Here is a 51,070-nt window from a genome sequence, read left to right on the forward strand (position 1 = left end):
TTAATATATAGAATGATTGTATTTAATATAAAACGGAGTTGAATACAATTGTTTAATACTCCTGACTCAAACAGTATGGAATTGAATTAAAAATCAAAATTCAAGTACTTATTTAATAATTAAATATACTTTTTGTTATTTAGCCTTATTATTAGTGATATAAAAGTCTATAAATATATATCAATATCAAATAAAAATTTCACTCAACACTTAATTATTCTTTATATCATTTACCGAAAGTTCTTACAAACTTCAACATCACATACTCTTATACAAATCAACATCTCTTTTATCTTTAACAACTAAACTAAAATTCATGCTGAGCAATCCTACAAAATCTAATAAAATAAAATAAAACTTGATTCCTTCAAATGTAGTTAAAGTAACACTTTTCTTTCTTGTAAAAATAGAAAAAGAATGTTTTTCTTCAACTCAAAATATTTTTATTAATGTTTTCTTCTACTTCATATTTAATATACCATTAAATTAAACACGAACTCCATAAACTTTTCATCCTTTCTGTTCACTATCTCGGAATTTCCAAATAAGAATTTTTTTAAAGATCGGCTTAGTGTGTTTACATAAATCTCAGCAAAGAATATTATCTTTTGCTTTCTGAACATTCATTATATTCTAATGTCAATCTCCTAAGAAACAACCCTCAACAAGAGAAGATGCACGGAATTTTATCATGTGCACGTAAGAGAGGTACGTGGCAATGAAAAATATGCGTTTAGGTTATTGCATAATTACCTAATCCGTAAGTAAACTATTACTTTAATTGAGTCGAAGCAAAACCTGATTGGTTCGAGTGCTTCAAATAAACGTTGTTGCTTTCATATGTTAACCTCTGAAGTCAAGATTGACGATGCCGAAAGAGGAAGTGTGTACCTATGTCTCGGTGCCAAGTGGAAAGGTTTGGTTTATTATATTCTCAATAATGCGTTTCGTGACAAAGATAGCTTTTGCGAGTGTCAATCATTGTGATATTTATCTGAAAAATCGGTGAAAGCTGAAAAGGACTTTCGTAAACACAGATTAGGGTTTTTGATTGTTGATAAGGTTTACGAAATGTACGAGAAACATTATTTTAACTCTAAAAGTCTGGACTAACTTATACACACAGTTTTATGCAGATGCGTGAAATCAAACCAGGGTTTGTTAATGGAAATTGTTTACCACACGTTATAGCGACACAAGAAATATGTCTTAGTTTTGGTTTTGCGTAATAGTTATTACGATTTCGTCTAACTTTAGTTTTTTCTGTATCAAGATTGTGTAACTTACGGAAATTTAATAAACTTTATAGTTTTGGTAGTACATTCAATCATACTTATTGTCTATACATGTAGGTACGAGATGCATTAGAGATATTCACAGGTCAAATGAAAATGATAATATTTTATTGTTAGGATATTAACTTTTACCCTTACTAATAAATAATCCATAGAAATACTTCTTTGTTCATTCCATTCACACTTGATTATTCTCCATGTTAGTTTAATAACGAACAGATTATTGTTTTTTTTATTGATTCATTTAGGATACAAATTTAAGATACCGAAATAATCGACCTTTTTTTTACACTTTTTAGATAAATTCTAAGAAAAGGCTTAAACAAGTCAAAACGCTCCCAAATGAGCGTTTCCCCTTGGATAGAGAGAAAAACAGTGACTAGAAATTTCAACAGATATGATGAAACTGTACAAATGGTTGATGCCTCAACCATAGAATTCTAGTTTCGTTTTTGATATAGCAATTTCTCTTTCAATGATGCTATTGTTGAACTTAAGTAGGATGGATATGTCTTTTTCTATACATTTCTTTCCACCTTTTGTTATGTGACGTTTAATGATTTGTCACCTGTGTATCCTCCACCAAGAGACCATAACCGAAGTCGCGGGGAGCCTGGGAACCACGTGAAAATCTACTTCAACAATCACGCCCTGAAAATCATCGGAATCAATTGAGACATATCAAATCCATAAACATTGTATGGTGAGAATAAAAAATGAAATTTAATGAAAATGTCTATTCCACTAGTGGACAAGTTGAATGGCTCCATACATGTAGGTGCCAGGCAACCACCACAGAATTGGTGGCGATTGTAGCACAGTAGTAGATTTCAAAGCAACTTAAAGCTCAGAAAGAAATGCATCTAGTCACGGAATATCTACAAAGCCCCATCATCAAGCATGAATAACTTCTTTCTCTATTCTGTAGCATGAACTTGAATTCTTGTCTGTAGCTACCTTCAGGGCACGCTGATACAAAAACAATGGATCAAATTGCCAATTACAGCAGTCAGAAGACCAAGAACATTCCGGTTAGTTAAAAGGAACACCAGAAAGGAATATTTACCAAGTGATATAGGATTATAGAGATCATAACCCATTATGCTCAGTCTGGCAGTAGGGGTTTAGGTAGTATGAATGAGGGTCTAAATTCAAACCTTCTTGTCATTATTGTACACACACAAACAATGTATAGTGAATATAAAACAAAACATTAATATAGTTTTGTTATATTAGATTTGATTGCTTACACTGACGGCATGATGGTTTGATCTGCATTGACGTCTGAATGCATGTTAACAACCTCAACAAGACCCTGACTGTTTTGTTCGTTCCTTTTCATTTCTTTTGGCACTCTGGAGGTCATCCTCCCCAAAATAGGGAAAAACATCTGACAAATATTGAGCCTGCCAGATAACAGCCTTAAATATGCATTGGAGAAGCTTCCTCAAACTTCCAACAACCATGGCACGAACTCCACTCTACGCTGTATTTGGAAGGTCAAGAATCTTTTTGCAAAAATTCTTCTGGTTTCGTAAACTGAACAGTTCTGGAATGGGCACCTCCTTACAAGCAATATTACATCATTTTTTTATCCTTGCAAATTCATTGCCTAAGGATAACAAGCCATGACATAGCCTCAAGTGGATAAGCATGAAAATGAGCTTCAACCCCAACATAGTCAATCTATTTTCAAAACGGGCCAGTCACTGGATGCGTTGAAAAAGCAGAGGATTTTCAGCCATTTGAGAACTTAAATCAACAGATATAGGCTGGAGCAATCCACTGTTGGACAAGTCTTTCAAGGCCTTAATGTCTTGTTGCAAACGGGCCACATGTAGTACAGTATGGTCCAGAACTAAAGGATCATCAGGAGGATTTTGGAGAAGGGTGAGCAAAGTCTGTTTATAAACATGAGCAGACAATGATGGTTTTGCAACCTGCCGATGTCTACAGAAATTTGCCACTTTGATGACATGTTTACAGAGGTTTCCCAACCTAGACCAGGAACAATCACAAAGTGAAAATTCTGAACCAGGATTCCAAACTGTATATACCAAACTTCTGTCAGTCTGGGATAAAACTTTGGCAAGATGGAGATTTTGCTCATCCAGCATCACATCAACATCAGGAATACGAAGAGCATGATTCCAAGCATTAGAGGAGAAAGAATTGTCCCTTAGATTCTCAAAATATCCTGTCTCTAAACTGTACTGAGTCAACCAGTATGACGAGTGAAATTCAGTAGTTAAAGCATGGATTAACCAGTCAACTCTTAGCCAGAAATTACCATAATCCTCCTTCAGAAGCATAGATTTTAATGTTAGATGATAGGATTCTATTGCAGCATGGGGCTCAGGGTTTGTCACCGGGAATGATTTTATGGCATCAATCCACATATCTGCATGAGAAAGCACAGAGCAACGATATTCAAGAACCAGTATTAATTCTAAAAATACTCAAACGACTGGATACTCCACTAATTATAATGAAAATAATCAGTCAGTTGTGGAAACACTAACGCAACTATTGCCCAACAAAACTTAAGGCAGCAATCTGGAGGTGAGACTGAGAATGAAATGAATTTGGATATAAAATCTGAATCAGAGTGTTTCAGATCAAAACTAATTATGATGTGTGGCTACAGCAGCAAAAAGCAGATATTTCTTCAATGAATACAAAATTAATCATCAATTGACCAATACCTATTCTAGATTGCCAATGGTTCTTGAAATAGTCCATAAAGGCACACTGGTCAACAAAAATTTGCATAAACTCTTCAAGAGAATCCATAGCATTTGGCCCACATTTTGTACAGTACAGAATCCATTCCAAATGCATAAACATCTCGCGTTGCACCTCAAAGTTGCAGCATTTTTTGAGGAGTTTTTTAACCAAAGCACGGCGAACATGCCAGGCACATAACAGGATGCGACACTGGAAAGCCTCTCTGCAACGAGCAAGATCACACTCCATTTGCTATTCAGGTGGGTCTCTTACAAATACAAAAAAGTTTAACGAAACTAAAGAACCACACTAGTCTCTTTACCTTATGATAGAAAATTGCAAAGATGGATCATCCAACAAAATAGCATTCGGCCTCCATCTGGGATCCTTTGATCGTAATCTTTCAGATAGCGATACAATCCACTTATGAATAGATTTACCAACAAAAGAAGAGGTGATGATCCAGGCAACCGGAATTGCATTTTGGGATGAATTGAAAACAAGTAAAGAACATAGAGGATACTGTCAATGACAATAAAGAAAAAACGTATGAGACATTCTAAAGTCCTGCAATATTCTGCTGACGTAACTAATTTTTCCTCGTAACAAAAGAAGGCCTGGGTGTGTGTGCATGTGTATTATTCATGATTATATTGATGAAATTGATTACTAACTACTAACTACTAATGGCCAAGGCAGATTCAGGATGTACTATATACGTTTCTTCTAAACATGCCCTTTTCCCATCTAAACAAACTAAAAATCATAGCCTTTACCCAGTCCTGACTTCATGCATAACTAAGTAATAAAATGTAAGTTCTCGGTCGAAAAGGTAAACACAAGAGCATTGTGCAATACCTTGAGCTTTTTCAAGCCAAAACCTGAATGAAGCGAAATTAAACTATTATTTCCATAACGGAGCATTTGTTCCAGCTGCCAATCTGTCTGTATACCCAACACAAATGGTTCTGAAACTGACTTATCTTGAAAATAGAAAACATGCTTCTGATGCCTCTGAACCCATATCTTTACACTGCGTTCATCATTTTCGTGTAGCTCATGTGAAGAATTACGAATAGTCCTTTCCATATTACGCACATCATTTCGAGTGAGAAAATCATCACGGTTTTGGGGCCCACCTAGCTTCTGCATCTCCTCTGAATGGTGCTGTACTATCTTATCCAAAGATATTCCAACATAAAGCAAAGACATCACTTTCTGGCGTAACTCATCTGAAATTCGTGGAGCATACATAGCTCTCGTCCCCACCGCATCCCTGTCAAGCAATCCATGACATGGTGACCCTGATTTATCTACGTGCCTTTTTTGGTTATATATGATAAGTGCAAGGAGAGGTCTGGTGTACAGTCTTTTAATAGTGAAATGGCAAAGGCACCCTCTCATCATGTGACGCCGCCCGGGCCTGCTCCCCTTCCCTGAAGCAGGCTTGGAGCTCATACCATCCCCTACGCCTGAGTCAGTGTCTCTGTAGTCTTCGGGACCATAAGAACACCAGTATCTAAATATCAATGCATAGTTTCACATTGCCTATTAGCCAAATCTGTTCATATTTTAAGTCAACTGAGGCTTGAATCACAAAACCATAAAAACAAAAAGATCCACAATTTGAAGGAGAAATGAATAAATAGTTTATATAGAGAGAGTATTTTTATAAGAACTTCCAAGAGCAAAAATAAAATAAGTTTTTCCATAAGCAAAAATTAGCTAATGCACAAGTTAAAAAAAGAGAAACTATATGAGATAGCTTCTACAAATTGCCTTACGGATTTTAGCTTAATAAACAAACCAATAAGTGTTTATAGAGAACTTTCTCCGAACAGACCCATATTGTCATTCAATCTCATGTGGCCTCTATGATAAGTTTGTTGATCTCTATAATATCTATCTTAAAATCCATATCTGTTGAAAAATTAAACCCAATTTTACCTCTACACCAACCATACATTGAAATTAAACTAGAAAATAGTTAAGTATATTTTCGTAACTGTAAGTTTGAATTGAAAGAAAACTAATCTTACAGAGTGTATTCAAGGTAACCATCAACCCTTGGTTTGGCAATGCTTCCTTCAGGTCGCTTCCTTCTTGATTCTATGCGAAAACTCGCAGGGCATTCGGGATTGGAAGATTCCCCTTTGACAAAATCATCAACTCTGGCAAAAGGTATGAGAGCAATATCATCACCACCTTGGCGACCACCTTCCAATCTAACCCAATTTATGTGAGCAGCAGAAAACTCTGTACAAAGAGGATCTTGCACAGGAAGGTTCAGAATGTCCTCCATTCTCGGCATCTAACATTCCCCAAACAAAATCAACAACTCAAAATATCACCCATTTCCAATTCCAATTAATGAATCATATCATCCCCATTCTCCACAATTAAACCGAAAGAATTCTTGTAACATTAATAGTAAAAATTCTTGACGGGAAAATTCGGTTTACCTTGGTCGCATTCGCGTCAACGAAGTGGATGCAATGTTTTGGGATCAACGAGAAGTAGAATTCAGCGAGTGAGAGAAGTCTTCGATCGAATAGAGACAACAAAGATCAAGCACAAACGAAACTATGATTCTAGTTGAAATGGGCCTTCTAATTCCGTTTGCATGGCGATAATTGCTTTTTGCACCCATGTGTACGTTAAAGATAAAATTGTGTAATATGAAATTTTGAAATGTAGGGTTCAAAAACCATTTTTGTTTTTAGTATGAAAAACACTTATGGTTTATGCAATTCGTATAAAACTTCGAGGATAAGAAGTGACTCTGGAAATGCAGAATCCGTGAAAGATGTATTCCAAATTTTGGGATCCGAAAGTGCTTATTTACATTAAAAAAGTTAATAAATTATGTAATTTAAAAAACATATATATTTTAAAAATTATGATTTGAAAATTATATTCATATAAAATAAAACTTTTAGACTGTACAATCTAGCTTTTTTTAATTGAATTATTCAATATTGAAGGTTTTTATTAAATGTGTTGACGAGGAATGCCTTATACATCTCGTTGTAAAATATCTTGTTATTACTTTTTCACAAATAATAATATATTTCACTTATTTATTGTAAAAACTTCAATAAAATCTCCTCGACCAAATTATTGCTTCAAATGCCGTAGGTGATATATCAACTTTACATACTATTTTACTCTATAATTTAAATTTTATTTACGTAGAAAATAATCGGCAGTTAAAGAGTCATAAACGTGATTACAAATGAATGTAACACTTTGATATTGTATTATAATTAATTGTACTTAAGTGTGAACTAAGGAAAAATATAATACTACATTTTTCTAAAATATGAAATATAAAAGTTAAATCCATATATATATATATATATATATATATATATATATATATATTCTGAATCACACAATTTAGTGTTAAAAGTTTACTTTCAAATTTGTGTAATATGAAAGACTTTTTCCAACTTTCATATCGTAAAATTCAACGATCTCAATTGAGGAGAATATACAATTATGAAAACCTCCAAACTAGAAACCATGTACTCCAATGTCATTTGAGAGAAAAGATGTAAAGTTTTGAAATGGCCTCTACTTTTGCACTCCTGGACTTTCCTTGAGCATTACCACAATTTATATATCCAAAAATTTCAAAATCACAATTTTATCTTTCAGAAAAGTGACTTTCGAATTATATATTTCACAATTATAACAACGACGATGATGGAAGAAGCAACAACGCAATGATGGTGTGGTACAATGGTAAAAGGTAGTTTAAACTTTTTCTATTTGTGGGTAAATGCAATTAGTATTTGTGGGTGTGTATAAAGTAATAAGGTTTTCAAATTTGCGTTGTTGGGCAAATTATGGGCAGAAAAAACAATGCTCCTGTGACCCATCGCCAGGTTGGCTTCTTACTATTAAATAGAAAAATAAGATAAAAAACAAGTAACACAAAAATATAACAACGTGAAAATTCTAAAATTGGAGAAAAATTATTAACTCAAAAAATAATTATTATGTGTAAATTTATATACAGATAAAACATTCTCAATCCTTTGACTTTAAGTACACTCTCTCCCAAGAAAAATTTAATTACATCTTACAATACTTTACAAGAAAGGATAGGAAAAGTCAAATATTAACTCAAAGTGACTTAGTCTTAGACTTGGGACAAAAAATATCATGAACTTAGAATCCATTATATAGTTAATAATATTCACTTCTTCAATTATTTTAAACGATGTGAGACTTTTTAAAATATGTTATTTTCATCTGCATAATAATAAGGGTGGTACAATGGATGTAAAAAAAAAGTGTAAAAGTTATCACAATATATTTTAATTTTTTATGCAAATGCATATCAGATTTAATATCATTCCCAACTATCAACTAGTTCACAGTTGTTGTTTTTTTGTGTTATTCTTTAAATAGTTTTTTTTTTTTTTTAAATATGGATATGTTTTATTGACTCTTAACTTTTCTTGTTTGTTACGCATTAACTAATACATAAGCATGCTCATTTGTTATATTATAAATAATTTATCTGTAAACATATTTATATGCACTATATCGAGTTTAAGAATACAAATAATTCAAAACATGTTTAATTTTAATTATAATAGATGTCCTGTAATATGATATATATTTAATTTTGAAACATAATAAACTTATTTTGAAATACAATATGATATATATTTAATTTTGAAATTTATTTTGAAATATACTTAATAGTCTAAGTATCAGGTGTTACAATAAATTAAAGTATCTGGAATAAAAGTTTGAAAGCGCATGCAGGGATAGAGAAAATGATACAAGAAATTCCCATATTGTATGGATGTGGGATGAAAATTATGAAACGTGAAATAAATTACTTGTTCAAATTGAATAATTAGTAAATTATAACATTTTCATTTAAAGTTTTAAGAAAATATAATATGTATTTATATTTTATTTTTTCTTAATTAATTTTTAAAATATTTTAAAACTTTTTTATCCCTCGACTTATTTTTCTATCATTACATCCCATATAATTTATAATTTTAACGTAAATTTACTGAAAAGAATCAAATTAGGTTTATTTAAAACATATTAAAACTTAATTAAATAAAAAGAAATACATATACTAAAGTAAATATTAAATATAATGTGAGACCCCTTTCTCTTTTACACTCCTATTCTGTAAAAAGGGTTGGGCCTGACCTTTTCGAGGGCCCAAGTTCAGCCCACTTTGGCACCTCAAGACCGCTTTCAGTCACTCACTTCTCTATTCTACCTCATTTCACATAAACAGTTCCCTCCTGTGTCTCCTGTGCTGAAAGCTCTGCTAGGACTTGAACGAACGATTTCAAAAGTTGAACTCTCCTTCTACCACGTAAGTTGATCCCTCCTCTTGGTTCCTTTCGTTTTCAGTTCCTAAGCTCTAGTCTCACATCAATCTCTATAAGTCTAAGTTATTTTCGTACTTTTATGTCTCTTATTTCAGTTTCCTAAGCTGTTGTTGAGCTGTGGTGAGCTTCTGTTAGGGCTATCGTTTCCTTTAGCCTTCTTTTTCCAGGTAAGGGAAGCTAGGTTCTTTTTCGCGTTTTTGAAATATGTGGTTTGTTTTGGTTTCTGTTTCATGCTTAAATGATTGGAAAACGTTAGTTTTGGTATATTTCTGAGTTAGGGGTTCAAATATTCATGAAACTGTGATGTTTGACGTCATTTCTTGTATTCTGATGCGTCGCACAGTCGCTGGGCGACTGTGTATTTTTCTCTGATATACGCAGTTTTAATAAAATTGACTTTTCTGACTCATTAACCGTTGGATTGAGCTCAAATTTTGACATTTGGTTCGTAACATGCTATTTTATGGTTTGACCGGTTGGATCGTGGATTAGATGTGTGTAACTCAAGAAATGTGTCATGCATTACTGCAGTAATTTTGGTTTTGTGATAATAAATTTACTTAGGAATTTTGGTGTAAGAATTATGGTTGTGCGTTATGTTTTATTGTATGGAATTGTAGGCACTTAAATGTTGGCACTCATTTATTTAGGATGAATACTATTTTGTGATATATGTATGTCATGGTATGCATTTATAAAGTATGAGATTAAATGGAATCTTGTTATGTTTGAGTATGAAGTGGAAAACATGACTTGTTTGATTGGTGGTGGTTTGGCATGAGACTTGAATGATTGAGATGACATGTGGAAATTGTTGGTAAAAGAGTTTCAAGGGAAACTCTTAGTGATGGTGGTTAGTGTATATCTTGATATATATAGGAGATGTCTAGATAAAAGAAGTATCCTGAACTCTAAAAATGTCTAGATAAAGGAAGTATCCTGAACTCTAAAAATTATTCACGCTCACATAGAGTAGAATAATTTATGCGGGTGAGAGTGGTAGGAGGTCCTAGTCTTGGGACATATTGGGCCCAAGAAATTAAAGGATTAACCCTGTGTGTGGTTGGGTGATAACCCCTTGCGTCTAGACTCTGCAGAGTTTAGAAACCAACACATGTGCATACTTCGTTTAGAATTATATATCAAGAGTATGAGTATGATCATTGAGTCCTTCAATTGTTTGCTTTCACATGTTTTGGGTGCTTACTGCTTTGCTTGTCTATAACCTGTTTTATAATATGGTTGCTCAATAACATGTTAAATATTTTATCTCTAGCTTATCCTTTTGATTGTGTTTTTCTTATGTGGTGTTTCTTTTTGCGATGATCACCAAATCCATGGTGTGAGCAGACGTGGTGTGAGCAGACGTGCAGATTTTGAAGATCGTTGGGATGATAGAGATGTTGTTGTCTTGTTTTAGGCATGGCAGCTGGAGCTCTTTTGAGCAACTTTTGTCATACCGTTTTATTTATTTATTTTTTATTTTTATTTTTTTGCAACTCCTTGCTCTGTGAACACTCAAGTTAAGCTCATGACCAATGTTTTGTGCCTTAGTACTCTTCCTCTAATAATATTATTGATAACTTTAGGATTATTCTTATATGTTTTCTGTTGGTGCTTCATTTTATACCATAACCCTATAACATTTTATTGATTAGAATTATTCTACTAAATTGGAACGTTATATATAACATCAAATTACTAATTAAACATAAAATTTATAGATAAAATGAGTTACATTAAAATATTTAATTTATCAAACATACTTTAAAAAAATTAGATACTTGTTTTTATGGAAGGTTTGATTTAAACTCTTATGTATTAATATATGAAATATTTTTCTTTCTTCCGAAAACTCTCTTAACAAATCAATGGCAGAAAAACATTGATTTGAAATGCAAACATGTTTTCGACAGTGACACTTGTTTGAACAGTATAAAAGCAGAGTTCCCTTTCACTCTTCTTCTCATGCTCCATTCTTCAGAGCTTAACTCTCACTCCATTTCCATGGCACAACCCTCTCCAACCCCAGACTCAAGTTCCTCCACCGTGCAGAAAGTAAAACGCAACCTCGTCATGCGTTCCACCTGGGCCGAACTAAACGGCGCCATGGGCGACCTAGGCACCTACATACCCATAGTCTTGTCCCTAACCCTAGCAAAACAACTCAACCTCGGCACCACATTGATCTTCACCGGCTTCTACAACATCGTCACCGGAGCCATCTACGGCGTCCCCATGCCCGTCCAGCCCATGAAATCAATCGCCGCCGTCGCCCTCGCCGACCCCACCTTCTCCGTTCCCGAGATCATGGCCTCCGGGATCCTCACCGGAGCCACTCTCTTGGTGCTCGGCGTCACCGGACTCATGCAGCTAGCTTACAAGCTCATTCCTTTATGCGTCGTGAGGGGAATTCAGCTCGCGCAGGGCTTGTCCTTCGCGTTGACCGCGGTCAAATACGTGAGGAAAGTGCAAGACCTCCCCAAATCCAAATCTTTGGAGAACAGGCACTGGCTTGGGTTTGACGGGTTGATTCTCGCCACACTATGTGTTTGTTTTATTGTCACTATAAACGGTGCTGACGAGGACCATGGTTGTCACCGCCAGGATCAAGGTCAAGAAGAATTGAGGCGTGAAACCCAAGTTAGAAGCAAAATGAGGAAGGTGAGAAGGGTTTTTTTCTCCCTTCCTTCTGCTTTTCTGGTGTTTGTGCTGGGTGTGGTTTTGGCTTTTGTAAGAAGGCCAAGGGTTATGCATGAGTTTAGATTTGGACCCTCTTCCATAGAGGTGGTGAAAATGTCTAAACATGCATGGAGGCAAGGATTTATAAAGGGTACTATTCCTCAACTCCCATTGTCAATTTTGAACTCTGTGATAGCTGTTTGTAAGCTTTCATCAGACTTGTTTCCGGGTAAGGATTTCTCAGTGACATCGCTGTCTGTAACTGTGGGGTTGATGAACCTTGTGGGAGGGTGGTTTGGGGCAATGCCATGTTGCCATGGGGCAGGTGGGCTTGCAGGGCAATACAAGTTTGGAGGGAGAAGTGGTGGGTGTGTGGCACTTCTTGGTGCAGCCAAATTGGTGTTGGGGTTTGTGTTGGGGAGTTCATTGGCTCATTTTTTCAACCAGTTTCCTGTGGGGATATTAGGGGTGTTGCTATTGTTTGCTGGGATTGAACTAGCCATGGCTTCTAGGGACATGAACACCAAAGAAGATTCCTTTGTTATGCTCATTTGTACTGCAGTTTCTTTGGTGGGTTCCAGTGCTGCTCTTGGTTTTCTGTGTGGGATGATTGTTTTTGTGCTTCTTAAGCTCAGGGATTGGACCAATGGCAAGCCACTGAATGCTATTTGGAGGCATGAAGACACAAATGAACAAGTGTGAAGGAGAAAAATAGGATATTGAATATGTATCTCATTATCTATATATGCTGTTGCTAATTAATGGGTTATCAGTGTCTTGTAGTGTAAATAATTGCATGACTTAGAATAAATCGTCTCATGCAAGTTTCTTTTTGTTGCCAATTATTCTAGCTTTTTCTGGGATTTGACACTGAAATGTTGAAGTTTTAGTCATGTATTTGTAAGGAAAGAATATAAATATGTAGCTTCTGCTTCAAGTTTTGCTATGGCTCTTATTCTTCTATCTCTGCTTGTATACATGTGTAAAATGGTGAGTATATGTACTTGTGATTGTTTTTTCATTCTCTTATGTTATGTTTACATTCATGACTTCTTTCACCCAATAATTCTTACCTCTGATTTTTTTTTATATAATTAAAAAAATTTATTCTTTTTGTTTATTATATTAGTCCTAATGAAACTAGTTATGTTTTAGTGTGAAAAGATTGTTTTTCTTATCTTATTCTTGGTCTCTTGTGTAGGTAGCATTTCACTAATTAAGTTTGTTGTATTCTTTTTCTTTCATGAGTGTGATATTTTAATATGCATGTGGGGTTGTGTTAATCCATCAAACCATCAAAGAAACTTTTTGTTGCATAATCCCTTTTCAAATTGCTTTTTGGCTGGCATTGTTCACCTGATGCTAATTAATTTCTCTGCTTTTTAAAATTTTAAACTTATTTTACACAATGATAAAAAAAAAAAAAAGGTTTCTCCATGATTTTGGTGCTTACTTTTCGGATACAGCTTTTGGTAGTAATGAGCAAACATAATACAAAAGAAAAAAAAACGTTGACACATCCTATTTTAATAACCAGCCATCAAACACTAATTATATATATTTTTATTTAAAAACATATATTCTAACATATCATTAATACAAGATTTTCTATTGAGATGTTACATACAATATCTGACTTTTACATCGTCTTACATTTAAGAGAACAATAGAAAAACTCTTCATGATGGAAATATATATATATATATATATATATATATATATATATATATATATATATATATATCGATTAGTACCATTAAAAAATATGTACTGTTGAGATAGTTAGTTTCTACTTAAACTAACAGAAAAAGGGGTTTTGTGATGCAAGTTATTGAATTTTTAAACTGTGTTATATTTAATTTTTTAAAAATAACACTGAAATATTTTATTTTTAGATTTTTGTTAGCTATTATAAATTTTAATTTTATACATCCTTCAGTAGATGTATGAAAAAACTAAAAAATGAACTTGTACTAAAAAAGATTTAGCCAACTTATTGATTTATTAATGATATTCATGGGTAAAATAATGTGTTCACGAATGAGAAAAAATGTCTCCTACTTTGTGCAAATTGATAGCAAAATTATCAGCTTTTGGAATAAAAGATTTTCCATGCTTTAATGATTGTGGTTTGAAAATCACTTGGTCACATTGGCTAATTAAAAAACAATAAGTGATTGCTTTCAATCTCATCTTATTTGTCCAACGTTTTAAGCCGTAAATATTATTTTTAATTATTTTGCTTTTCGAAAAAAATAGTATTAATAATATTGTTCACTCGTCATGTCTCTTGAATATATAATCATAATCGAATTCATGTGTATAAATGGAATAATATCAATTGAGAGACATTATAGTTCAAATCTAGGTATTTAATGGGTTTTTAAAATTTATTTTTTATTAGATACTTTGGTTTTAGAATAAAGAAAAATAGTATTTTGGAATACTTTTCTTTTCCATATTCTATTATATATAAGTACCTCAGCATGTAGTGGTATGTCTTAAAAATAATAATAGTTTCGAAAGTTTTTGTGTGTAGACACTTTATTCTTATTCCATGGAATATTTTTCTTCTTTTTTTCATATTACTTTTTTATATTAATAATTTAATTATGTTTTTTAACTTAAAGTACTAATGTATATTATTAAAATGGGTTGAAGAATGAATATTTTTATAACGTGACAGAAATCACGTAAATTTAAGAAAAAAAAAACATGAAAAGCACCTCTGAATTGACATTAAAAACCATTTTTTCCACAATTATAAACATAATAGTATAATCAAATTCAAAGTTAAAAAAAAAAAATTGAAGTGGATTTAAGTTCAGACTTTTGAATTGGGGAAGAAACTGGACTAATGTTTTAACAAAGGAACACAAATGAAATTCGGTAATTGATTGTGGTTTATGTGTGAAACTATAAATATATTAAGAATTAAAATAAGAGTATAATGTTGTGAATAAGCATGCACTTTTGTAAGTGGTACTAGTGCTGTATTTGACCTATGCTGCATTATTAGGGATCCTAATGTTTTGTGGTCAAACAGCAAAAGTCAAGAAGGTGTAGGTCCGACATTAATACTCGGAGAGACACTTTTGTTTTAGTTTATATTTATTTTAGGTTAAATTATTTGGTTATTTTATTTGTTAAGTAATATCAATTTAGTTTTTAAGTTTTTTTTTTTTTAAATTTGATCCTCATTTTCTTAAAAATGATTAAAGTTAGTTGTTACCGTCAGTTTGATCAAACGGGGTTAAAGTCAACTACGTGTCAATTTCTTTTTTTTTTTAATTTTTTTTAATTTTTTACACGTATTGTCACGTGTCAAAATCATTCAATTTTGTCCTTATATTAATTTTTAGTTTCAATTTTTGTAAAAATGAAATAATAGTGTCTCTCATTAGATTGAGATTCAATTTACTTTTTTATAAATCTTATGGTATATTCTTATTAAAATTAATATTTTTATTAAATATTTTTAGAAATATTTTAAATTAACTTTAAATTCTATACAAAATATTAAACTTTTATTTTGTTTTAAACTTAAAATTTAATTCCTAAACTTATGTGTGACAAGTTTGTTGATTTTTAATCTTTACTGAGTTTGTATAATATGATACACTTATATCTTTATATACGATGATAAAACTGTTAATTGTTGAAATTAAATTTGGAGTTTAATTTTATTTAATAATAAAACTATAAAAAAAAAGTTTGTTCAAACCATCGCTCTCTTCCGCTCAAATGCACAAAAACAAACGAATGATACAGTCGTTCGCCATCGTTCTTACACAACAATGCGTAAATCCTCGGTTGCTATCACTCTAACACATGAGAATATTTAATATAATTAAATATTCAAAATTCAAGCTAAATACCATTAATTTTAATTTTAATTTGAAGGTTATTTTGATACAAAACAATAAATATTAGCCCTTAACATATATAAATCAGTTAAGAATTATATTATTATGTGTAAAATAAGAAAAGTAAATGTTTACACAAAAATGTATCCTCTTTATAATATATATATATATATATATATATATATATATATATAATATTTAAAAAAAATTGATTATCACATTAATATTAAAAATAAAATTATAAAATATTACCTTTCTTAATATGATTTTGTTTTTAGATACTTTTTTGAATAACAAATATAAATATGTAAACCTTCTTCAAATTCATCTGAACAATTCTCACCTGAATACAAACAAATCGAAAATATAGTTATTTGTAAGAAAAAAAATTGTTATTTACTTTGTCTAATATATACTGTGTTAAAACATAGTATTGTTTATGATAAACACGTCATCTTTGTTATCTCGTGTAATAATGTATTACATTATTTTTTATGACACTTGTTCACTATTATTACTATTACATTTGAGGTCTGTATATAGAACATTTGTTTGTTATTTTATTTACATGTATTTTATCAGTGTATGTATGATATATATTTCAGTTAATACGCAATAGTTTTTCTTTTTTCGTGTTTAATATTGCTTGAACATAATGCATATGTTGGAAAAGAGAACAAAAAACACTTATATGAATTTGAACATGGTCAAAAGGTTTTGAATTATAAGAAAACGAGAATATTGATATAATTTAACTATGACAACCTTTCCGAGTTTCGATATTAATGGGTAGAGATGTCAACGGAACGGATAGGATACGGATAGTAACTCTCTCGTACCCTACCCGCTGGATAAATATTTGTTTCGTACTTGTACTCACATCCGTGCGGATACCCGCATATCTTTTTAATATTCATAGATATCCGCGAATATTTATAAAAGAAAACTTTAATGTTTAATAACAAACTTTAATCATAAATTCAAATAAAAATACAATACGTAACATTTATAAATTTTAAACAAAGTGAAAATAACTCATTTTAAACAAAGTGAAAATAACTCATTTAAACAGTGTTGAATGACAATTTATAAATAAGTGAAGATTTTTTAAAATCAATTGATAAAAAATAATTATTCAAGGTCAATGTAATGTTTTAATAATTCTTTTTTAATTTAAATTAGAGTATAGCGGGTACAGGTATCCACGGATACGAATACTATGATAATCGTACCCATCCCGTTAACAAACAGATATAAAAAATATGCGTATATTCATTACTTGCGGATATCCATTTTCAATATCTATTTTCTACTTGTTAACAGAATTTATCTATAAATATCCATGGCATGTACAATTTTTTTTTTTATCTCTATTTGAGTCATAAATATTTTATATAAGAAAGTCAAGACATTATTACGTGGATCTAAACTCTTAAGATAATATGTATGTGGATTTTATTTATTATATACTGTTATTTAGGCTCATTCTTACTTAATATAAAACCAAACTCGTATTTAAAATTTTAACAAATATGATTAACAAAGGAAATGGTTTTATAATCTTGTATTTTGAAGGTAAGGCACCAAAAGAAGTTGCGAAGGAACACAAAAATTATTATCAAAGTATTAAGTTCAATTAATATTTGTAGATGAAGTACTTTACGTATAAACTTTAATTGAAAGAAGGATTGTATTTGATTAATATGACAAATTAATAACAATAGTGAAACAATTAACATGTTTTAACAAGATATTGAATAATCTTGAGGATATTGAAATGGAATTTGATGATAGATATAAGGCTATATATTTCTTCTTAACGCTTTAAAAAAAAACACTTTAAAGTTTTTCAAGAATAAATTAATATTTGAAAATGATTAAATTATATTCCAAAATAAATGCAAGTGTCAACCAAAAAGAAAGATCTCTAAACCCTTTTGAGAATCTAAGAAAATGGTAATGGATTAATTTAACTTTCTCAAAGTTTAAGAACAGGAAAAAAAAAGGGAAAAAACTTATGTAACTTTAAAAAAAAAGTAAAGGAGAATCAATCATTTAATAATTAAATATTCCAAAAGAAAGTAAGTTTATTTCAAGAAATATTATCTGTAAAGGGGAAGAACTTCTCAATTTTTTTTCAATAACATAATTATGTCTATAGTGTACACTTCAAAGGAAAAAAAAAAAACTAGAAGAAAATTTAACTTTCCATTCTTAGTTAATAAATGAGTTCACCTTTCCCATTTAGATATGAAGATTTCATATGGTTGAATTATTATAGTTTGACAAGTAGCTACACCGTGATTTATTTTGCTAAACAATTATTATCCAAGAAATGTTGCCATGACGTATACCATTACTAATAGTATAAATGTTGTTCTCCTTTTTCTATAGTTTTTATTATCTCATACATGCCAATGATAACTACAAAATAATTGTTTATATGATATAGTGTCGTAACTAAGATTCTTTATTTATTAACACGATTAGGGTTTCTATGCTCTAATGGACTAATAAATGTAGCCACATTCACCATATCAAATCTTTATATTATACTTCCTTTTTATAGTTTAACAAAGTCAATTACTTATCATATCATATATGATATTGTTATTATACAATAAATATAAAATTTTCATAAGTGTTATTACAATTATATTTTGAATTATTAACTAAATATTTAATAGTTTTTTTAGTTCTATATTTATGTACAATAATAATAAATTAATATTTTTATATTATTTATTGTTGACTCAGTGATGTCTCTACGTTCTTTTAAAAGATTCAATGCGATTATTTATGATATATTAAAACTAACTTCATTTAGAAGATAATAATAATAAGTGTCCATACTCATTAATTATCCTCTTCTTTTACATATTTATTATTAATCCCAAAGATGAAACAGAAAGAATAATGTTAACTTATAGAAGAAGTTGTCGCATTGAATCCTTTAAACAAAAATACAAGGAATAAAATCAAAGATTAAATATGTTTTTGGTCTTTCAACTTTTAGTAAAAATTAAAATTAGTCAATCTCTAAAATTTTGGTCCAATTTAGTTCACTAACTTTATAAGTGCATAAATTTAGTCTTTATAACCAAATTTTGTTAAGTTTATTTGACGTTTCAAATGCATTTCATGATTGTTTCTTAGCTCACATTGAAGTAAAAATGTGTCAAACAATTACTCAAATGATATCATGAAATGCATTTGAAACATTAAATAAACTTAACAAAAATTTTGGTAAAAATGACTAAATTCACATAGTTTTAAGGTTGGAACTTAATTGGATCAAAGTTTTAGAGAGTGACTAATTTCAATTTTCATAGAAGTTGAGGAACCAAAAACATATTTAACCCAAAAATCAATTATTATTATTATATAAATATAGAAAAAAATGATATTAAGTCATAATTAAATGAATTCAAAGAAGAAAAAAAATAGAAAAGATAATTTCAATGCACAAAAAACTCGTTAAAACAAATAACAGTGCTAAATTCTAATATCTTTATTCGAACCATAACAAAATTTGTCTAGTGTCAATTAATTATTATACATCAATGAATAGCCCTTTTTGCGTTCACTCATTCTCTAAGTGATAATAATGCACTCTAGCAAGGTGTGGAATAAAAGAATAAAGATTATGAACATATGATATGGTTTGAGATTGAGAGATATGGTTTAGGGTTTAGGTCAAAATAAAAGATTAACCACTTAAAATGCCCATAATCGTATTAAAAATTTCAGATAGTTAATCTCCTACTCTGCTAGGTTACCCTAGACTTCTATTCATCCACTTTTCATAAAAATTGCAAATTAAGATCAAAATATTAACAAGATATAGAACACAATATCTTAAAACGAAGGTAAAAGATGAACTAATGCCTCACATATTATGCAAAATCCATCAAAATTTAATCAAATGTGAAAGAAAAAAATATTACAAAAATCATAAATAAAATGGATTTTTTTTTATCAACAAAAAATAAATTAATTAAAAAAGTACTTGAAAAATGTTTTATCTCTCTCAACTAATTATGTATTTTTTTAGAAGGATTAGAAGACCCTTAAATATCCTACTATAATTTATTTATTCTTTGTCTCTCTCTCTATATATATATATATATATATATATATATATATATATATATGTCTTCAATATCTCCATTGGTTGTCGACTTAGATTTATTTTGTAACTCATGTTTCAGGAACATCAAATAAAGAAAAATAGTAACTTTGTTTTTTGTGTCATGGAAAAATTGCCTGCCATATTGTAATTAATCAGTTAATGTCTTTTAATTATTATATAAAGTTCGCTTTAACTTTTTTTTTATATATATATTAAGGAAGAAAACCTGGCTCTTTTATTTGGTCATATAGAATTTCATTAAATGAATGAGAACAAATACTTATTTGTTGTGTTAAATATTCATTTTTTACATTACAAAGACCCACTTATATTTCTAATAATTACAATTTTTTTGTCTTTATTTTAAAATTTAAATAGGAATTGTATACCATAATAACTCTCATAAGTTATAACAAAACAAATTGTCATGTCACAATGAATCTAATTATTTTTTGAAATATTGTTTCTTATTGCGTCAAATTTTTTCATTTGGTTTTAAATATTTGATAAATTTATATATTTTTAATTAAATTTTATTAAAGAGTACTTAAAATTTATACATTTTTTAATTGAATCTATGTAGTTTTATTTTTCTATTAACCCGGAAGACACGTGTTACTTTGCATCATCATTATTTATGTTTCTTGAATATTTTCATTTTAATATCTAATGAATAAAATTTATGGTGTTTAATTTTTTATATTTTTTTAATTGAGTTTCGGTTATGATTGAGATTATATAACTATTTGATTTTATAGTTTCAAATAAAATACCATAAAACAATAAATAAAACGAAACTCTAAAATTGTAATTATCTTTACCAATCATCATTTCATGTCTCCACATATTTCATTTGATTTTTATTTCAATATTTAATTTATCAAATAAACAATGTTTTTTTTTTTAAAACTAATTAAAATTTAAAAAAATATTTTCGTCATGTATTACCTAATTTGTAATATTTTGCTTGAGATTATAAAATTAAACAGAAATATCATTATAATTAGTAAGAAAGATTCAATTAAAAAATATAAACTTTTAAAAACTTTTGTAACTTTTTTTTACTAAAAAAATATATTAATTACAAAAAAACTTGAATCTTAATTAAAATATTTATCAGTATTATTATTATATATAACTTTACATTAACTTGTATATATTGTATCATAACCATGCTCTATCATTTTAAGATTTTTGTCAAATTTTGTGTCCATATTGTATATGCACCATATGTTTTGTGCATAATGTTGAGAGTAAAGTTTATTTATTCTCTATACTTGTTCCTATAATTTGAATGTATCTGCATTTGTCTTGACAAATTTGGAGCATAACATCTCTGAAATGAATTGGAATTGGTCATTCCCTTCATTATGTTGTTTTAATGGCATAATATAACATTTCAATCATGGATACACCATATGCAAAGAAAATGCTTCTAAAAACAATCATTTCTTACTTCTCATTGAACCGACTTTCGTCACAATCATTTGTTCAATAGACAGACACCAATCAAATATGAAAATCTTAGGTCACAACAACATAAAATAACTGCAAAAACGTTTACACCATAACTTTTCATGACATTGGTGATGTCATCTCATCATTTTTATGGAGAATTAAACCCTTACACAAAAATTATGATTGAAACATGTTTCACTACAAAAAAAATAAATAAATAAATACTTCATTTATAACTCATTTTAGAGACTGTTAATTGCCATAATGACAAATTTGAATACTAATTTACACAATAAAAAGATATTAATTTCTAAAATAATCACTATTAATAACAACAATAAAAAATAAATGTAATTTAATTAGATTAAATTTAACATAAAATCTAAATCAAACCAAATCAATATTTTATAATTTATTTTAAATTAATTTTGGCCTTTTTATTTTTACAAAAAAAAAATATTATCAAATTTTAAAAAATATTATTAAACATTTTATAACTAAAAAATGTGCTCTTCTTATAGTTATTGATATATGTCTAATTAAGTTTTTTTCTCATCATCATAAGTAAAATGCATAATTATATAGTCGATAACTTGAATATGAATTTTGTATATGTTTCCGAAAAATATAAATATGTTATGATAACAATATAATCAAATTGAAAAATTATTTTCAATAAATATACCCATCTATGTTAGTTGTTAATTAACTCTAAATATGTAACATTGCATTAAAAAAAAACGTCTTATTTTATCGAGTTCGGTTCTTAATTTTTAATCCAAAATTTGAAACTAATTATTCAATTACTTATATTTTTAAAAAAAATGATATATTTTTAAACATATTATTTTTAAGAAAAAAATTTGACATATCCAAATCTAAAATCCAAAATAAACGGTATATCGTATGCAAATATCTCTATCCATGGCCAACGAATTTGGGGTAAATGATGAGCTAGTTTTCCAAAATTATCTTGTATTAGACACTATACCAAATTATCATAATTCACACTTGAATAAATGAGTTTAAAACTAATAGCATTCATTTTGGTGAAACAAGTTCTAATATTATACTAAGCATTCCCATCTATATTCAAAGGTTAAATGAGCATTAGATAAAAGGAATAAATAGTTGATTTAATATATTATTTTCATATAAGAAAAAATTATCAATAGAATTTTTTTTCTTACTTTTATTTGAAGTCGTTTAGAGAATTAAACACGTATTTTATGCGTTTAAAACCATTGTTAAAGTTAAATTTACACTTAATTATATATTAAAAAAACTAATAAAATTAAAATTTTTGGACTATTTTTTTAGTTTCTTATACGTCAATCCCAAAAAGAAAGTAGAGGTGCAAGAGTATAATGGTGCAGAAAGTAATTATATGCACTTAGCTAACTCAGATTACGCGAAGCTTTGGACCAAATGGTTGCTTCTGACCCAAAAACAATGGTCACATTTCAAACCAAAGATTGTAACTATCACTGAAAGCCAGACATTAAATCAGTACCTTCGGAATCGGATCTTCTGCATTGGGTGCTGTTTCAACTAGCATCCAGTTGTTGATACTCCTAAAATTTTGTATTTATAAACCAGATCAATTTCTATGATTCAGATATTTTATGGTTAAACTTTCCAACAGGATCCCTAATCTTGAAATAAAAGTTCTTGCAGTAGACACATTTGATAAAAAACCCAACCAAGATAAAAGACTAGCCATATACGAAAAATATAAACTGGTTTGCCTGCAAGACAAATTTCTTTCGATGATCCTTGTGGTGAGAAAAAAGGGAAATTGCGTTACTATCTGGCGAATTATGTGTCCAGTTATGACATAAATAGAACTGCAATTCCATGGAAGGTGGTGTCGTATTATTTGGCCGATTTCTATTTTCATATTTAACATTTGAAACTGAGGTCAAGGGGAAAAAATTCTGTACAAAATATAGGCAGCCAAAATTCCATAGATCCATACCACGCACTGAACTAGGCATAGCTGGGGAAGGTGCCGGAAAACCGTGCAAAAGAGTTGCACTTTGAAGCAACAAAATCTACTCCATCCCATTGATATCAGCTCTCACGGCTTCAAGTTCAGCGCCATTAACAAAGTCGAAGGAGTTGCTTTGTCTGGTAAACTCACTGCTGAGTCTACTTGCTGCCGGCCTCCATGCAGCTCAATTGCAAACTGGAGGGATCCATGAAGTTATCAGAGTCAGACATTCATGTTTTATCTACCCATCACCATTGGAATCTTCAGAAGCTTTCATTGCTTCAGCGGTCACAAGAGCAACCACAGCCTTGTGAATTGCTAGATCCGCTCTGTAGAGCAATCTCTGAGCTCTCTCTCTCTTCATTCTGGCTACGTTAACTGCATGCTGAGCAGCTCCCGAGGCATCACGCATTCTAAGTTCATACAGATCTGTACCATCACTTTGATCAATCCCATGTCTCTGAGGACCATCCAAGAGGTATTGCCTGTGGCCTCCTGCCAAGTCATAATACCCCACATTCCACCTACCATCCCCATTTCTCTTCCCTGAAGATGAAATTCTCTGACTATAGGAATCATTGTGAAACCCAAATGATCCAAATTTCCTTGACTTGTGTCTGTTATATTTGGGTATATGATTCCTGTCATAACGGTTGTTTATAGAATAATATCCCATGCTGCCAACGTCTCGGGGTGAGAATATCGGAGAGATTTGGGGCAATGGGGAATCATCCACCGAATCATAACTATGACCTGGGAATGCAAACTTTTCATCACCATATACCAACCCATTGAATCTTCGTCCTGAGGACACACCAAACAGATGTAAGGAGAAGTGCATAAGTTGTTCAAAATGTTAATCATGTCATGAATGAAATACTCACCGTAAGGATGGAATCCATCCTGTTCATACAGAATATTGTTTGAATGGCCTGAGACCGATATTTTCTTTTGTGATCGATGTTTTGACCCTTTGTTTGGTACTTCCAAACCTCTTGGTTTCAAACAGAAAGCAAACATAGCTGGCTTCTCCACAGCCACACCCTTGTCCAAGCACCCATTAGAAATGGGAATATTATTCTTCGTCACGGAAACTTCCCACTCCCTCAATTCATGTTGATATCTTTCCCATAGAGGTGGCTGAATAGAGCATAAACAAGTAGAGGTAAATTTTCAACCTTGATAACGTGCCTAAATATCGGTGTTCGAAAGAAACAGACAATGTTGAAACGAAACAAAAGGTAAATTGCGTAATACCACCATACTTAAGATAATCAATTGCAAAATCACAACGTTAAAATACATCTCAATCAATAGGTAACAACTAAAAACACCTAGCATTACGTTCGGCTGGCCTTCAGCTTGCTGATAGGTACAACTAGGGCAAATAAGTAAAAAATAATCCACTGCCACGCACATTAAAATCCCTTCCCCTTTACTTCTCTATCCCCCTTCCTATTCACGTGTAAAGCTAGTGTATCATTCAAAATGTCATTAATCAGTACCAGTGTAACATTCCTAAAGCAGAATGATAATATCATAAATTACATTGGTTATCTTTTAGAATGTACCTGAAAATGTCGTATTAGCGGCATTCCCTTCTTCTGCCTTTTCTGCTGCCAGTATTCATAAATGATTTTGGTTACACAGAAGGGCCCAACATCAACAGTCAGTTCCTCTATTTCAGTTGGAGTAAAATGATCACGCTGCTGAGCATATGCAGCCTTCTCAAACATGTCCATTGTTTTCTCAAACATCTCATCGGAGATCCCATCCAAGAAACCATTATCTTTCTCAGAATTTTGAATAGTCAAAATCCACTGCTCATCTTCACTATCCAAATCATATAATACATGCAATGGATTCAGAGCCATCTCTACATCTGTTTCAACTTGTCGAAAATATTTAGAGCCACGAACAAAAGTAGCTTCTGCTTCATTATCATAACTTTCTTCTATCAAGACAACACCAGGAATAGGTATATTTTTAACTGAAGCAGCACGGATGTTCTGGTTGTAGCATTCCTCATGCATCTCCTTGAAAACAGCCCACTGACTCCGATCAGGAAATTCTAAGATCCAATCCTTCCCTCCTTTCCACATCATAGCATGAGTGTAACGATTTGTTGATCCAGTCTGCAGAAACTGATGTGCTTTGTATGAATACCTTGTAATACCTGCAACTTTTACAGAAAGTTTCCACTCGTTATGATCAAACAATTCTAGTACAACTCGAGCACCGGATTCTCTCCACCCCTTATCACCAAGGGTAATCAACACATTAGCACCACACGATAATGACTCCAGATTCTTTTCAGGACTCCTAGCAACATCCAATGATTTCTTGTCATTAGCCTTTCTAATTCGCTTGTGAGGCAACCCTCTCTGTCTCTGATAATGGCTTCTGTGCCTCGAATTGTAATCATACCCAGAAATAGGCACTGAATAAGATACTTGTGTCCTTGGTTTCTTAGGTCCACTGCTTAAACCATTGTGAAGAGAATCACCCTTCACATCAGACCACCCATGAGACTGGAATCCAAAAGATGAGGAATTATTTCTGTTCCGGTGCCAAGAACTTCTGGGAGCTGTTGGGTTGGGGCTGAGACTGACACCTCCATTTGCATTCCAGGAAAAATCAGAAGAGTGTTGAGCATCACGCAAATCACCATCACAAGATTTCTCAAATTGATTGACAGAAGGTATTTGAACACTCAAATCGCACAGGAAAGAATGAGAATCATCATTCACTTTAATCTTATCAGATAAAGAATTTGAAGGAAAAGAATGGTCAAAGTGACATGTTTGCCAGTCTGGTAACTGAACATTCCGATGCTTCTCAGAACAATCCAATATGGAAGTTCTATCAGCACTACGATCAATATTCTGGTAATTTTGGGAGAGAACTTGACCACTGCCATTAGATGGACTAATTAATAAATCAGGCTTGGCACAAGTCAATCCATCACGCACAGCATCCTTTGACAAAGTAATCATATCTTTCTTCACATTAAATTCTGCATTTCTGTTAGAGCAATCATCGATGCTAGAGCAGTCATCTGTCATCGGACCACAGTCTTCCTCATCATCTACCAGTGCATGATCACAAAAGCTAATATGAGCTACTGACTTTTCCATCAGCAACTTCAAATGTAAACTAATAAAAAATGTAGGTGCAGCAGCAAAAGAAAGTGAAAATGGAGGAATCTTTCTCTTGCCAGAGTCAGAATATTCACTGGTATCAGCCTGAGATAACTCTCTGGAAACACCCATAACGTTAATCCCTGGCCTAATCCTCTTCTGCATGACCTGTTCATGCAAAAAATCCAACACAACTCAAATAGCAGTGACTGGGGGTTTTGGCAGTATACATTATTAAATATAGCACAGATAATCTTGAAATGAGGTGAAAGACACGGAGTTACCAATCAGAAAACATAATAACAAAATTGGAGAAAGTACCTTGACTAAGGGGTTCCCTCTGATGGACGTAATTGGATACTCACTAGATTGGTTTTGAAGCGCCTGGATGTTGTCATATGTGCATTCGGAGAGATGGAGCTGCTTACCGAGTAAGCAATGTCTCTGAAGTTTTGAATCTAAATACATCCATTTTGTATTTTTCACTCTCGAGAAATTGTAAAATGTGAACACAAGAGGCTTCCTTATACCATAAACACTAGAAAACCTGAATCGGATCGATGTAGCAGGCAACTGCACGTCAATATACTTCCCCTGTTCAGCAGGTTGATGAAATAACCGAAGGACACAAAAGACAAAGGCTGCAGCCATCATCAAGCAGCCTTCAAATAAGAGAAACCTCAATCCAGCCACATTGTCAACAAAAAGCATCTCCAAATGAACTCTTGGCCACAGGCTCATAACTGTACCATACTGAAGTAGCAGAATAGCACGGAACAGCCACAAATTCTCTAATTTGAACGAGCCATTCAACACAGATTGTATTGGATACTTTAAGCCAAACTTGAATGTTGCTGAACCAGTTTCCAAAAAAATTTTAAAAACCCCCCCATTATGTGTGTAACACAATGGTCCCTCCATCTCACCCCTCCCATCATTGGATTCTTTTACATCCATAGGCCCACCAGCCACAGGATCCAAAGAAATGGAACAAGATGCAGTTGTGTTAACATGTTTATCTTCAGAAATATGTGGTGACATTGGGGTTGGCTTACGAAACCGCCTTCTAAAATAAACAATAGGTCGTTTGTCATCTTTAGGGCAATTGAAGCTTTGCAATGGAGACTTACTCCCAAAGTTATCACCTAATTTATCTTCTGATACAGAATCTCTGGAAAAGCTGCTTTTCCCATCCCTCGGGGAACTCTCAACTAAGGGCCTCCCTGTTTTCACAGCTTCATTGCTTAATGATGAGGCTGTACTTGGAAGTGTAATAGGATTTTTCTTTCTCTTAACCCCATTAAAGGCAGAAGATTTAAACCGATGGGAAGATCGAGCCAACCAAGAGATTATAGGCTCTGTGTCCATACAGCTTTCACCACAACTGTTATTCTCAGTAATCACATCTCTTATTTGCCTTTCTTTGCTGGACAGGCTTCCCTTTTGCTGGCTAGGGCTTTTAGTTTTCCTTACTGCTCTTTTTTTCCCTGCTTTTCCAGGAACTTCACTTGGAAGTAGCAGGAGTTTGAACCTCTCTGTTTCGAGATTAATCCACTCTTCTTCCCGATCATCATATTTGATATGATGACACTTTGTTTCTTTGTTATAGTCATCAACAAGACCATGATACCAAATTTGGTCCAAAGGCCAAAACACCTTAATTCTCTGGTTCAGTATCCAATGTTTATCTAAGTCACCTAATGAAATTTCATAAAAGTGCCGCCTCTTGCGGGAACGACCTTTTTCATTGTATTGTTTCCTCGGTCTCAAGACTCTGCCAGCAGTATCAACTGATGCTGATTCTGAACCTGAATGAGACTTAGACGCACAACTATCAATATTCCGACTAGAAGAGATCAAAAAGGACAACCCATTTGATGATGGCAATGTAGAGGGCTTACTACTTGAACAAAAGCCGGCATAATTTGGATCAAATCGTGAAGACAGCATCCTTGCTGCATTCTCTTCAAGATTCTCCTCTTCATCTTCCCGCAAATAATCAGATATTTTATTAGCATCAATCAGAGGCTTAACCTCTTTGGCAACTTTATTTCTATCAGGAGCCAAAGACTTTTGCTTGTAGTCAGATGTTTTACTATCATCAATCAGAGGTCGAACCTCCTTGGCAACCCTGCCCCTATCCGGAGCCACAGCCTTTTGTTTGTAATCAGATGTTTTACTACTATCAATACGAGGCTTAACCTCCGTGGCGACCCTATTTCTATCTGGAGCAAATGCCTTTAGCTTTCTGTCCTTCTTCAGTGACTTCTTTGAGGAGGAATCACCACTCTTTACAGCAGATTTACTTTTAGTTCCCTTAAACTCATCAAAATCTCGTTTGTGTTTGATCTTTGACGATTCAATCCCCCTGTCCAAATCATCACTACTTAACTTATGTATCTGATCACCATGGCCACCTGTATTACTAGACTCTCTAGCCAACTTCGGAGACAAACCAACTTCAATTTTCCTTCTCCCCACAAAATCCCTCCTTCGCTTTGGAATGTAAACATTTTCATCAAAACATAGCGAGCCTTTATTCAGCACAGTATTGCTACCTGATCCCTGCTTTGGCTCCAACTTTTGTTCGCACAATTCCTGCCTGCCAGAACCAAACCCTTTCTGAAATTCTTCATCGACAACCTTCTTGTTGAGAGTATCAGCATTCTCTAAGCTACTTAGAGACACTTCCTTTCTGGTCTTCTTTTTCTTGTTCGTATTTTCATAAACACCCCCAGGATGACTCCCTTTCCTCTTTAAGCCCTTCTCTGGACTCTCTTTTTTCAGTTTTGGTTTATACAAACTCTTCAGATCCAAAGATCTCGATTTTTTGGGAATTGCAGTACCATGGGTGGTCTCCTCTCTATCTTCCATGTACAATAAGCAGAACAGACCGAGACTCTACAATGTTCACATTCCATCATACATGACTGTGCGCTTTTTCAGATCTGTGACTACAACCACATGAAAAATCACAAAAAAAATCCTTCAACCAACGAAAAAACTAATATCACAATAACCATTTCCACCACGCACTGGACTAATTGCATTATAAAAAAAAAAAAAAAAAAAAAAACATACGAAACATATTAGCTATAAAATCATAACCAAATCACACACATACCTAAACCAACAACACACCACGACACAGTCGATTCCTCCCCAAAACTCGGCGATCACGATCACGAAACATGAATTAGGGTTTGAATCCGACCCAGACGATTTAAAACCCCCAATGGAATCCCCAATTTTGAAATTAAATTCACCGACAAATTCGATTTCTACGTGTTTATATTTTGTTTCAAAACCCGCGAGAGACGCACGAGAAGTAGGGTTTCTTTTGGTTAGGCAAGTAAGGGTTTTTAGATTGAAAAAATACTGAAAATAATAACTAATGGAAATGGTAAATAGCATGAAAACACTCCAACAATGATTTGGCTCGACACGTGGCTCACTAAAGTCCACTTGATGGAAAATCTTTTGCATGGGGCTACGATTACCTGCTCGAGGCGTACCATTAGAAAATGGGAGTGACCTTTTTGAAAACGTGCGATGGTGATAGGAACGGCTAGGATTGAACTTGTTGACCCAAAGGGAACGAAGATTCCATAAGGTTCCAGAGGTTGCACGAGGCATGGGCGATAGGATTTATGCACACCGCCTATTCACGAGAAAATAGAAAGTAAAATAAATTTGGGTGAAATATCGGAAATGCCATCGAGGTTTTTCAGTTCCACTCCACGACGACCGCTCAAAGATGAAATAAATAAATATGTTTTTGAAAATAAAGAATACATAAATGTTCACTTTATTTCTTTATTTCTTTATTTATTTATTTATTTTTACTAATACTTTTACAATCCTTTGGTTTAAAATTTGTGTGTCCTTTTAGCCCATTTTTAACATCTTCGGGACTATTATAAATTATTGATGACCAAAAAAAACTCGGAAAATAAGTATAACTGATGTGTACAATTTTATAGAATCAAAATTATGCTTAACTAAAAAAAATACAAATACTAACAAATTTCAAAATAGTAGGATAATCGTGTTGTCATTACATTATATAAAACTTTTATATGGTATTCGTGAACTAAAACACATTTCAAAATTAATTATTTTATCATATGTTTATATCGTATCTCAAATATTGTTTATAGCAGATAATGATTTGTTGACTAATATAGTCACAAAAATATTTATTCCGAAAGATAAATCGATTCTAAAAATAGTTTTATCTTCTGAAATTTGCTAGAAAATGATTAATTAAAATATGTATCTTCTGACTATATCGAAAACTAGGATGTTATTGTATTATTAGCTAAAATATTTTTCTTCTCGTATTACTTTGAGTTATTTAATTTGGATCAATTAAATCTTTATTTTTTTACTTGATTTAATTAAATTATTTCAAATTTGCGTTAAGTTGTATTCATTCATGTCATTTATGATGTTTTAAATTTTTTATTTATTTAATTTTTTTCACCCATCAAGTTTTTATTGTCACATGACAAATTAATGACATGTACCGGACTAACCCAACATATCAAATGTGATTTCTTCATGAAAGTTTATAAAATTTAATTAATTTTTATATTTAAAATTTTGATTTAGTTAAGTCTCAATTTTTTATAATAAAGTAAATCTGTATTTTTAAAGTAAAATTAAATTAGTAATAAAATTTAATTATAATTCGTAAATACGTGTTAAAATATTTTTTTAGTTTATACATTAACTAAGAATAAAATTTTTGATTTCTATAAAATAAAGCGCTCGATAAGAGTAAACATGAATATATGGTACTTTTGTTTAATGAGCTTATAATTTTGAAAGTTTTTTTTAGTGTTGATGATACTTCGGGTTGTTTTCCTTTAACCCATTTTAAAGAGGAAGATCATAAACCAACTAAATTTGAGAATCAAGCATTTATGAGTAATATTATTGGTCTCAATGAATTTCGGACATAACTAGGGTGTGAACGTAATTCATGTTACAACAAAATTGTATGAACAAGTATGAGATTTAAAGAATTATTTTATCAATAATGAACATTGTGATTTACAAAATTATGAATACAAATTTTGACATGCATGATCACGATTAGAGAAAAAAAAAACACATAAAGGTCGGTGCAACAAACAATGAAGCTTTATAAGTTTTAGAATCAACACATAAATTATGAAATTTTTTATAAGATGTAATAGTCAAAGTAAAAACCCCAATATAGGAGTTTTCTCACCTCAAATGATAATTCAAAACATTTTGTCGATTTCATTCATTTCCAAATTATTTTGCAATGAAAAAAAAAACAATTAAGTTTATAGATATTTTATTTTAACAATTGGATGTTCAATGATATTTCTAATCAACAACACACTTAAGTAACACTTTATTCATATGGATCTCTACATGTGAGATCTCATCATCATCTTTTGAAAAAAAATTTAACCAATTTAACTTTTATTTTTATCACGAACCCTCCAAAGTCTTTGTTGATTATTAGACCTCCAACAAATTACAAACTTGAATTTCTTGGTTTTTATAAGATTTAGTATGGTCAATTACGTCCATATCATTCCCTATTCATTCAAGTGGATTTGTTCTCAAATCTAATAATTTCCTACACATATAAAAAAAAAAAACAAAGATGAACTACATTAATCTCACTTATACATTTTGATTTGTAGGCATTATAATTATTTTGGCCAATACTTACAAATAATTATCCCCTCATAATATAAACTTTGACTTCTTTACGAAGGCATCCATTATTCTCGAAAATGTAACCATCAATCATACGTTATTCTTAAGTAGTTTTAAGAAAAGTAAAAGAACTTTATTAACCATCTTATTTTATCAATTTGTTTGAGGAGTGAAAATCTTTTGAAAATAACAATTTAACTCTAATTTTATCTCCACAAAATCTGCATAAAATTACTAAGAAATTTGAATCTCAATCACTCACAACACTTTCAGGCAACCTATGAAATCTTATACTTTCTTTGAAAAAATAATTACTTTTTATCCACAATATATATATAAAACGAGTAATTTTAGAAAACGTGTCAACAACTACAAAATTTAAAATTGTTTCTCCCTTTAGACCAATACAAACCTAAAACAAGATTTATAAAAATATCACATCTTGAAATAGGTAACAAAATATAGTGACCATATAGCATAACTTTAGATTTAACTTTCTTACTAGCAATACACTTATCACATTATACAATTAATTATTTCTCACATATAATTAGAAAAATAAAAATTACAAAAAAAATAAAAAATTACATCAACTTCTTCGTAATAATATCAACAATTTTTGTAACCAAATTACATTGATAACTAAATATTCGAGGAATATTTATTCTTATTCCGATATAGATCCAGACAAATATAATCAAAATTTAAATATCATTTTAATTTAATTTAAAATTATAATTTATCACCGGGTTAATAAGTTTAATGTAATAGGCATATCAATTTCACCATTAATTTTTTTCAATCTCATTCAATAAATATAAAATATTAAATTTTATATTTTGAAAACAAGTATGAATTTTATATTTTAAGACAAATTTCCGACACAAAAAGCCATGTCATAGTTAAAACCTACAAAAAGAAAAAAGAAAAACATTTCGACTCAATTTGAATAGATTAAACTCAAAATATTATTTATCTCTCTTACTGAAAAATAATTTTATTACAAAGTAATTTGTGAACCATTCACTAACTTATGGGGTAAGGTAAACATCCTTGACCCATGTTTTAATCTTATTGAATCTAACGAAAATATTTTGACTCATTTTTTATTTATTTATTTTAGAAGTAAAACATTTCAAAATCATGTTTATAATCACCTTCCATGATTCTAACACGTAGCAAAACATTTATTAGGTGTGTTAAGATTGAGTTTGAAGTGGGAATGACAAAAATACTTATGCCTACAAATATCTGTGGATGAAATATGTGATAGATAGTTAGTAGCCGCAAATATTTATTATCCGCGGGTAGCGGGCATTTTAATATCTACTTATAAACGGGACATGTATGAGTATTATATTATTCGTACTTGCGGGTAATATTAAAATTAAAATTTAATTTATATTTTATTAAGTTAAATTTAATTAAAATTATATTTTATTAGGTTAAATTTAATTAAAATTAAAATTTAACTTAATTTAATTATACTTTATTTTATTCTTATAATTTATATTAAAAAAATTATAAAATATATATATATATATATATTTTTTTTTTTTAAATATTTGCGGATATGCGGATACCTACCCGTGAATTTTAAAAAAAATTTGCAGATATTTTTTAAATGGGTATCCAACAGATAAACAACCACATTTTTTTGCGGGTCGGATTGCGGATAGGCACTATCTATACCCGATCTGTTATCATCTCTAATTTGAAGCTCAGTTAAAAATGGAGTTTTATTGTTTATAATAATTATATGAAAAAAAGTAACATTTATATTTTTGATTTTAAATAAAAAGCTAAATAACCAATCTACTATAGGATTATCTGCTAATAAAACCACTATTTATTCATTTTTTTAACAAAATAACAGTTATAAGTTATAACTATGGGATATTCAAATGCCAAATTAGCCATGTTAGATGTTAGAAGGTCGAAAAGGAACAAAATGAAACTATCAAATTCATTCAATGTAAACAAACCCCTACCCACTACACCAATTTTCCAGATCCGTGTCCACGACGAATTGCAATACATGATTGATTAACAACACAATCACCGAAAAAAAAAAATCCAAATCCAAATCCAAATTCAATTTGAGTTTTACCGGTGTTGTTCACGTGTACCTGATTAATTTCACGGATCTCAGATTCTCGGAGCCAACGATCCCATTGAATTTCTGAGACCGGAAAAGAAAATGCACGTGAAAGCGGCACAGTCATCGTTCCGGGATCGGACGCATGAATTCCACAATATCACCGAGAGGTTGAAGAAATCCGGATCAGGGCCCCCTGGGCCCAGCAGTAGCAGTCCTTCCAGATCGGAGGAACAGCTATCGGCGATCGCAAATCAATCGGATTTCAATAGAAGGGCCTCCAAAATTGGCTTCGGAATTCACCAAACGTCTCAGAAGCTCGCCAAGCTCGCCAGATGTAAGCAAATGACTATACGTTTAATTTAATTGAATTTAGGTTATAATCTTATGATACGAAGTTATAATCCTGTTTTCATTGATTTTAGAACGAAGTCATAGAATGTGAAGGTAGGAAGTTATGAAGTTATAAAGTTATAAGCCTATTCATTGATTTTAGATTGTGATGTTGTGAAGTTATATACCTATTTTAATTGATTTTAATATAGGATAGTATGATATGAAGTTATTATGAACGTGTGTATTTGTTTTGATTCGTAGTGGCGAAAAGGACTTCTGTTTTTGATGATCCTACCATGGAAATCCAAGAGCTTACTGGTGTTATTAAGCAGGATATCACTGCTTTAAACTCTGCGGTGGTGGATCTTCAGTTGCTGTGCAACTCGAGGAATGAGAGTGGAAATGTTTCTGTGGACACAACGAGCCATTCGAGCACCGTGGTGGATGACTTGAAGACGCGGTTGATGAGCGCTACCAAAGAGTTTAAGGATGTTCTCACCATGAGAACTGAGGTACTTTGTTGTGTTGGTGGTTTGTTGTGTTTGTTTTTGTGGCTTAATGTCTAGCTACTAAGACCGTATTGTGTGTGTGTGTGTTTTGTGAAGAACATGAAAGTGCACGAGAATAGAAGACAGTTGTTTTCTTCTTCTGGTTCTAAGGATTCAGCTAATCCTTTCATCCGGCAACGGCCCTTGGCTGCTAAGGCGGCAGCTAGTAGTTCTAATGCCCCTGCTCCTCCATGGGCTAATGATTCGCCATCTTCATCTCAGGTGTTTCCCAAGTAAGTAAAGTGTTTGTATTGGTATATTTAATTGATGTTTTCTTATCACATGAATGTGTGTTATTATGTCTGGATAGATTGTTGAGTGTATGAATTTTGTTGGAAGAAAGGAATTGGTGAATCTAAGTAAGACTAGTTGGTTTATTAATTAATATATAGTGTAAGTGTGGTTACAAACTTACATGGATTTTATTTATTTGTTTTCTTTGAGATGTTATTGAAGTCCAACTGAATTTTGCAGTTTTTTTTTTTTTTGCTACCACTTTACCAATTTTAACTTCCAACCTGTGAACTTTGGCCATCCCTTTGATGCAATTGCATCAAACAAGCATAAGTTACAGCCCTATGGACTTCAATTGATTGTTTGGTTACAATTATACTGGTTAAACAGTTTGGCCCTTTCAGATCTCATATGTTGGCATAAACTGACCCAAGAAAATCATGTACTTATGATATTTGGCCTGGGCAAGAGAATTTTGTGGGTCAAATAAGCCAGGCCAAAATATAAGTAGGAAAACAAGATTACCATTTTAACCATTTTCCGTCGGCTTGGCTCAATTCAAGAGATGGGAGTTGAAGTGACACGTATACACTAAAAGCAGTGGGATCTCGGTCCGAATTAAGAGCACAGTTACTAGGCATGATTTGTGGATTCTTTACATTTAACAATAAAAGCTTTTGCTATGCTCTAATGTTTTAAGGCTGTTTCAAATCGGGTCAAATTCTGCCAGGAATTCTGGCTTCTTCCCAAAACTTTTATACTTTTCTCATAGCTTTCAAATCTATAGGAAGCGAATGGACATGGAGAGTCAACCATTGTTGCAGCAGCAGCAGCAGGAGGGTGTAGTTCCATTACAAGACAGTTACATGCAAAGCCGAACTGAAGCTCTTCAGAATGTTGAGTCCACTATTCATGAGCTTAGCAGCATTTTTAATCAGCTAGCGACGCTTGTTTCCCAACAAGGAGAGATTGCCATCAGGTATTTCATATGTCTCAATTGTGCGCTATATTATACATATTTATATACACACACACACACATCCTTATTGTTCATTATTTCACACATACATCCTTATTGTTCATTATTTCACACATACATCCTTATTTCATTATTTCACACATACATCCTTATTGTTCATTATTTCTGTATTACAATATGATATTCAATGAATGTTACTGTTAGATCAAATCCTATTTGTTTTGCTAGTAATTCTATTATCAAGTATATCTGTGCCAACTTCATTGAAACTGAAATGACTTCTTGCCCTGAATTCAATGAGCCTGTATAATGTCTGTAGCAAACTATTTGTAGTTTCTTTCTTTGTCCGTCCTTGTTTATGACTTTTTTTAAGAATTGTTTTTGGTTTCTTATTTAGTTGTTTATGACATAGTAGTGGGGTTAATAGACGTCACTAATATGCAGGATCGATGAAAACATGGATGATACATTGTCAAACGTAGAGGGAGCACAAGGGGCTTTGTTGAAATATCTGAACAGCATATCTTCTAATCGGTGGTTGATGATCAAAATTTTCTTTGTATTGATATTTTTCCTTATGGTTTTCTTATTTTTTGTGGCATAGCCATTGGGATGACACAGAAATGAAAACAAACACACCAGTGGCGGCCTTCTGTATTTATTTAATTATTTATTTCTGCTAATATATATTCATTCTTGCAGAGTTGAGTATGTAAAAGTTATAATTTTATCTACACTTATGAAAAAGAAAGTATAGTGGTATTTAAAGAAATTGTCGTCATATAATGTTAAAATGCTTAGTATAAGTTAGTGATCCAAGTAATTGTGTATGCATTCATTTAGAATGAATGCAGTGTATGCTTGATTTATTATTAAAACTTTACATTTCATTCAAATCGAATGTCAAAGGAATGATTTAAAGTCAACAATTATTTGCAGTTTTTTTAATTCAAATACATATATACTAGAAATAATTAAGGAAAACATGTCACACACACACATATATATATATATATATATATATATATATATATATATATATATATAAAACAAAAAAAAAATAGAGAGATCCACATATTTCAATTGATTTTAGAAAGGTTGAAGGTCAAAAGGCAAATATTTTAATAAATGAAAGAGGAGTTTTTTGTGAAGGATAAATATGATTTTTTTTGTATTGGTCACATCGAAGATTTCCCTCTGATAATACGAAATTGTTTATGTTTTCCTTTAAATCCTTAGATGGTGATAAGAAATGATAAAAAAAAAAACTACATTATACATTAGGAGAGAGTGTTGATAAATTATGAGACTTCATTTTCTTTTTTACAGAGACACATTAACTTGTTAGTTAATTTGATAAGTGATCTGGTAAGAGTTTTTATAGTCATAAAATCTTTAATGACATTATAGTTAAAAGTAAAATAATAAATATCATATATATATATATATATATATATATGTATAAATATAAATACAAAGTTAGTAAAAAGTAATTTTACACTATCTACCAATAAAACTTTGTGGTTAACATGACTTCTAGCATAATTATTGAAAAAAGAGTTAACAAACTTATTTATTATATCTAAATTGCAAGTGTCTTCTCTATTTTTTTATATATATATTTTTTTATATTTCCCATGAATAAAAATAATTTATTCTACTAAATCTCAACATAAAGTGCATTTTGCAGTCTACTTCACGTGTTAAAATAACGAAAAGACGAAGCAGTTAACAATAACACAGATCCTATCCCGCGAGGTGAGGGTGAAATGTCCAAACAGAGCTACAGGTTTTGCTGTAACGCAACATTTTCATTTCTAAAATCTCTACTGCATAACACTTCCAATTGCTAATACGATCCGATTCCAATTAGATCTAGGGTTTCTCTTTCTCTGTTGTTCGCCACCTCTCGCCGGAAACCATAACCGAATTTCCGGCGCCGGCTTCAAGGATCTCGCATCGGTGTCTGATACGCTGGCAAAATGCACTCCAAATCAGCGCAGTCATCGTTTCGGGATCGGACGCTTGAATTTCATACCATTGCGGAGAGGTTGAAGAAGCCGGGATCAGCGCCGAATGGACAAAGCAGCAATTTATCCAGATTGGAGGAGCAGCGATCCGCAATTACAAATCAATCAGAGTTCAACAGAAGAGCTTCCAAGATTGGCTTCGGGATTCACCAAACGTCTCAGAAGCTTGCCAAGCTTGCCAAGTGTAAGCAAATAAAATCCTATTTTTAATTGATTTTAGAACCCTATGTTTTGATTTTCATTGCTCTGCAGTGGCTAAGAGGACCTCGGTTTTCGATGACCCTACCATGGAAATCCAAGAGCTTACGGGGGTAATTAAGCAAGATATCACCGCGTTAAACTCTGCGGTTGTGGATCTTCAGTTGCTTTGCAACTCTAGGAACGAGAGTGGGAACGCTTCCACCGACACCACTAGCCATTCAACAACGGTGGTTGATGACCTCAAGACGCGGCTGATGGGCGCCACTAAAGAGTTTAAAGATGTTCTCACCATGCGAACTGAGGTACTGCGTTGTGTTTGCGTTGCTGTGCTTTTCTGTATGTGTGTGTGTGTTTTCTAATTGCGCACGACACTGATGCGATGCTGATGTTTTTGTGAAGAACTTGAAAGTGCACGAGAATAGAAGACAGCTGTTTTCGGCCTCTGGTTCTAAGGATTCTGCAAATCCTTTTGTCCGGCAACGGCCGTTGGCTACCAGATCGGCTGCTAGTAGTTCTAATGCCCCTGCTCCACCATGGGCTAGTGGGTCATCTTCATCTCAGTTGTTAGCTAAGTAAGTTATGCTTCTTCAGCTGTCCCTTTTTACTTGTGTTGCTTGTGCAATAGTATGTAAGGGGCATAACAAAGATAAAAACGTGCTAGAACGAAGAAAGTGTTTGATCTAAATTGAATAGATAAAAATTGTGCATGAGCGGATAGTGGGAAATGGCGGAAAGGCACCATATTATATTGCAGATAACATGAAAGCATCGCTCTACAAATAGCTGAATTTGCATAACTGTTGAAAAAAATCAATCATATCTATAAAAAATTCAGTTGTATGCAAATAACAACAGGCTTTATAAAAATGGTACAATATTAACTGAGAATGTTCAATTGTTAAAGATAAAATCATGATTGAAACACTAAAAAGAGTGGGGCACTGGGACTGGGCGCGGCTGTAACATGTAGTCCTACTTCCTGCCCTCTAAACCGCTGTGGCAGTTGAAACCACGGTACCGGTTGTGGTTGCCAGAGCCGTTTTTTCAGATGCTGCGCAGTGGAGTTCCAATCGTGGATCAGTGCATTTATGCAATGTCATAGTGATGCTACACTAGCTATTAACACCATTGATAGGAAGACAAGGAATTTGTACTTGATTGTGAAAACAGTCATATTTACTTCAATTATGCAAGATAAAAGCAAATTTAACAAAATGCAAAGCATATACAAAATTGAAACTTTTAAAACTATGGTTGACACATGGGGTGGGAGAACTGAAATGCGGCAGGTTTACTTTTCTAATAGCATTCTCCTTGTAAGTATGATCTCGTAAGGCTGTTTGTATTTAATGAGTGACTTTTTCCTCTTTCAACATTAGAAATTAAACTTTAAGTCTAACTTGACCTTACAAAATTGGCTTGGTAAGTAAGGAGTGAACATCTCGAGTGTGGGAATAAAAGGGGATCTGATAGTAAGTGACATATTAGGTCCAACAAATTTCACTAAGATAAACTCTGATAGCATCATATAAAATAAACTTTAAGCCCAACATAATCTCACAAAACCAACTTGGTAAATAAAAGTTTACGTCCACTTATATATTATAATGTTGTCAAATATTTAGTTGATGTGAGATCTTCAACGAGATCCAAATCTCATTGATCGGATCATCTCATTAGGAGCAATACCATTTACTTGACATTCTTCTCCTATAATATATAATTAGGTACATCTAGACCATTACCCCCACTCACAACTATTGGATTCTATCATGGATCTCCCAAAGTATTAGTTGTAAAATCATTTTATTTTGGAGGCAAACATTGCACTGTTGACATCACCACATGCAACAGTTATTTTGGAGCTGAGAAACATGATGGATAGCTTTCATACCAATGACAAGAACCTTGAGAGAGCCATACTGAAAAATCTAGCATATGTAGTTGGAGAGCCCTAGGCCATGCCACAGGCTAGAATCTCATACTTTCAATATATTGCAGTTGGATCCTAACATAGTATTCTACATATTTTGTTCACGAATCTTAAAAAATAATATTTAACTAAAAAAATTCTAAATTATATTCAAACATATATACACTGCAAACTAAAATAAAAAAGGTGCTAAATATTCATTTCCTTGAATTTTTCAAATTCCTAGTATACCTCAGCCTAAATAAGCGAATTGCAAGAAGTGGGTAGTGTCCCCTTTCTCTTAAGAGTACCATCTCGAACTCTCGAAAGTTATCCCAGAAGTAGCTTGTATGAGGGAAGAGAATGGATAGGAACTTATAGTATCAACGAAGTTTCAAAAGAATGGTTGGTGTTAAGAGATAAAATGCGACACTTTGGAAGAATACAACAATGGAACAGCAGTGAAGGTGAATGAAATGCATTTATGGTTAGGGTGATTTAAAATCTCAAAATTTAGCATCACTTACAAAATTGGCTTTGTTGTTTTCCCCACCTATGAATGAAATAAAACCTTTTCAATTGGAAGTTGAAATGTTAAGTATGGCCCACAAAAATGCTGAGCCTTGTTCTAGCCGAGAAGTGAGAACTATGGTTACAAGGCACGATTTGGACCCTTGTTTGAACAGTGGCTACTATTGTTATTCTCCAATATCAAGACTGTTTTTGGTCATGGCGAATCATATCTGAAACTATGATCTCACTATTTTCCGGTGGGCCTTTTGAACCTGCAGAAAACAGGTGGATGGGGAGAGTCAACCGTTGCTGCAACAGCAGCAACAAGAGGTAGCCCCATTGCAAGATAGCTACATGCAAAGCAGAGCTGAAGCTCTTCAGAATGTTGAGTCCACTATTCATGAGCTTAGCAACATCTTTAATCAACTAGCAACACTTGTTTCCCAACAGGGAGAAGTTGCCATCAGGTTTTTATATTTCTCACTCATGCATTATATAGATGCGTATTTATTGTCTTTTGTTGCTTTATTTTAATTAATGTATGATGATATTGCTATTAGATACAAGCTTACTTGTTTGTTCATCATTTTGTTATGATCAAGTGAGCCTGTCAGTTACATTGACACTGATAAATTTGGCTTTTGACTTTTAACTTATAATATTCTTTGTAGCAAAGCATCACTTTGTTTTAAAGTATCTTGGACTTCAGATATATGTAGGAATTGATATTATAAACTAATTAGTGTTTTTTCTTATTGAACCTTTAACGAGTTATGTTATGATGATCTGTTCTGGTGAAAGAGCTACAGAAAGTGAAAGCTTTGCTTTCCTATTTACGACTGTTCCATCTTATGCTTGGATCTGTTTTTGATTTCATTCTCCTGATTTCGATGCTGCTGTTGTATTAAATTCTTAATTTATGTGTTTTCTATTAAAGAAAAAGGATGAGCAGAGAAGTAGAAATGGGGAAAGTCCAGCAATCCATGTTGTTGTACCTAAGGGGATGATTACTTTAAATTTGGGTAGAATTCATTTTGATAAAATTTATTCTGAATTGGTAAATGTAGTTGGTATGTGTGTCCAAATTAATTTCAACTACAATTTTTTCTTTGAAATGCTTGTCTTGTCACGGTGAGAGAAATTGGTTAATTTCTGAAGGAGTTCTGGTAGAACTGGTTTAACATGTGATTATATCTGTAAAACGTGCTAACTTATTCGCAAAAGTCCACGTTCAAACTCAAGGTAAAGTTTGTAAAATGTTGGGAATGATGAATATTTTCAATTTTTAAAATCTTACTTAACTTTTCCACTTTCGGAGTTAACACTTGCTTTCTTCTTTATAATTACGAAGATATTGCTATCTACTTTTATTAATTTATTGATTTTGACTATGATATCAATTTTTTCCCAGTTAAATCTTTGTAATGATTTTTTGTGATAGATATCAGTCTATTATTAATACTTCATCATGTCAATGGGCATGTCGGGGTGCTTAGTGGCTATTGCTCAACCTAACTCCAACTGCACCCTAGCCCCTAGGGTTTTAAATTGAGCTCCATTAGAATTTAGAAAAATATTAGTAGAACCCACACTATACCATACCTGCCCCCCTTAAATGGTTGAAGTCATACTCTTAAAATTAATCTACTCTCATAAAGTAATTTGTGTTTAGTACTAGGAACATTTTGTAGAAGAAAAGTTTGTCTCGTATTCCGAAAATATAAATTGGGAAAAATATGTTTCGTATGTTTGGTTGACTTTTAAAAAGTAACATTCCTAACGAATGATATTTGGTCAAGTTTTCGAATGATATTTGGTCAAGTTTTCCATAAAACATTCTGAGGGAAGGTAGCGAGATTCTAACTTTCCTGAGTTAAATCAGGCGTGGTAACAAATTAAAGATTTTAATAACACACTACTCTTTAATTTCAATAAAAAATTACCAAGAATCATGATTCTTTGGTGTATGGAAAAAATTCACTGGTATCAAATGTTCTCTTACGCTGTTTGGTTTTGAAGAGAAATAGGTAAGAAACGGAATTGAATGTTTAGTTGTTTGGTAGAGCATAAATAAATGAGAAATAGAGATGCAGTTTTTTATGAGTTGTGTAATTTTATTGATTGGATCGGAAATAAGGAGAGTGGGTCGCACTATTGTTAAAAATTGTTTCTTCTTTATTCCTCCCCACCCCATGGTTCTTCCTCCACTCAACCAAAGAAAACATTAGTGTTAAACTAGTAAAGGTGAGTTAATATATTTGACTTTATTGGTAACTTAGATAAGTATGATGCTTAATATGTTGACACAGGCTGTAGGAACCCTAAGTCCACACCTGCCCTGTCCCATGGCAGAGCGGGTTTTAAGTTCACCAAACCCTCCCCATGCAGGTGGGGCAAGTGGGGCAGTCACGGGTCAGTGTTGGTTAGCCATTAACTAAAGTAGGGGTGTAGGACTTGAGTGTGCCCTTCCGTGAGCTTTTTCTTGTTTTACGACCTTGCTGCAATACTCTGAAACTATTGTAATTTGATGTGAAGAATTGCACACGTTGTTTGGTTATTGATAAGGTTAACTGAATTTTGCTTTTATATGGAGACATTGGTGGGGTTGATAGAGGTACTTAATTTGCAGGATTGATGAAAACATGGATGATACATTGGCAAACGTAGAGGGGGCTCAAGGGGCTTTATTGAAGTATCTGAACAGCATATCTTCTAATAGGTGGCTGATGATCAAGATTTTCTTTGTATTAATATTTTTTCTTATGGTTTTCTTATTTTTTGTGGCATAGTAATCCCGATGACAGAGAAATGAAAACGAGGACACAATGGACATAAAAGATAAGCCTTTTGTATTTCATTAATATTTCTTTCTCCAAATCTATATTCATTCCGGCAGATTTTAGCATAGAACCAAGTTTGTCAAATGTTATACTTGTACGTATCGAGGTTGAGAACTGTGTGCATTGCATATTATCTTTCTGTGACGGTTGGTTTTTATCTAATGGAGACTTCCTGTCACATTTGTCCATAGAGATTCACTAACTTGATAATGTCTCCCTTAGAAGAGTTATCTTGTATAGTTTTAATTACTATTTCAGTACTTTATAAAATAACTTTATATTATTTAAGTATACTTTAATGAAAAGGTGTTATAAGATTCAAATTTTAAATTTATGACTTTTTATATGATATTTGCGAAACAAATGTTGTAATAGGTTTTTAGACGTAAATAGAGAAGTATAAAGAAGTGAAAAGTGCATATGTAATGAAAATAAGCTAAGTATTTTGTTTCCTTATTTTTCTTTTTTATCTTTTCATAACTATTTTTTGTTATGGTATGGTAGATATTGTAATAATTAAAATTTCAAATTATATTAACTGTTTTTTTATAATCATACAAATGTATCAACACAGATGTATTGTTAATATTGTGTAAATGGTATCAACAATACTAATTTATGTTTGTTCAACTACTTGTCTTTCTCACAATATATTAACAACATTATGATTTTGTTAATTTGGTTGAATCAAATACCATAGTATATAATTTCAAAACATCACAAAAAAATGTTAAAAACATATTTTGATTATGTCTTCACTAATTCAAATTTGGAATAATTCATGTTTAAGTTCCACAAATTAAATGAAGTTGATTTTAATCCCTGTAACTGTATAATTATTCCTAGATACTAACTCATTTTAGTCTTTTAAATCGAATGTATAATAACTAAAATACTCTTGCTTTTCAATTTGAAGAGAAAAAATGGTTTTTCTTTTAAATTTTGGGAACAATAATCAAAATTATTCTAACTTTGAATGAAAAATAATAATAATTAAACTTTAACATTACTTCTATTATTAATACAAAATTATCAATAACAATATATATTATAATCTAAAATAATAATAATACAATATAATTCCACTATTCATATAATAGTCAGAACACATGGTGGTGTTCACATTTTTATGTTAATAAAAAATAAAAGAATTATTATTATTATTGTAATTATAAAATTAAAATAATTTTTAAAATTTTATAATAAATAGTTTCTATTTATTTTATAGGTAATATGGTAATTAAAAAACAATTAAGTTTAATAAAATATTCAAATAAAAAAATGTTTAAATGTAAAGGAAAAGTCACTCAAGAAATATAACTGATAAAACAATTATTTAATTGAAATTTTGGAAGGAATCCCATATATATATATATATACAATTATTTTTTCTAATTTATTTTTAATAATATTTTTAATTCATAACATAAATTCACAATGAAAATACCAAATTTTAAAATGAAAAATATATAAAAGTTGACTTAATAAAAATAAAAATAGAAAAAAAAACTGAAAATGACTTTCATGTAGATGAAAAACAAGTAATTATTTATATTTTAAGTAAATTAAGGTACACATTTAAAATATTGTATTTTTCATAATATTTTTTTAGTTACAATATAACTTTAATATATTATATAATAAATAATGTATTTAATCATTTTATTGTTATATAATAAATAAAATTATATAAAAATAATGATTACTTAACAAAGTTATAAATACTTATAGCAGTTTGACCTATAAAGCAAGTAATGTTTCTATACTTAAGGATTCCATCTTATAACTTTTTTTATACATGTTCTTATCGATTCTAACTTTATTTATATATATTTTATCATTTAATCTTTTTAATTTATAATTTGTTTTAAATTTAATTGTCCATAATAAAATTATTATATTTTTAATAAGTATGATAAAATTAAATTTCTTTGTTATCATATTATAAAAAAGTAGATATAAATACCCATAATCAAATGTATTTTGACTATAGAGAAGATTGGTTTTGTAATCACCTTATACTTATAATGTTTATTAGTCATCATTACATAATCACAATTAAAAAAATGTACCTTTTCGTGTAAGTAATTTTCATTCAATTTAATTCTTTAAAAAATATTTTAAATTAAAATACTTATTTTATTAATTTTATTTAGTTTATATTTAATTATTTAATAAATTAAAATAATTATTTTATTCCTTTTAAATTATTATTTATTTAAATTTCATAATTTTTTAAAATTAAGTTAATTATTTACAATAAAAAAAAGTAATAATAACTATTATTTAATGTACATGTTAAAAAAAACCTATTGACATTGGAATAATTAACTACTACTTATATCTTACAAGAAAAAAATTATTTTATCAGTACCTTGTTGATTTGCGTAAGTTTAAATAAAATAAATTTAAAAAGTCAAAATTCTATGTGAAAAAAGTTACAAGTAATATTAAAAAATACAAAAGTAAAACAAAATTGAAAATAAAAAACCCTATAAAATCTCGTTTCTGGGGCGTGTTCCCTTCATTTCGTTATCTTCTCTTATTGTTATAACCCTAGCTCGGAAGAAGAAGAAGAACTCGCATTTTTCTTCGTCCCTTGTCTGCGTTTCACTCATCTTCTCGCTTTCTCTTTCTCTATACATCTTTTCTCTTCTCTCCAAACCCTAATCTCCCGATTTCAATTCTCACGGTCTTCGTGAGCCAGATCTCTAACTGGCACTCTCTTTTCATCGATTAAATAACAAAATTTGGCTAAATTTCATTTTAATATCCTAAGCAACAACTAACGTTTTCCGCTGATTTTAACATTCCAGAGAGAACTTAGTTTTTTCCGTTGCTATTTTTAAATTTTTTTGTTTTGATTAAGTTACTATTCTGATTTAAATCGGTAAACGGAGTTTGAATTTGGAGCGGGTGAGGTAACTTACAGGTGTTAGGGAAATCGCGTGTTGCGTTGTTGAGGAGTGTTTGATCCGAGAAGGAAACAATGGTGGGAGGTGGAAGCCGGAGGGATGAGGGGTCGTTGATGTTGAACAACACGAACGTGTTTGCGGCGCTGGATACTCTGAAGAAGAAGAAGAAGTCGGATAAGGAGAAGAGCAAGGGAAAGGGCTCGTCGACCAAATCGCAGGGACAGTCCACCAAAACGGAGGCCCAGGTGTTTTGGGCCCCTGCGCCCTTGAACGCCAAATCTTGGGCCGATGTCGACGACGATGACGATTACTATGCCACCACAGCGCCGCCCCAATCGGGGTGGGGCATTTCTGAAACTCATCACAGCAAGGATGACAAACACGAGAATTTTGAGGTCCGATTATTTATTTGTTGTTTTGTTTATTATTTATTTCACTGTGTTGTGTGGATGGATGGAAGCACATGTAACGGTTCTCTTGAATTCGATTGGTTGCTTTTGTTGTTGCAGGATATACTGGTGTTTAGGTTTTGTGGATGATATGTGGGTAGATCACTTACTGAATTTACAATGGTTAAATTAGAGTTTGAAATATTTTGTTGTGATTACTAGTATTATTGTGCTAGTTAAATTCCATGTGAATTTGAAGAGTTAGAAATCATGTTTAGGTTGTGGAAGCTATGACTGCTAGCTTCTTAGTAAACGTGACAAATTACATCTGGGATGTGGAACCGAACGTGTTATGTGTATAAAGGTTTTGTTATAGTTATGCCTTATCATTGGGTAGAATACTTGGTTTGGTTCTGTGTGCAATTTAGTTTTTCCTGGATTAGTTGTTTCATTTGTTGGAAAAATAGAGATTCTTTGAACTTTGGAATGTAATTGCAGGGTTTTTCTTTTTGAGGTCAATGTTGGCATGTAAGTATGTAGTGCTGTGTGTGTGTGTATGTTTGCATTGTATTGTTTATGCATGAATGGATCTGCTCCAGATTTGGTGCTTTATAGTTGATAAGATTTCTGATTACAGGACAGTGAGAGTGAGGAAGATATTTTGGATGAAGGGGATGATGAGGTGGAGGAAGAGCATGATCATGAACAAGAAGAATCGGTGAAATCTGAACCTGAAGTTAAGAAGGATGCTGAAGCTTCTGTGCCTCCACCAAAGGAGGCAGAAAGACAGCTCTCTAAAAAAGAAAGGAAGAAGAAGGAACTTGCAGAGCTTGAAGCTCTTCTAGCTGATTTTGGAGTAGCACCAAAGCAAAGTAATGACGGTCAAGATGAGTCACAAGGTAAACGTTTATACTGCATGCCAAATGGTTTTCAAGATTATAGTTTGCGTTTTTTGTTTAAGCAATTTGCATTCACAGGTTTTTCTATCTAACTACAAAAGACAACTTTTTATTCAAACCTCTTTAATATATATGTATTTTTATCTGAGAAAAGTAAATTTTATGTGTGTGTTACGATGTAAGTACTGAAGGCTGCTTATTTTTTACGAATCTTGCTCAACTAAGATTTTCTTAAATCGCATTGGCAGGTGGTCCTCAGGATAAGAAAGGTGTTGAGACTGATGGAGATGGAGAAAAGAAGGAAAATATCAATGTAGAGTCCAAAACTTCCAAGAAGAAGAAGAAGAAGGATAAATCTTCCAAGGAAGTGAAAGAATCTCAAGATCAACCCAACAGTTCAGACACAAACAATGGGCCTGATTTGGCGACGGGCGCTGATAATGTGGAGGAGGATACATCAACCGTTGATGTGAAAGAGCGTCTTAAGAAAGTTGCTTCTGCAAAGAAGAAGAAATCTAGTAAAGAAATGGATGGTGCTGCCCGAGCTGCTGCTCAGGAGGCTGCTGCAAGGAGTGCAAGGCTTGCTGCTGCAAAGAAAAAAGAAAAGAACCATTATAACCAACAGCCTGTGCGGTAAAAGAACCCTGCTCCTTAACATCAATACAGGAATTTGTATTTCTTGTTCATATGATGATGCCGAATAAACTGTGGGCTCTAGGCTCTGGTGAGAGTGGTCATGACTCTAGTCGTATTCCAGTGGACCTGGGAAATTTTCATCTAGTTTTTTCTTTTGGGGGGAAATTAGTGTTGTTCAATTGTTCCGGACTTGCTATTTTGGCACAGAAAATTTTAGCTTTAAATATTACCTGAACTACATTGTTGTGTATTGTAGTTCTTGTATGTCCTTGTGTCTGATCAGTGGTGAATTAGTTATGACTGCCAACTTTATCTTTTATTATATAGAAAGTGCTGTGTTGTTTTATAGAGGCTATTTAACCCCCTGAAATCGATCCAATTTGTTTGAGGTTCAATAAGAATAGTAGTGGAGACTGTGTTGTCTTAGCCTGGGTATACTATGTCAAACAGAGGTGTCAAAATTAGAATAGAATGTAGTTGGTGCAAAAAGCTTGAAGGTTTATTCTCATTAGATTTCTTTCATCTAGGGTTCTCTTCCATTCAGGGCATTTGGATTTTATAATCTAAAAGTGTTTTCCCCCATCAATTTCTCTTTACTTCTCAGTAATAACTTTTACCAGAACAAGCTATTTACACCTGTACTTAGTAATCGAGCTTCATTTCTAGTAATTTATTTTACGTTTTACTTTAGAATAAGGTCATTGTCAGATCTATCAACACATTAAAAAGTAGATTGGTATATATTATGTAATTGATTTATTGTTGTATATCATAAATTATTATAGTAATATTCTAAACCAAGGTGAAATCTATTGAGATAGTGAAAGACCCTTTTAGATACGAGTTTTCTGTTACAAATAACATGTTTTTCGGACTGAGCATAGTTCTTTTCCTCTAATTTTTCATACAAAAGAAAAACATGCTTGAATAATATGCTTTATTGTACTTTTAAGTAGACAATATTCAAAACTTATATTTTCCATTGTTAAAGAAGAACACCTTATAAAGAAGTACATAGAAATTTTATAAAAAAATGTTGTATTATGTAAATAATTTCTTTTTATCCCAAAATCAAGTATTACCGTATTTATTTGTATATATATGACATACTATTCTACTTGAGTAAACATCCTTTGAATAAATATTAAAAAAACTTCAACATACTTTTATTTTATATTAGAAGATACAAATCAACGTCTGGTAGTTAAAATATATTTATGTTTTATTGTGTTTATGTTACAAGCTTTCAGTAAAATCACCAGTATTAATTAAACCATCAATTGACAACATTAAAATTTTATTTATATGAATCACATTCTTTATTGTACTTTACTTTAGGAGATGGAATTCCATGACAATAGCATAAACATTTACAGGCTAATAAAATAAATACATAAAATAACACGACTCTTTTAAAATATTTTAATTTTACGAAGTTACGTACAATACATATATTATATTCTAATTTATGGTTTTATTAATAATAAGATAAAAACACAATTTATTAACAAAATTACATAAAATTTAAATTAACATAAATATTAAAACAACATAAGAAAATATACAAGTTTTCTCATGATTATGTTTCAATCAGTGTCTATAGTAAAAGAATTATAAAATTTATCGACATGGTAATTTAAATAATAACCTAACGAAAACATAGACATTATAACTTCTGTATGTCGCATTTTTCTAATTTTTAAAAAATAATCTAAATTATTATTAAATTTTGCGATTAGAAAGTTATACAAGCATATATATATATATATATATATATATATTTATTGAGAAATTTTATTATATATTTAATAAATATATATATATATATATATATATATATATTTATTGAGAAATTTTATTATATATTTAATTCAAATCATCTAATTGGTGATTATAGTTTGAATCAAATATATAATAAAATTTCTCGATTTGTATGTAGAAATTTTTAAAATAAAATTTTATTTTACATATAAGATTGATAATAAATAATGTTTCTGTCTTATTTTATTCAAATTTTATTTTCAGTATCACTTATATCGAATTAACAAATATATATATATATATATATATATATATATATATATATATAATTTTTTAGTTTGGTAGATTGAATTTAATTGTAAAATTTTTGACTTATTATAAAATGAATTGAGTTGGATTCAATCATTT

At 31.5% G+C, this 51,070-nt stretch overlaps 6 protein-coding genes across 10 annotated transcripts; 4 read left to right on the plus strand and 2 right to left on the minus strand.

The window, feature by feature from the left end:
• Positions 1 to 1,558: 1,558 nt before the first annotated feature.
• Positions 1,559 to 6,623, minus strand: LOC114163749. Of its 5 annotated transcripts, none has more exons than XM_028048045.1 (9): positions 6,485 to 6,621; positions 6,062 to 6,333; positions 4,881 to 5,541; positions 4,345 to 4,544; positions 4,001 to 4,245; positions 2,546 to 3,696; positions 2,362 to 2,440; positions 2,068 to 2,264; positions 1,559 to 1,946 (listed from the first exon to the last, which is right to left on the minus strand). In XM_028048045.1, exons 2-6 carry the CDS (start codon positions 6,331 to 6,333, stop codon positions 3,002 to 3,004), a joined length of 2,073 nt encoding a protein of 690 aa, XP_027903846.1. In that variant the 5' UTR covers positions 6,485 to 6,621; the 3' UTR covers positions 1,559 to 1,946; positions 2,068 to 2,264; positions 2,362 to 2,440; positions 2,546 to 3,001. The 5 variants fall into 5 exon arrangements, with proteins under 5 accessions (XP_027903846.1, XP_027903845.1, XP_027903848.1 ...); XM_028048044.1 differs by having other exon boundaries at positions 2,362 to 2,452; XM_028048047.1 differs by having other exon boundaries at positions 2,362 to 3,696; positions 4,881 to 5,583; positions 6,485 to 6,623.
• Positions 6,624 to 11,289: 4,666 nt separating this feature from the next.
• On the plus strand, positions 11,290 to 13,021 carry LOC114196305 (molybdate transporter 1-like). Its single transcript, XM_028086907.1, has one exon. It carries the CDS (start codon positions 11,366 to 11,368, stop codon positions 12,779 to 12,781), a length of 1,416 nt encoding a protein of 471 aa, XP_027942708.1. The 5' UTR covers positions 11,290 to 11,365; the 3' UTR covers positions 12,782 to 13,021.
• A 10,170-nt stretch (positions 13,022 to 23,191) lies between these two features.
• LOC114163981 lies at positions 23,192 to 30,029 on the minus strand. Its single transcript, XM_028048405.1, has 5 exons — positions 29,793 to 30,029; positions 26,990 to 29,622; positions 25,100 to 26,836; positions 24,413 to 24,668; positions 23,192 to 24,332 (listed from the first exon to the last, which is right to left on the minus strand). The coding sequence occupies exons 2-5, from the start codon at positions 29,540 to 29,542 to the stop codon at positions 23,770 to 23,772; spliced, it is 5,109 nt and encodes a 1,702-aa protein (XP_027904206.1). The 5' UTR covers positions 29,543 to 29,622; positions 29,793 to 30,029; the 3' UTR covers positions 23,192 to 23,769.
• Positions 30,030 to 34,282: 4,253 nt separating this feature from the next.
• On the plus strand, positions 34,283 to 37,338 carry LOC114162218 (syntaxin-32-like). Its single transcript, XM_028046033.1, has 5 exons — positions 34,283 to 34,806; positions 35,067 to 35,317; positions 35,411 to 35,586; positions 36,375 to 36,566; positions 37,011 to 37,338. The coding sequence occupies exons 1-5, from the start codon at positions 34,572 to 34,574 to the stop codon at positions 37,168 to 37,170; spliced, it is 1,014 nt and encodes a 337-aa protein (XP_027901834.1). The 5' UTR covers positions 34,283 to 34,571; the 3' UTR covers positions 37,171 to 37,338.
• Positions 37,339 to 38,283: 945 nt separating this feature from the next.
• On the plus strand, positions 38,284 to 44,201 carry LOC114163929 (syntaxin-32-like). The gene is made up of 5 exons (XM_028048323.1): positions 38,284 to 38,780; positions 38,849 to 39,099; positions 39,197 to 39,369; positions 41,501 to 41,689; positions 43,852 to 44,201. The coding sequence occupies exons 1-5, from the start codon at positions 38,549 to 38,551 to the stop codon at positions 44,009 to 44,011; spliced, it is 1,005 nt and encodes a 334-aa protein (XP_027904124.1). The 5' UTR covers positions 38,284 to 38,548; the 3' UTR covers positions 44,012 to 44,201.
• Positions 44,202 to 46,577: 2,376 nt separating this feature from the next.
• On the plus strand, positions 46,578 to 49,423 carry LOC114163918 (histone chaperone RTT106). Its single transcript, XM_028048305.1, has 3 exons — positions 46,578 to 47,372; positions 48,004 to 48,265; positions 48,514 to 49,423. The coding sequence occupies exons 1-3, from the start codon at positions 47,052 to 47,054 to the stop codon at positions 48,900 to 48,902; spliced, it is 972 nt and encodes a 323-aa protein (XP_027904106.1). The 5' UTR covers positions 46,578 to 47,051; the 3' UTR covers positions 48,903 to 49,423.
• The last annotated feature ends 1,647 nt before the right edge of the window (positions 49,424 to 51,070 follow it).

This window comes from Vigna unguiculata, chromosome 9 (assembly GCF_004118075.2).
Source record: "Vigna unguiculata cultivar IT97K-499-35 chromosome 9, ASM411807v1, whole genome shotgun sequence".
In the NCBI taxonomy this organism is placed as follows: Eukaryota; Viridiplantae; Streptophyta; class Magnoliopsida; order Fabales; family Fabaceae; genus Vigna; species Vigna unguiculata.

Excerpts from the sequence above, each read along its gene's own strand:
- LOC114163918 (XM_028048305.1), top strand. The coding sequence starts at position 47,052 with ATGGTGGGAGGTGGAAGCCGGAGGGATGAGGGGTCGTTGATGTTGAAC. Across the intron at positions 47,373-48,003 it reads ACAAACACGAGAATTTTGAG|GACAGTGAGAGTGAGGAAGA; the intron begins GTCCGATTATTT and ends TTCTGATTACAG. Across the intron at positions 48,266-48,513 it reads CGGTCAAGATGAGTCACAAG|GTGGTCCTCAGGATAAGAAA; the intron begins GTAAACGTTTAT and ends TCGCATTGGCAG.
- LOC114163981 (XM_028048405.1), bottom strand. The coding sequence starts at position 29,542 with ATGGAAGATAGAGAGGAGACCACCCATGGTACTGCAATTCCCAAAAAA. Across the intron at positions 26,837-26,989 it reads GAGGGAACCCCTTAGTCAAG|GTCATGCAGAAGAGGATTAG; the intron begins GTACTTTCTCCA and ends TTGCATGAACAG. Across the intron at positions 24,333-24,412 it reads GGATGGATTCCATCCTTACG|GACGAAGATTCAATGGGTTG; the intron begins GTGAGTATTTCA and ends GTGTGTCCTCAG.
- LOC114163749 (XM_028048046.1), bottom strand. The coding sequence starts at position 6,333 with ATGCCGAGAATGGAGGACATTCTGAACCTTCCTGTGCAAGATCCTCTT. Across the intron at positions 4,545-4,880 it reads TTGGCTTGAAAAAGCTCAAG|TATCCTCTATGTTCTTTACT; the intron begins GTATTGCACAAT and ends TGTCATTGACAG. Across the intron at positions 4,246-4,344 it reads TTGCAATTTTCTATCATAAG|AGAGGCTTTCCAGTGTCGCA; the intron begins GTAAAGAGACTA and ends TGCTCGTTGCAG.
- LOC114163929 (XM_028048323.1), top strand. The coding sequence starts at position 38,549 with ATGCACTCCAAATCAGCGCAGTCATCGTTTCGGGATCGGACGCTTGAA. Across the intron at positions 39,370-41,500 it reads TCATCTCAGTTGTTAGCTAA|AAAACAGGTGGATGGGGAGA; the intron begins GTAAGTTATGCT and ends TTGAACCTGCAG. Across the intron at positions 41,690-43,851 it reads CAGGGAGAAGTTGCCATCAG|GATTGATGAAAACATGGATG; the intron begins GTTTTTATATTT and ends CTTAATTTGCAG.
- LOC114196305 (XM_028086907.1), top strand. The coding sequence starts at position 11,366 with ATGCTCCATTCTTCAGAGCTTAACTCTCACTCCATTTCCATGGCACAA.
- LOC114162218 (XM_028046033.1), top strand. The coding sequence starts at position 34,572 with ATGCACGTGAAAGCGGCACAGTCATCGTTCCGGGATCGGACGCATGAA. Across the intron at positions 35,587-36,374 it reads TCATCTCAGGTGTTTCCCAA|GAAGCGAATGGACATGGAGA; the intron begins GTAAGTAAAGTG and ends TCAAATCTATAG. Across the intron at positions 36,567-37,010 it reads CAAGGAGAGATTGCCATCAG|GATCGATGAAAACATGGATG; the intron begins GTATTTCATATG and ends ACTAATATGCAG.